The 62408-nt window shown below is 43.7% G+C and overlaps 1 protein-coding gene across 1 annotated transcript; it reads left to right on the forward strand.

Moving 5' to 3' along the window:
* Positions 1–46132: 46132 nt before the first annotated feature.
* STAC2 (SH3 and cysteine rich domain 2) lies at positions 46133–56995 on the forward strand. Its single transcript, XM_044675841.1, has 11 exons — positions 46133–46222; positions 52172–52478; positions 53054–53151; positions 53550–53634; positions 53894–54006; positions 54372–54444; positions 54530–54594; positions 55099–55196; positions 55437–55488; positions 55971–56108; positions 56891–56995. The coding sequence occupies exons 1-11, from the start codon at positions 46133–46135 to the stop codon at positions 56993–56995; spliced, it is 1224 nt and encodes a 407-aa protein (XP_044531776.1).
* Positions 56996–62408: the final 5413 nt, after the last annotated feature.

Below are 62408 nucleotides of genomic sequence, written 5' to 3' on the forward strand. Positions count from 1 at the left end.
TCTGTGTGAGACTGAGAACTGGTGAGTGCTTAGGAAAGGACAGAGCCTGGTTCTTCTGACTTCCAACTTCAAAAGAGGATGCACTGGATTCCAGGTTCTCTTCAGAGACAGGTCCCTGGAGGGAGAAAGACTCTGGGGAAGAAGCCAACATGTGAAGGAGCCAGCACCTTGATGAGTTTCTAAAGAATTTAGGAACTTTTCCTTGGGTGACATCTCTTTCTCTAATGGTCGAACTGAGGGATCTTGCTCTCCTTGAGAAAAGCTCAGTTTCTGTGTATATTGAATATTACTTCTTTGATTTCCATTTGCTGTTGGTTTCTATTAATGGGCTTATTTGTTGTTCACTATGTGTGAAGGTCTTTGTGTAGTTGGCATTTGGGTGGGAAGAGAAGCAAATGTTTGGCTACTTGGCTTAGGATAGATAGATATAGCTATATAGCTCCTTCTCTGTTGAAGGAACAATGATCAGGAGAGTGATAATCCTAAAAATGTATTCCCTTCAATGAGCAATATTTAGATGGGGGAAGCAGATAGAGAGAATTCTAATCTAGTACCCCCTGTCTGAGGAAAGCAGGGGCCAGCTTCATGGCTCCAACTTCTTGTTCCCCTCCTGGCAAAATTCAAAATCTCCCTTCGGAGAAGAGTAAGCAAAGGAGGCTAGATATATGTCTGCCTGCAAGTTGGATCGAGACAAACCTACACAAATTCACTTACCCTATGTGGACAACACACAAACACATACAGAAATACCTTACCTGCGAATGACACCTGCCTCCTAGGACAGTTATAGGGATCAAATGAGATATCTATAGGGTGCTTTGCAAATAAACCTTAAGCTATTATATAAAATGTTAGTTATAACTATCTAGAACTGAGATAAAATCTTTGAGGCAAATTCAACCTTGGTCAGGATCAGCCTTCTGTGAGATGTTCATGCAATAATAATAATAATAATAATAATAATAATAATAATAATAATAATAATAGCTAACATTTNTAATAATAATAATAATAATAATAATAATAATAATAATAATAATAATAGCTAACATTTATATAGTGCATAATGTGTACCTGGCACTGTACTAAATACTTTACAATTATTTTCTCATTTGATCTTCAAAACAACTCTGCAAGGGAGGTGCTATGATTATCATTTTACAAATAGGGAAAGTGAAGCAAGCAGAAATTAAGTGACTTGCCCAGGATCACACAGCTAGTAAGTGTCTGTGACCAGATCTGAACTCAGGTCTTCTAGACCTTAGGACCAACGAACCAACCCCCTGCCTAAACCTACAGGATAATTCCAAGTTGAAGTTCTCTTCCACCCATCCACCAAAGGGTCATCATCTCTTTAGGTAGACCTCTTCCCCTTCTTATGCATGGGGCACCTGTTCTTGCTATGCATTTAACACTAGACCAGCTCCTGTCCATCATAATTTGGACAGTAGGCCTTCCTCATCAATGGATTTTTCCTGTTTGGGTTGTTGGACTCTTTGGAGTGACTTTGTCTCTTATTTAGGGAGGTTCTGCAGTGTTCCATAGTTTGATGTCTTCTATACCTAAGCACATCTGGAAGACCCACCATCTTTATTTTCCATTCTGACTCCATTCCAGATATTCTCCATTACAATGGCAAATACCCATGGAAGCATATCCTCCTTCATCAAACATGAAGACACCATAATCTCTGATCTTAACATATGCATGGGATATGCCTGATAAGAAGAAAGCCATCACTACTGAACTAGCTAAGAGGGCTTTCAGTTTGTTTAGTAAATAAACAATAACCGCAATCCTAAATTCTTTCCAACTTTCTACCAATTATATGACTGTGAAGACATGATCTTTTATAGAGTGCTATTTTTGAATGGTTACCTATTCTGTTCTCACATTTCCATTAAGCATGGCCTCTATAGGTGTGCAAATTATTCTCATAAGGAGTTTATAAAAATGAGAATGTAGGATTAATGGTTAGTAACCACACAGGGCAGCTAGGTGGTACAGTGAATAAAGCGCCTGCCCTGGAGTCAGGAAGACCTGAGTTCAAATCCAGCCTCCAACACTTAACTAGCTGTGTGACCCAAGATAAGTCACTTTACCCATTTGTCTCAGTTTCTTCATTTATAAAATGAGCTGGAAAATGAAGGCATCAGGAAGAGTCAGACATGACTAAAATGACTAAACAAAATGCATAAAGAAAAGATACATGGCTCAACAGAAACAGTGGTGAATGTCATCTTCGGTGCTATCATCCACAGCAAGCTGAACTTGGTCCCAGGCTGTTGACTTGCCACAACCAGCTACAACTGGAAGCAGATGGGTGCCTAAGAAAACCTCTAGGACCACCTAAGCATAGTGGTTGTTAATACCTGCAGAGAGGTGAGAAACTTAGTCCCAATCCTTTGCCCCCAGTTTTACCCTAAGCTCATAATGTCTTTAATCATTACCCTACTTTAAGGAAATGAGTTTTTAAATTTTCCTTTTATTATCATGCAAAAATACTTCCATATTGGTCATTATTGTAAGAGTACACTCACATGTAACCAAAACCCCAAAATAAAACCATAAATACACTGATGTAAAAGATTGTATGCTTTGATCACATCCATCCAACAAGGAGAAGTTTTTTTGACCAACAAATATAGATTTTGCTCTGAGTGGGGAGAGGATCATAAAACAACAGAATATTAGAGCTAGAAGAAATCCCTGAAAGTGTCTATTCCAGTCTCTTTGTTGTTCAAAGAACACTGTAGCCCAGAGAAAAAAAGTGGTTTGCCTTTAGGTAGAGTTTCCCAAACTATGGGGTACAAAAACAGGGAATAAAAACCTCTCAAGAAGAATATAATGCGATAGTGTGATTATTAGCTAATTTTGTATATAACTCTAGCAGCCATATAAGAAATAATGAGCAGGATGATTACAGAAAAAACTGGAAAGATTTACATAAACCGATCCAAAGTGAAGTGAGCAGAACCAGAACCATGAACACAGTGATAGCAATATGATCAGCTATGACTGACTTGGCTATTCTCAGCAATACAATGATCCGAGACAATTCCAAAAGACTCATGATGCTATCCACTACCAGAGAAAGAACTGATGGAGTCTGAATGCAGATCGAAGCATACTATTCTTCACTTTATTTTCTTTGTAGTTTTCTTTTTTAAGAATCTTCTTCCACAATATGACTGATATAGATATGTGTTTTGTATAATTCCACACATATAAACTAGATCAAATTGCATACCCTTTCAGGGAAGAAGGAAAGGAAGGAGGGAAAAATATTGGAACTCAAAATTTTAGAAAACAATTATTTAAAAAAAGTTTACATGTATAAGAATTTAAATTTAGGTTTTATGCTAAAATGAAAGTTCTAAAGTAATATTGTGGTTGCCGATTTAAAAATATTACAGCTTAAGTCAAAATGACTTTTAGCAGCTTTATTTACAAAGAGGTGGAAAAAATGAAAGTGGAAAAATGTAGATAAAGCAACAGAAATTCCCTACAAATTCCCTAAATTTAATCCTAATGTCTCCAGATCACAAATGAGAATCTGAAAGCAAATCTCACCAGAATCCAAAGTCCTAATTAGGAAGCCAAAATCCAAAGAACCAGGAGACACTGAAGAATCTGCCAAGAATCTTCAGTGCACACGAGAATCTCACCAGAACTCATGCTGAAGGGAGTGTCCCACCAAAGCGCCAAAGAGCAAGAGAGGGTCTCTTCATCGAAGAACCAAGGAAAGAATCACTCCACTCACCAGCGCAGGATCCAAGGGAAGCGTCTCTTCAAGCACCAAGGCAGGAATGACTCCAAGCCAGAAGATCTGAAGAGAGAAGTCACGAATCTAGGAAGCCTTGGCCTTTTTCTAGTCCGTTTTCCATATCATTTCCTGTTTCTTCCCCTCTTCACAGGAATCAATCACAGCTTCCAAACTGCTTAGCCTTACCCAGGGCTGGGCAGTCCCCTTTTGGAGGTGAGAGTTTTTGACTTCTGAACTCTTCCACTTAGTGACTGGTCAAGTGTTAAGTAGGGGTGTTTTCAGTTTTTGATTGATTAAACTAAAGGTTGCTGATTGATTACATTAGAAATAACAAAGAGAGATAGATAATTCTATCTTCACACATGTAATTGGGGAAATGCTAATATTATATTTATATATTTTTAAAATATATATAAAACAACTCTAGCAGCCATACATGTATTTTTTTCCAATACAAGCAAAGTTCTAATAAAAGAAGATAAATCCAAGATTAATACGGCAAATTCATGCCAACTGTCTAATGGAGTACAGAGATTATTTAATAAAATGTACACAAATAAGGTCAAACTTGCCCAAACTTTCAACTACCAGTGTCAACAGCCGTCGGAGTAGGCTCATAAAAGATAAATTGTTTCACTGATTGCTACATTTGAATGTGGAATATATAAAATCAAAGTTAAACAATGTTTGTTCATTTAAAATACCATAATGGCTCTTATATTTATCAGTATCACTCATGAAGAAAAAACAATATAATAAAATTGTTCCTAAAAAACCTGAAAACATTTTCAAATTAAAAAAATCAATTTTGCTTACAGATAATCACTGGGAATTTCCAGTCACTGTATTTAGTATTCAATTATTTAATTGTCTTTATTTTAAGTGAAATAATATCCCTTCGTGTTGAATAAATCCATAACTGATTTGAGGAGAAAATCCATTAGAGAGCCTGAAACTAGTACATAGAAAGATAATAGAGCAGTGGAACTACAGAAATATAAAGTGGAAGGCTCAAATCCAGAAAATATAATCCATTCTCTTTATCAATGGGACTTCTAAATGCTGTTGATACAGAAGAAAGGCTACTGTGTTTGCTTCATACAAATGTTTCAGTTGCAGACAGCATGAAACCTAATAAATTAAAATGGGATCTTGAGAGTGTCTATAAAGAATTCATTGGCAAGGCAAGGGAATTTTTGTAGGGAAAATTTAGATATTTTAATAAGCAGCAACAAACCTTTCCAAAAACCATATCTGTGACATCAAAAGGATTTCTTGCATTATATAAGGTAGCTTACTGAATTGCTAAGTGTAAAAACCTTATTTGACAGGAGAAACATTGGAGCTGCCTGCAGTTGCTTTGGTCAAAAGAATGCTTGGCAAGACGTATGCGAAGGAGCTTCAAATGCTCCCACTGGCAGACAATATGATGGGAGAAGAATTGCCCACATGCCTAAATACTTTTATCATCAACTCACTGAGAAGCTAAAAGTTTCCTATTGCAAATGGCAACTGGATGAAGCAATGGAAATAATTAAAGATGCTTATGGAATTACACATGTATGAAATGTTCAAACTGGTTTTAGGGAAGATCTTACTTTGTGAATCTAATGCTGGTAATGCACCACCAAGATATATGTTCAAAATAGTTGACTTATTCTTATTCTTTTTTTGGAAACTATAGTAGATAGAGCATCTGGTCTGGCATCTGAAGATTCCTCTTCTCAAATTCAAATATGGCGTCAGACACCAGCTGTATGAGCCTGAGCAAGTCACTTGGCTCTATTTGCCTCAGTTTCCTAATCTGTAAAATGAGCCAGAAAAGGAAAACCACTCCAGTATCTTTGCTAAGAAAATCCCAAATGAGGTCAAGAAGAGTTGGACAGGACTGAAAAATGACTCAACAAAAATGTAAGGTGGCAGAATTGAATCAGCATCTGCGCAGACAGAATTTGGTTGATGTCAGGATGAAACAGATCTAAAATGCTAGTTAAAACTGTGGTCTGGGGGCAGCTGGGTAGCTCAGTGGATTGAGAGTCAGGCCTAGAGATGGGAGGTCCTAGGTTCAAATCCAGCCTCAGACACTTCCCAGCTGTGTGACCCTGGGCAAGTCGCTTGACCCCCATTGCCTACCCTTACCACTCTTCTGCCTTGGAACCAATACACAGAAGTTAAGGGTAAAAAAACCAAAAACAAACAAAAAAAAAAAACTGTGGCCTGTTGTGCAATTTGGACACATCGTATATTTCACAGACAATCACTTGTATCAGGAAATATGAGTCATTCTGTGGAACATTATTGCCTAATTGCTTTCTGGATTATCTGCTTTGAAGGGGGGGGATTGATTACGTGTTCATTGGGAGGTGTCTATTGTGTCCAAACAAAAGGCATGACTGGAAAATTCATGGGGAAAAAAATCTTTTTTTTCCTTCCTAATAGCCCTTTTCTTTTTAAAAAGATTTTTCCCCTGGATTTTTTTTTCTTTTTGGCTTTATTCCCCCAGGCTTTTACATCTCTAAATATATCAAGCATGATAATTTTATGAGCAAAGCAAGTTATACATAATACATTTTATGTTCCTAACCTAGCAAAGTCACTTTAGATCTGTAAAGGAGGCTAAAATAAATGTTTCTTATAAGATTCTGAAGCTGAAAAGAACTCATCAAAAACTATCTAGCCCACTCATATAGCTATCTATCTCTTATCTAGCTCCCATTATACAGAAGAGGAAAATGAGACCCCGGAAAGGGAAGTAACTTGTTTAGGGACAAGTAGCTAGTAAGTAATACATTTGAGACTAGAATTCAGGTGACCAGACTCCCAAGTTGTGTTTTTTTTTTTTTCTTAAAAAAAAAAATTTATTGGAGCAGTTAAGTGGCTCAGTGGATGGAGTACCAGGCCTGGAAATGGGAAGTCCTGGGTTCAAATTTGGCTTCAGGCACTTCCTAGCTGTGGGACTCTGGGCAAGTCACTTGACCCCCATGATTTTAAGGAAGACCTTACTTTGTGAATTTTATGAGGGGTTGTCTAGCCTTTACCACTCTTCTGCCTTGGAATCAATACTTAAATACATAAATAGTTAATATATAGATATATATATGTATATATATAATTAATTAAGATTTTTTAAAAATTAAAAAATTTTATTGATGATGTTTGTTTTTTATATCACATTCATTTCCAAATATATCCCTCCTCCTTTTACCCAGTGAACCTTGCCTTGTAACAATGATTTTAAAAGAAAAAAAGTTTCCTGTTTTTCTTTTGAAAATCACTTATTCATATCCTTGATATTTGTGTTAATTCCTAATATGCCTTGGATATTAAGACATGATCAGAGATATTTGATACAAAGATTTTTTTTTGCCTCAATCTATGCTTTTCCTTCTTATCCTATGTGTATTGATTTTGTTCATGCAAAAGCTTTTCAGTTAGGGGCAGCTAAGTGACTCAGTTGATTGAGAGCCAGGTCTAGACAAGAGGTCCTGAGTTCAAATCTGCCTCAAACACTTCCTAACTGTGTGACTCTGAGCAAGACATTAAATTCCCATTGTCTGGTCCTTACCACTCTTCTGTTTTGGAATCAATCTACAGTATTGATTCTAAGACAGAAAATAAGGGTTGCAAAATTTTTTAAGCCTTTCAATTTCATATATATCATATTCATTATATTATGTTATCACATCATTATAGTATATGATAATATAATCAAAGTTATGTATATTTTTCTTTTACAATTGACTATAGCCCTAATCCAGTTAAGAATTATTCCACATGGTGGCACAAAGGCCAGAAATTCCTGTTTCTTGAGAGTCTGAGGTTGGTGGATCACTTAAAAAGATCAGGTGTCTGAGCTAAGTGTCACACCATTCTGGGAACCCCCCCATAGGAGAGGAGGACCACCTGGATGCCCAAAGACCAGCTGAGGTCAGAAAAGAGAAGGAGATCAGCGCTTCAGTGCCAAACAGTACTGGGATTAGGAATATGAGTAACTGTTACATTTCCAGCCTGGATAAGATAAGAAAGAGTCTCAAAAACAAAACAAAAATTCTTCCCCTAGCCACAGTTGTGAAACATATCTCTATCTATTTCCCTCATTTTCAAAACATGATATGGGGGCAGCTAGGTGACTCAGGGGATAGAGAACCCTGCCTGGAGATGAGAGTTCAAATCTGGCCTCAGACACTTCCTTAACTATGTGACCTTGAGCAAGTCACTTAATCCCAGTTGCCTCACCCTTTCTGCTCTTCTGCCTTGGAACTGATCATATCAATTCTAAGACAGGATAGGGGCTTAAAAAAAAGTAATGTGTTCTTTGATTTTGGGGGGGTCTCTTTAAAACATATTATGGCATATGGCAAAAGATGATGGTAGAAATCTATTGATTTCCTAGCAAATCAAGTGATTTGCCCCAGGTTACAAAGCCTTGTAAAAACCCAATTGGTCCTGGGTTCCAGATGCAGATGCAGACTTTAGTTTGACACTGCTGGTATCATTTGCTGGGATGCTGATGGGACAATGGGAAATCCCAAATCTTTTGGATCCTTTGAACCTCCCAAGATCCTCCCACAACTGAAGGGTAGAGGAGAAATCACATTTAAGGCTTAGGTACTTTTCTCCCCAAGAGGAATAGTGAGGTATTTCTTCTCAACGAATTGATTAGAATGCCCTATTATATAGCTTTACTGCTTAAGAGAATTTCTCATTGTAATTAGCTCTCTGGTTTTTGACAGACCCTTGACCAATATGACAGATTTTCTACCATACCTAGGAAGATATCTAGGCATTGTTCATAACTTGTAGAATATCAAGAAGTGTTCTAATCTGATAAATGTTTCAGGAGTAAGTAGGATGGGGGTGATTTTAAACATTACACTTCATAATTCCTTATTTGTAATATATGCCTTTCCTTTAGACCTTTGGGTAATTTGTAATTTCAGTTTCTTTGGAGTCAGGATTGTTCTTCATTTTTTTAAACATTCTTTTCTTTATAAATTTTGAGTTCAAAATTCTCTTCCTCCCTCCCATGTCTTCCTGCAATATGATATCAATTATACATGTGAAATCATACAAACTATATTTCCATATTAGCTCTACTTCCCCCCCAAAGCAAGAAAAATAAATTAAAAAATATGCTTGAATTTGCTCTCCGAGCTCATCAGTTCTCTCTTTGGAGGTAGCCAACATTTTTCCATCATGATTCCTTTGGAACTATCTTGGATCATTGCATTGATCAAAGAAGCCAAGCCTCTCACAGTGGACCTTTATTACATACAATGCTGTTACTGTGCACAATGGTTCTTCTCATTTCACTATGCATCAGTTCATATAGGTTTTATCAAGTTTTTCTGAAACCATCCCCTTGTCATTTTTTGTTGTTGTTGTTGTTGTTTTAAACCCTTAACTTCTGTGTATTAGTTCCTTGATGGAAGATTGGTAAGGGTAGGCAATGGGGGTCAAGTGACTTGCCCAGGGTCACATAGCTGGGAAGTGTCTGAGGCCGGATTTGAACCTAGGACCTCCTGTCTCTAGGCCTGGCTCTCACTCCACTGAGCTACCCAGCTGCCCCCTCCCTTGTCATTTTTTATAGCACAATAGTACTCCATGCCACAATTCAGTCATTCCCTGTTGATTAGTATCCCTTTGATTTTAAATTCTTTGCCACAACAAAAAACTGCTATAAACATTATTGCACAAATAGGTCCTTTTTCTTTTTCTTTGACCTCTTTGGACTATAGACTTAGAACTGGCATTGCTGGGTCAAAGGATATACACAATTTTATAGCTCTTTGGGTATAGCTCCAAATTGTTTTCCAGAATGAAATCCACCAACAATTCATTAGCATACCTATTTTCCCTTTATTCCCTCCAAGTATTTGTCATTTATGGTAGGTATGAGATAATATCTTAGAGTTGTTTTAATTTGCATTGCATTTTATAGGACTATAGATAACTTTTGATTTCTTCTTCTGAAAACTGCCTGTTCTTTTCCTTTGACCATTTATCAGTTGGGGAATGGCTCTTATTTTTATAAATTTGACTCAGTTCTATACTCAATACATATTTGAGAAATAAAGTCTTTATAAGAGAAATTTACCCTTAAATTTTTTTGATAACTTCATTGTCTGTGGTACCTTTTAGCAAAGTGTAGTTTCCTTGATTATCATCTCTTTTAATTAGGTTCATTTTAACTTTTGCTTTATCAGGGATCATAATTGCTACCCCTGCTTCTTTTACTTCAACAGAAGTTTATTACGTTCTGTTCCAACCCTTTATTTTAACTCTTTGTGTGTCTTTCTGTTTCAGATGTATCTCCTATAAACAAAATATTGTTGGATTCTGATTTCTAGACCATTCTGCTATCTGCTTCTATTTTTATGGGTGAGCTAGCCCATCCCATTCACATTCACAGTTATGAATACTGTGTATTTTCCTCCATCCTCTTTTCTTCTGTTCTGTTCTGTTCTGTTCTGTTCTGTTCTCTTCTCTTCCTCCCCTTCCCTCCCCTCCCCTCCCTCCTCTTCTCTCTCTCTCTGTCTCTCTCTCTGTCTCTCTCTGTCTCTCTCTCTGTCTCTCTCTGTCTCTCTCTCTGTCTCTGTCTCTCTCTCTCTCTCTGTCTGTCTGTCTCTCTCTGTCTCTCTCTGTCTCTCTCTCTGTCTGTCTGTCTCTCTCTCTCTCTCTCTCTCTCTCTCTCTCTCTCTCTCTCTCTCTTTCTCCTTCCCCATCCCCTCCACTGCCATTCTTAATCTGCCCTCCTCTTTTTCACCATTCACATTTTCTTATCCTCTTAACCCTCTCTGTATTTCCCCATTAGGTAAGTTACATTTCTGTATACAACTGAGTGTGTTTATATATATTCTTCCTTCTTTGAATTAATTCCAATAAAAGTGAAGTTCAAGTATTGCCTGTGACCACTCCCTACCATTTCCCAGTCCATTATAAAAGTTATTTCATACCTCTTTTATGTGAGAAAATGTTCCCCATTCTACCTCACCGTTCCCCCTTCTCCTAGTACATTTCACTTTTTTTTTTTTTTTTTGGAGATCATTCCAACATAATTGACACGTACTCTTTGTCTATGTAAGCCATCTCGGGCAAGTGGCATCCACAAGGCAGGGACCACACCAGACTGGGAATCTGGGAACTTGGTCTCTTGGGCTCCAGTTTAATTTGTCTGGCCCAACCACATAGTTAGCTGGGCCCATGGGGAATCTAGGACCTGATGAAGCAGAAAACTCAGCTGGGGACTTTGAGTTAGACTGGAAACCTTATTTCTCTCTTTCTCTTTACTAATAAATACTTATAAATTTAGTATAAAGTCTCCAAGATTCATTTTTATTCATAACAATAGTAATGTAAACAGTTTAATTTTATTGAGTTCCTTATGATTACTCTTTTATGTTTACCTTTTTATGTTTCTCTTGAGTCTTCTTTGAATATCAAATTTTCTATTCACCTCTGGTTTTTTTAGCATGAATGCTTGAAAGTCCTAGTTATTAAATATCACTTTTTTCCTGAAGAATTACACTCAGTTTTGCTGGGTAAGTGATTCTTGGATCTAACTTCTTTGCATTTCAGAATGTATTCCAAGTCCATCATTTCTTTAACATGGAAGCTGCTAAATCTTGTGTAGCCATTCTGGAAAGGTACTTGGAATTGTGTAAATAAAGTGCCTAAAATGTCAATATATACTAATGCATTGTTACTGGAATTGTGAACTGATCCAACCATTCTGAAGGGCAATTTGGAATTATGCCCAAAAGACTATAAAAGAATGTATACTCTTCCTCAACTGTCAGAAACTCTGCAGCAAGGCTTCGCAGGGCTGACATGCACCCTATTTGCACTACACCCAGTAATATCACTATTAGGTCTGTGGCCCAGAGAAATTTTTTAAAAAGGAGACAGAACCTATTTGTGCAAAAATATTTGTAGCTGCTCTTTTTGTGGTGGCAAAGAATTGGAAATTGAGGGGAAGTCCATACTTCCCCAACAAAATGATGGTGATGGAATACTATCGAGCTGTCAGGAATGATGAACAGGATGATTTCGGAAAGAGCCAGAAAGATCTCCATGGACTGATGCAGAATGAAATAAGCAGAACCAGGAAAACATTGTACACAACAACAGCAATAGTGTGGAATGATCAAATGGGGAAGTCTTAGCTACTCTCAGTAATACAATGATCCAGGATAATTCTGAGGGACTTATGACATGGAATGCTATCCACTTCCAGAGAAAGACCAGTTGTAGTCAGAATGCAGATCAAAGCATATGATTTTTCACTTGAGTTTTTTTGGGGTTTGGTTTTATATGAGTATTCTCTTACAAAAATGAACAATATGGAAATGGGTTTTCCATGATAATCCAGATAATCCAGATCAAATTGCTTACCAGCTCTAAGAAGGGGAGGGAAAGGAAGAAGGGAGACAATTTGGATCATACAAACTCAGAAAACTTATGTGGAAAATTGTTATTACATGTAACTGGTAAAATAAAATATCTTTAGAATATTGCCAGAAAAAAAATAAAATGTCCATACCCTTTGAGCCAGACACTCCATTAATGGGCATACACTCCAAGGAAACTATCAATAAGGAAAAAAGTCCTTATATACTTCAAAATATTTATAGCAGCACTTATTTGTGACAGCTGAGAATTGGAAACAAACTAGATGCCCATCATCTGGGGAACATATTGTGGTACATGAATGTGATGGAATAATTACCATGCTATAAGAAATGATTTCAGAAAAGCATGGAAAGATCTATATGAACAGACACAGAATGAAACAGAATCAAGAAAACAACATATACATATATAAACTAAAACAATGTAAAGAGAAACAACAACTACATACCAAAAACAATTAAAAGTAAATGTAACAAGGGGCAGCTGGGTAGTTTAGTGGATAGAAAGCCAGACCTACAGAAGGGAGGTCCTGGGTTCAAATGTGACCTCAGATACTTCCTGGCTTGTGTGACCCTGGGTAAGTCACTTAACCCCAGTTGCCCAGCTCTTATTGCTCTCTGCCTTGGAACTGATACCCAGAATTGATTTTAAGGTGGAAGATAAGGGTTTAAGGTGTGGTGGGGAAGAATGATGGAAATTATTATCACAAGAATAACTTGTGAATGTTCACTTCCAGAGAATGAACTGAGAAGTGGAAACATGAAAGACCTAATCTATATATTTTGCTCAATGATGCCTTCTGTGGTGTGGGGAGGGGAGTGAGGAGCTAAGCAAATAAATAAATAAACAAATAAATAAGCAAGCAAATAAATAAAAGAATGAAGCCGTATATGTATACATACAATGCAAGTCATATACACAATATATGATAGAGTTCGATATACATATATGTGTGAATATTTATATATATGTGTGTGAAAGAAAGGAAGAAAGAAAGGAAGAAAGAAAGAAAGAAAGAAAGAAAGAAAGAAAGAAAGAAAGAAAGAAAGAAAGAAAGAAAGAAGGAAGGAAGGAAGGATGGAAGGAAGGAAGGGAGGAAGGAAGGAAGGAAGGAAGGAAGGAAGGAAAAAAATAGTAAGAGGGAGAGGCAGCTAGGTGTCTCAGTGGATAGAAATCCAGGCCTGAAAATGGGAGGTCCTGGGTTCAAATCTAGTCTCAGATACTTCCTAGCTGTGTTGACCCTGGACAAATCACTTAACCTCCATTGCCTAGCCCTTACCCTTCTTCTTCCTGGGAATCAATACACAGTACTGATTCTAAGATGGAAGGTAAGGGTTAAAAAAAATAATGGGGGGCAGGGAAAGGATAATCTATCACTCAACATTTATTAAGCCTCTATCTGCCAGGCGTTGTCCTAAGATCTGGGTATATAAAAAGAAGCAAGTCTCTCTCTTAAGGAAATAATTTATAATCTATTGGATTAGCTTACAACATGCAAGCAGTAAATATAATATATAGCATATAAATAATATATAGCATATAAGTGTACAATATATTTGTAATATATGTGATAATACTGTTAATATATTATATATAATTAGAAATCTAGGCTAAATAGGAAATCATTAACATGTGGAGGGCATTAGAATTAAGAGGGGTTGGGGAAGCTTCTAGTAAAAGATGAGATTTTAATAGAGACTTAAAACAACCCAGGGAGATCAGCAGTAACAGTGGAGGAGAGAGAGAGATAAGACAGAAACAGAGCCAGAGAGAAGGGAGAGAGAGAGAGACAGACACAGAGACAGAGACAGAGACAGAGAGGAGACACAGAGACAGAGACAGAGAGAGAGGAGAGACAGAAATAGAGAGAGAGAGATAGAGAGACAGAGACAGAGAGAGAGAGAGAGAGAGAGAGAGAGAGAGAGAGAGAGAGCGCGAGCATTCCAGGAATGAGGAACAGCCAGAGAAAATGGTTGAAGCCCAGAGTTTTATTTGTGGAACAGTGTCACCAGATCAGGGTCCATGTTGGAGAGTAAGGCATAAGAAGGTAAGAGGGGGCCAGGATATGAAAGGCTTTGAATGCCAGTCCAAGTATTTTATATTCAACCTTGGAGGCCACAGGGATCCATTAAAGTTTACTGAGTAAAGTAGTGACATGGTTGGTTGGACTTGTCCTTTCGGAAAATCAATTTGATGCCTGAATGGAGGATGGAGTGGAATGGGGAGAGACTTGAGGCTGACAGATCCACTAGCATAGAATCAACATTAGAATTCAGTACTAGAAGAATCTGAAAAAAAAGTAGAAAGAGGAAAAACTCATATAGAAGCACTTGGATAGAGATAGTTAAGGGATCGTTCAATCTTCTGGCACAATGCTCCTGCCTATTTCTCAGTTGATTAAATGGAGATGAAATTGGCCTGTTTGTCCATATTCCCAATTCTAGAAATGCTTCCAGTGCCTGAGGAGAATTTAGCATTATCTTTTTAAATGCCTTTCCCAACGTCTTGTACCAAAGAATCACAAAAAGATCCTTGTGGCAAAATTGGTGTTGTTCTCTCAAATTCCAAATTTTAAAAAATAAAATAAACAAAATTCAAGTCTTCTTTAACACAGTTGTTAGACAATCCTAAATTTCTTGGGATCTGCTTTGGTTTGCATTCTTTCATTTTTTTCAAAAAAGTCTTTTTTTTTAAACCCTTCCCTTCCCTCCTGGAATTAATACTAAGTATCAGTTCTAAGGCAGAAGAGCTATAAGGGCTAGGTAATAGGGCTTAAGTGACTTGCCCAGAGTCGCACAGCTAGGAAGTATCTAAGGTCCAATTTGAACTCAAGACCTCTTGTCTATCCACTGAGCCACCTAGCTGCCCCATATTCTTTCACTTTTTGAGGTCCCTCATGCCTCCTTTGGCTGATTATGTCTATAGACAAACATAGTCAAGTCAAATATTTATCAGAAACTCTTTTGTCAGGCATTTTGTGGAGCACGAGGATAACAAATACAAATAGAAAGACAGCCCTTACCCTCAAGGAGCTTACATTCTAATTATGACATGTCAGAGGAAGTCCAAAGAGTCAGGAATTCAACCTGAAGAAGAATGAACACATGGTTGCCCTCAGAATCCTCTTTAAATGGCACTTCTAGGAGGAACTAGCTAATTGGAGGAGGACACTACCTGGAAGGAGGGTTCTACTATTGTGAGGAGACTAGGAATAAAGTAAGTTTCCAGAGTGAAGAAGTTTCTGTGACTCGGTAGAGAAAAATCCAGAGAATTACAAGTTCAACCTGGAGATGGAAGATTGGTGGTTCCTACATTGTCATTTCCAAGAAATCATTCAAAACCAAACAAGTTCGTGCAAAATTAATGACTGTCTTAAAGCTGGAAGAAGTCTTATTTCAAGGAGGCTCCCCTCCAAGAAGAAGGTGGATGATAACTATTAGCATCACAAAGGCATCCATTCTCAGCAAAGGCTGAGCACTAGTTCTGCTTTAATTGTCCATTTCAAATGAGGAGAACGTTTCTATCACCATCCCAAAATATTCAATCCCTCTAGGATGTTGTGATGGTAAACTGAGTTCTGAAGAGACTTCCCAGTAGGACTTAGAAGAAATTTAAATACTGGAAGACCCAACAAAGATGGAGGTCCTAAAACATAGTTTACTAGAATTATCTTCAAGGAATAATCCTTTTTTTCATATTTTTAATTACACAAAAAAACCAATTCTTAACCTTCATTTTAAAGTTTGAGTCATATTCTGACCCTTCCTTCCTCGCTCCCTCTCCTCCCCATTCCCTGAGACAGCAAGCAATCTGATAATGGATTTTTACACAGGTAATAGCGTAAAATGTCTTTCTGTATTAGTCATTTTGTAAAAGAGCTCTCAGACAAACAGGAGAAAAGCAAAGAAATAAAGTGAAAGATAGTTATGTCTTGGTCTGGATTTAAACTCCATCAGTTTTTTCTCTGGGGGCAGAGATTTTGAACCAAATTGTTTCTAGGACTGGCTTTCAGTTTACTGAGCTGCCTACTCCCCCCCCCCCCCCCCAAGGTATAATTTTTAAGGAGCAGCTTGGTGACGCAGTGGACAGAGCACCGGGCTTAGAGTCAGGAAGACCTGAATTCAAATCCAGTTTCAGACATATATGTGACCCTGAGCAAGTTACTTAACTCTTTTTACCTTAGTTTCTTTTGTTTGTTTTTTAAACCCTTACCTTCTTTCTCTCTTAGAATTAATAATAAGTATGGGTTCTAAGGCAGATGAGCAGCAAGGGCTAGGCAACAGAGATTAAATGACTTGCCCAGGGTCACACAACTAGGAAGTGCCAGAGGACTAATTTGACCTGGGTCCTTCCATCTCCAGACCTGACTCTCTATCCACTGAGCCGCCGAACTGCCCTTTACCTCAGTTTCCTCATCTGTCAAAGGAGCTGGAGAATGAAAGGGCAAACCACTCCAGGATCTTTGCCCCCCCCAAAATAAAAAACCCCAAATGGAACCACGAAGAGCAGGACCCAACTGAATAACATTCATGTTGTTCTCTTCCGGTCGAATGGCCACAGGCAATTTGCTCTCTAATCTCCCCGGAGTGGCGCGTACCTCTTAATAAGGAATCACTATTTTTAGAGTCATCACCCAAAATACCAGCACGAAGGCCAATCTGAGCTCTGCCCATCCCTCACTTCAGGGAACTAATTATATTCCAATCCTACAAGACTACAACAATCGTTCTGGGCCGGGACTGATTCAAACCAGTCCCTGGTCATTTAGGTTCAATATTGGAACAAAATGAGACACTTGTAAGTCATTCATCAGTGAACAAAAAGATTGACTTAGCCACAGCAGGAGAAAGACACTCGACAAGGCCAGGCATGGAAGACTTCTTGAGATGATTCAGCCGCGTGAAGTCCCCTGGACTTCCCTCCCCTTCCTGATTCACCAGGTGTCACCGCCTCGGAGACCCCCGCCTCCCTTTCCTCCGCTGCCCTCCGCTGCCCTCCCCTGGGTTTCTGTGGCTGCTTTGTTCTCAGTCCACGAGGACATCGATAATCTGAACCTCGTCCCCCCTGAGTCAACCGGGGCTCAAGGAACTTCTCAATGACTTGTTAAGGAAAAACGAGCCCCACCTGCATCAGAGGGGAGAGATGAAAGCTTAGCTCCTACCCCAGATGGTGACTGGATTCCTTCAGGCGTCCTGCAGGGTGCATTCTGGGACAAAAGGCTTCAGCGACCAAGCCTCCACTTTAGGAGACAAAGAATTCAGAGGGAGATTGGCAGTTTTCATTGTCCCTTTAAGAACCGAGAAAAACTGAAAAGATTTAACAATCTCCTCACTTTCCTTATGCAAATACTTCTAGCAGGTGCTCTCATAGAATTGTTTCCCCCCCCCCCTTTTTTTTTTGGTAGATTCCTAATGTAGATTTATTTTCTTTTTTCCCCATTTATTTTTTGAACCCTTATTTTTCATCTTAGAATCAATATTGGGTATTGGTTCCAAGGCAGAAGAGCAGTAAGGGTTAGGCAATGAGGGGTTAAGTGACTTGCCCAGGATCACACAGCCAGAAAATATCTGAGGTCATATTTGAACCCAGGATCTCCCATCTCTAGGACTGGCTCTCTATTCACTCAGCTACCTAGATGCCCCTCTTTTTTCCTAATTTCTTTAAGTTGTTTCTGGTTCCTGGTTTGTTTTGATTTTTTTTTTTTGCACATTAAAAACATCTATACTTGATACTGTTCTAAGATATGTGCCTGCACTTTCATGCCAGAGAAGGCAAAATGGAGGATTCCAATGACTAGCTGGAAATACACAGAATTTAACCAGGGCAAAGGTTTAAATCTTTTTGAAAGCAAAAACTTCCAGGTTTCTCTCTAGCAGGAGATTCCACAAGTTGTAGGATGGAGGAGGATCTTATGGTGATGATTTTTAATTAATAACTTTTTATAAACTTTTATTAGAGATGGAGGCAGCTAGGTGGTGAAGTGGATAGAGTGCTGAGCCTGGAGTCAGGAAGACTTAGTCTTCCTGAGTTAAAATCTGACCTCAAACCTTAGCTGTGTGAGCCTGGGGAAGCCATGTGACCTAATTTGCATTAGTTTCCCCATTTGTAAAAATGAGCTATTAAAGGAAATGGAAAGTCACTCCAATGTCTTTGCCAAGAAAAGCCCACAGAGTAGAAACGCAGAAGAAAAACATATGATCCATCACATGGTTCGATGGGGATATGATTGGGGATGTTGACTTTAAATGATCACTCTATTGCAAATATTAATAATATAGGAATAGATTTTGAACAATGAACAATACATGTAAAACCCAGTGGAATCGCTCATTGGCTCTGGGGGGTGGGGGGGGGAGGGAAAAGACCATGAATCATGTAACCATGAAAAAATATTCTTAATTAATTAAATGCATTTTTTTAAAAATGCCCACAAAGAGTTGGACATGACTAAAGGACTCAGTAACAACCACAACAGAGAGATGATCTGCATGAACTGGGAATAATTTGCCCCAGGCTAAAACAAGGTCATTTATTTTTGTAAGGAGACAAGCGTGGCTGGCTTGTCTAAATGCTGGCACTTTAGGCAATATCTCCAGTCTCTGAATATGGGAGGATGGAATAGGGTCTAAGAAAAAACCACAGACAGACAGACAGATAGACAGACAGACAGACAGACAGACAGATAGACAGACAGACAGACAGACAGACAGACACACACACACACACACACACACACACACACACACACACACACACACTGGTTCATCCAGTGGGAGGAGGAAGGCAAAAGAATCTCCTTCTCTTTCCTATTGGGAAGAAGGAATGAAATCAGTGTCTGAAGGAACCTGACCCCATAGTGACACCTGCTGGTTATGGTTCCATAACTTGCAGCTAAATCACAACTATGGCGGCATATAATTATTTAAAAGATGGGTCTTTACTAAAAGAAATGATAAGCAGGATGATTTCAGAAAAAGTTGGAAAGATCTGCATGAACTGATACAGAGCGAAATAAGCAGAACCAGGAGAACAGTATACACAGTAACAGCAATATTGTGGGATGATCAACTGTGAAAGACTTTGCTACCCTCAGCAATACAGTGATCCAGGGCAATTCTGAGGGACTTATGAAGAGGAATGCTATCCACCTCCAGAGAAAGAACTGTTGGAGTTGGTTGGATGTGGATCAAAGCCTACCATCTTTCACATCAGTATTTTTATGGTTTTATTTTGGGGATTTGGTTTTGTAGGTGTGTGCTCTTACAACAATGACCAACATGGAAATGTGTTTTGCATGATAATAAAAATAAAATTTTAAGAAGAAAAAAAGATAGGTCTTAGCTTCAGAGAAAATATTGGGATATTAAAAAATTTAAGTTTCCTAAAGGCAATCCAGCATGCTTTTTTAACTCTGGTTTAATTTTTTCCCCTCCTGTTTAATTTTGAATTTAACTCAATCATTCATTTGTATCTGTCCAAGATAGGTGTTTTTGATATATATGAGCTCTACAGGCTGTCCATTGAACTACATGCCATAATCTGGACAATAGCCATTCATTATTCCTCTTTTCTTCCCTCCCTGTTGTTATTTGTCCTTTGTTTTTGAAGAGAACCAGTGACATCACAGGGTGATATCTTGACTCGTGCATGAATTGGATTTAAGAGTTGCACAAAGTCATCAGTCTCACTCTTCCAGAGTCATTGAAGTCTAGTGGCAAGACCAAAGTCAGGATGATTGATGATGACCGAGGATGCAGTGCGTGACTTTGTCATCTTTGATGTCTGACTGGGCTCTAAGCCTTCTATTATACCTGCTTCAGCTATCTCTGTGGCTATTGGAACAAATTGTTCTCATCTGCCCATTCCACTGGGGGGAAGCCTTCACATACTTGGCAGAGACACTCCCCTTAACTCACCAATGGGTTTGTGGCCCATTAGTTACCTTCAACATGATTTAGCCCAGTGATTACCAAAGTGGTGGGTGCTGCAGAGATCTAGGGGAGCGGTGATGGCCACACGTTTTTTGTATTACATCCTATTCTGAGTTCAATAAATAGTATCATAATTTCCAGGGGGCACCAAGTAATATTTTTTCTAGAAAGGGGGCGGTAGGCCAAAAAAGTTTGGGAACCACTGGTTTAGCCCATCTGCCTAGGTGGTTTGTGGCCACTGCACATGCTACAGGTTCTTGGAGCCACAGGTAAGAATCAAGTGCCAGGTGGGTACCAAAGGTGGATGAGCAGCCCTGCAAAGGGCTTGGCAAGCCCTTGCCCCAGAGGCTCTAATTCTCCTGGAATACCCATCCACCTTTCTATTGCCCCATCAGAGCCAACACTTACATAATACTTTATATTCTCTCATTTGATCCTCACCAATAGCACCATGACATAGATACTACAGGTATTATTCTTCACCATTTTGTAGATGAGAAAAATGGGGCGCAGAAAGATGAAGTCATTTCCCCACAGTCACACAAATCATTCATGTCCAGAGCTGAGATCTGGACTCAGATTTCTCCTCAATCCAGATCTAATTCTCTTTCTGCTCTACTATTCTCATGGCCCCCCCAGTAAGAACCTGAGAGTGATTCGAACCCAGGTCTCTAGACTTCATTTCCACTAATAATCTTACGATGAGTATGGAATATATCAAATAACAATACAGAGTTCCCATTCATAATGAAAATAAAAGCTCACACTTTTATGAAGTCTCTTGAACTTAGAGGGTGACATCCATCTATAGAATAAACTTAGACTAGTCCTGAACTGTAATATGCTCAAATACAAGGATATTCCCCTTCAATTCCATTTGTGCTTGGCAGACTCAGCCCACTAGGGGGAGACGGCTATTCTCAGGTTCTAGGAGTTTTGTGGGTATTTTAAAGCCTCCACTGCTGTGCCAGTAGACATGATTAACTCTTAGCAAAGGCATTTCCTAAGAGCGTAAGAAAAATAGTTATAAAGAGTCTTCGCACGTCCAAATATGGCTTTTTTGTTGTTCAATCAACCCTTTGTGACCCCATTTGGAGTTTTCTTGGCAGAGACACTGGAGTTGTTCGCCATTTCCTTCTCCAGCTCATTTTACAGATGGGGAAACTGAGGCAAAAGGGATTAAGTGACTTGCTCAGGGTCATATAGTTAGTAAGTGTCTGAGGTCAGATTTGGACCCAGGAAAAGGAGTCTTCCTGACTCCAGGCCAGGTACATGATTTTCTGTGCCACTTCGCTGTCCCATTTCCAGCTGTGGTCTCTGCTGTCCCAAAATATACAAGGCATCCATGGGACAAGTGGACTCAAACTCATCTAGGGACTCTGCGTGGACAAGACAACTCCCAGCTCAGTAACTGCAGGGCCTCGGGGTCCTCTGTCTTTTCATGGAGTCCTCGTGAAGCTCCCCCTTCCCAGCGCAGGCTCCCAGGGGGGGCTGTTCTGTTCCAGACTCTTGGATTGTCAAGGCTAGTCCTCTCTTGAGCCCATAGTTAACTCCCTTTTCTGTTGGTGAGACTCCCACTCCTTGAAGCTCCCTCTGGCCCCAAGCGACTGTCTCTGTGCATTTGTGTCTATCTGCTCTTTCCACGGAGTCTTGAACTCTCTAGCTGACTCTGCAGCCCCTGGACAGGGTCCCCTGGGTGGGTAAATCTCCTGCTAGAGAAGCCTTGACTGATGGGGAGTGAGGGAAGAAAATCTCCTTCTCCCACCCAAAAGACAGACATCTGGGCTCTGCCCTGACTGCCAAGTCCTGTTTGGGACGATGTGTTTTAAGGTTCACCGGGGAACCTGTTCAAGGGCATTTCCCCCCACTCGAATTCAGTCAGAGAGGTGTTCATACTTCAGAAAAGACAATAGGATGTTAATAAAACACTCAATTAATACATTAACATCTTATCATCTGTGATTATATATTGTCACTAATCCATTGAACTGAGATGGGGACGATATCCTCCCATTCCTTACACATAAAAAATAAGTAGCGCTCATATATTAAAATAAGAATAATAATAGCTAGGGGGCTGCTAAGTGGCTCAATGGATTGAAAACCAGATCTGGAGACAAGAGGTCCTGGGTTCAAATCTGACCTCAGACACTTTGTTAACTGTGTGACCCTGGCCAAGTCATTTAGCCCCCATTGCCTAGCCCATACTGCTCTTCTGCCTGAGAATTGTTATCAGTTCTATGACAGAAAGTAAGAGTTTGAAATAAAACAAAACAGTATTAATAGCTAGCATTTATATAGAGTGTTAAGGTTTGTGAAGCACTTTATATATGTTAACTTGTTTTACTGGCATAATGACCAGGTGAGGTAGATCCTATTATCTCCATTTTACAGATGGAGAAATCGAGGGAAAGAGAGGCTAATAAATCTATATAATCATTATTATTACCCCGAGGGCACTTTAGGGTTTTTAAAACACCTTATATACGCTATTTCACTTGATCCTCATAACAACCCTGTAAAGTAAATGCTATTAGATCTCCATTTTACTTAAGGGGAAACAAAACCAAAGAAGTTCAATTCTTGGACCAGGATCACACAGCTCAGAAAGTGTTTGAAGTGGAATTTCTACCATCCTTCTTCCATGCTTGGAAAAGACTTAGGAGGGTAAGTGTCTGAGGCAGGATTTGAACTCCTGACTTCCTGACTCCAAATCCTATCCTCTATTTGCTTTTGGTGGTGGTGGTGTGTGTATACATATAGATAGTGCACATAAGGTATATACACATGTGTGTATACAGTAGATATAAGATATTTGCACATGTGCATATAGTAGATATGATATATGCACATGTGGATATAGTATATGTAAGATAAATGCATGTATGTATATAGTATATATATGCATGCATATGTAAGATATGTGCACTTGTGTGTAAATCGTATATTTAAGATATATATTTTATATATAAGATATGCATGTGTATATGTGATATATGCACATATATATAGTAGATATGATATATGCATATATAGTATAGATAACATATGCCTGTGTGTCCATTATATATGTATATGCATACATGTGGATATGCAACACATATAACACACACGTGTGTGTATATGATATATCCATGTGTGTGCTGTATATATAAGATAAATGCCTATATGTGCAAGTATAGCATATATGTGCACATGTGTGTAACCGTATATTTAAGGCATACACACATGTTTTGTGTGTGATGTGTGCACACATGTATATCATATATAAGATGTATGCATATATGGTGTATATAATATATGCAATGTAAATATATGGTAGATAGAAGGTATATGCATATATAGTAAATATATGTGTGTCTGTATAGTAATATATAAGATATATAGCGTGTCTATTTTATATAGGCTATGTGTATATACATGGATATATTTATATATAGTATATATAAGATGTGTGCCTATCAGTGCATCTATGTGGAGATTCAGCAGCAGCCCTTTCCCACGCTTCTGCTGAACAGGAACTGTATTTATTTCTTTTCCCTTTAAGGGCAGAATCTCTGCTCTCTCCCGGTGTTGTCCTGCACTGGAAAATAAAACGTTAGCCTGGAAGGATTTTGGTGGCCAGCAATTTTTACATCATAGAAATGAATAGCAATAAAAAAAGAATTGAACAGAAATGGAACATAAGCATAGATAGTCATTTTCAGTCCTGTCCGGCTCTTTGTAACCCTGTTTGGGGTTTTCTTGGCAAAGATACTGGAGTGGTTGGCCATTTCCTTCTCCAGCTCATTTGACAGGTGAGGAAACTGAGGCAAACAGGGTTAGATGACTTACCCAGGGTCACATGTGTCCCTTACTATGTGTCTAAGGCTGGATTTGAACTCATGTTTTCCTGACTCCAGGACTTGGCATTCTATCTAACTGCTTAGCTGCCAGTAATTCTGACTAGCAGCTGAAAATCGACAATTGCTTTGTCTCTCCCCTTTTCTTCCCTCTCACCAAGCAGAAGTAAAACTGAATTTAATTATAGAACAATTAAGTGGGAGACCAGGGCTTTAGGTTAAGCTCCCATCAATGGGCAGAGAAGATTGGCAGGCAGAAGGTCTCCAGCACTCCTCCCTCTCCCCTTAGTCTGGTCTCGCTCAGCAAGCTCAATCAGCTTTCAGCAACCTCTGGGTCACCTCAGCTCCCAGTCTGCATTATTATCCACAGCAGCAAGTGCCCTTAGAGGAGCCTAGGGACCAAGTTCCCATGATCCTCCGACCTGTGGCCACTCCTCATGGCTCAGCCCAGATTGAGTCTCCCTGTATTTCTTCTCAGATCTCTCTCTAATCAACCAATGAAACAAATATTTGTTGCTGCTATGAGTCAGTCACCAGCACTAAAGGAAACAATATCGACTTGCAAGTCACTGAACCGCTGCCTGCCTCAGTTTCCTCATCTGTAAGATGCGGAGAACAATAGCACTCCCAGGTAGAATAATGTAACCCTTCAGGGTTGCTATAAAGACAAAATGAGATAAAATTCTAATAAGCTTTGAAGACTTTAAAGTTCAACGTCCAGTTACTCTATTACAAAAACAAATAATAAGGAAATAGGATTTGAGTGATAATATATGTATAACCCAGTGGAATTGCTTGTCCACTCTGGGAGTGGGAAGGGAGGAGGGGAAGGAGAGGACATGAATCATGGAACCAGGGAAAATTTTTTAAATAAAACTTAAAACTTAAAAAATAAAATAAAATAAAAACATGCATTAAAATGTCTTTTCTAGGGGAAAAAAAAAGCTCAACATCCAGGCTTGCCTCATTTTATGGTGCTTCCCAGATATGTGTTTTTCACAAATTGAAAGTTTATGGTAACCCCGTATTGAGCGTCATTTCTCCAATAGCATGTGTTTACATTGTGTCTCTGTGTCACATTTTGGTAATTTTTTGCAAAATTTCAAACTTTTTCTTGATGATTATTATATCGGTTATGAGCATCTGTGAAGAGTGATCTTCGATGTTACTCTTGTCATTGTTTTGGGGCGCCGTGAACTAGGACCATCTAAGATGGTGAACTCAATCGATAAATGTTGTGTGTGTTCAGACCACTCCACCAATCCCCCGTCCCTGGCTCGCTCCCTCTCCTCAGGCCTCCCTATTCCCTGAGACACAACAATATTGAAAATAGGTCAATTAATGACTTCTAAGTGTTCAAACAAAAGGAAGATTCAATCGAGGGGGCAAACTTCCTTGTTGTCTTATTTTTAGAAATGACCACGACCACCTCAGCTTTTGGCAACCACCAACATGGCGGCAAGACCCTCCACCACCAAAAAGATGAACACTTGCTTAAAGGGTCAGGTGGTGGTTTGCAATTTTTAGCAAGTAAGTATTTTTTCATGAAGGCATGTACATTGTTTTTTAGAAACAATACTACCACACACCTAATAGACTACAGAATAGTGTAAACATAACTGGTATATGCACGGGGAAAGCCCCAAATCCATGTGACTTGCCTTAATGTGAGCCTTGCTTTATTGTGATGAGGAACGCCTATGAATACTAACTAGCTAAGTCCTCGATTAGTGTGGATAATGAATCCTGTAAAGAAGTAACAATATCATCATTCAAATTACATATTTTCACTGGGCTGGGACCAATGACCACATTTCACAAAATTAAAACTTCAAATCGTGTGGATTTGAATACATGTGATTGCTTCCAGGGGATTCATGATTCACACTTACTGGGTCTTGGATGTGTTATTATTGTTATTATATGCTCAAAATTTTTTCCCATTGAAATTTGTTTATTCTGAACTTAAATTTTTTTTAAAAAACAAGCATTTCTATTTACACAGTATAACAGAAAAAGAGGATTGTACATTAAACCGCAGCTCTGTATTATGTACAACCTGATTTTCTTTTCTGTTTTTAAACCCTTACCTTCTGTCTTAGAACCAATGCTATTGGTATTGGTTCTAAGACAGAAGAGCAATAAGGACTAGACAATGGGGATTAAGTGACTTGCCCAGGGTCATACAGCTAGGAAGTGTCTGAAGCCAGATTTAAACCCAGGACTTCCTATCTCTGGACCTGGCTCTCAATCCCCTGAGCCACTCAGCTGCCCTCTGATTTTCTTTTAACATGTAATGAATATGGGGCAGTCAAGTGAATACTTCTTAGCTGGGTGATCCTGGGCAAGTCACTTAACCCCTATTGGCTAGTCCAGTGATTCCCAAAGTGGGCGCCACCACCCCTTGGTGGGTGCTGCAGTGATCCAGGGGGGTGGTGATGGCCACAGGTGCATTTATCTTTCCTGTTAATTGCTATTAAAATTTTTAAAAATTAATTTCCAGGGGCGCTAAGTAATATTTTTCTGGGAAGGGGGCCGTAGGCCAAAAAAGTTTGGGAACCACTAGCCCTTACTGCTCTTCTGTCTTGGAACCAATATATGGTATTGATCTTAAGACAGAAGTTAAGAGTTTAAAAAAATGTGATGAATATGTTTATTATATATCATAATATATAGTGTTCCCCAAAGTTTTAGTGTAGTTTAAAGTTATCTAAGCTTTAAAACTGGATTAACTTTTCAGACACTGATCTTTTAGCTCGGGTTCTCAAGGACTCAAGACTTTTGAATTTGGTAGCCGTTAAATTCTTGGAAAAGAATGAAGGCCAGAAATAATCACTGACAAGTAGAACAACTTTGAAAGTCACAAATTTACTATAGGAATAGTAATAATAATGCAGGGACTTGCCCAGGTTCAAGCAGCTAGGAAGCGTCCGAGGCCAAATTTGAACTCATGAGTTAGTCTTCTTGACTCCAGGCCTGGTAATCTATCCACTATGCCACCTGGCTGCCCCTCAACAATATAATATTATCTAGCATTTCTAGAGCTCTTTAATGTTTGCAAAACCCTTCACATATATTATCTCATTTGAGTCTTTAGATCAGAAGTGTCAAACATGCAGCCAGAGGGAAGCGTGCAGTTTTAACTGCTGAGTGCAACCCAAACCTGATTAAAGATTGTAATTAAATTTTTGATGTTAAATAAAAATATTTAACTTAATAAATGAATGAAATAAATTTAGTTTAATTAAAATAGTTAATTAAACTTAATTTAATTGAGTTAGATAGAAATAATTTTATTTTAGTGCTAAATTAAATATTTAACTTTAATGAATGAGTATAATAAATTACTAATTTAATTTAAAATAATTATACTTAATCGAAGTAGAAATAATTTAATTTTTTAATGTTAAATGTAAAGTTTAATAAAATAAAAATACAATAAAACTTAAATAATATTAATACATAGTTTTCTAAGTCAATATGAAGTCTGCAGGGATTCTTATATACTAGTGGATCCTGTTTCTATTTAAGTTTGACACCACTGCTCTAAACAATCCTGCGAAGTAGGTACTATTATTCTCCCCATTTTACTGATAATGAAAAGTAGTCTTAGAAAGGTTAAGTAACTTGCCAGGGGCCACAAGGCTATGTGAATGTCTGAGGCAGGATTTGGGTGTCTCCTGCTCCTTCCGTTTTCCATACTAGGAGGAGAGTAGGGAGGTCTCTGTATCAGTCACTTCTCGATTGGGTGGGCATCTGGGAAAAGCTGAGTGATTCCTGCTAGGCTATTCCCCCTGGGTCACAAGAAGAGACTTTAACACATGAACATACTTCACCATCTCTACTCATCTAAATATCAGTTTACCTATTTCCTTTTTTTTTTTTTAAGTTGTATTAGTGTTCTTTTTTTACATTATTAGCATTTCTCTAAAATCTTTTTTTTTTAATTTCTCTAAAATCTAGAAAGATCCAAAGAAGAAACCAAAGTTCATATCAAAAACATTCCATGGAAGAGAGAAAGCTAGAGAAGGTAAATTCTTCTCTCCCAGGTGGGTCATAGCTTTTTTTTTTTTTTTTAACCCTTACTTTTTGTCTTAGAATCAATATCGGTTCCAAGGCAGAAGAATGATAAGAGCTAGGCAATTGGGTTAAGTGACTTGCCCAGGGTCACACTGCTAGGAAATGCCTGAGGTCAGATTTGAACCTAGGATCTCCCATATCTAAGCCTGGCTTTCAATCTACTAAGCTACCCAGGTGCCCCTCCCCCAATAATCTTTTTCTTGCCCTGCTCCTACTTTCAACTTAAAAAAATTAAATGTTATGTCTTTAAGTGGACAAAAATATTTTCTCTACTTCCCTCTTCCTTCCAAACCATCAGAAAAGGGGGGAGGGGGAACCCTTTTAACAAATACTATATGTATAGATATTCAAAATAAATATTTCATTATGCATCCTGAATCTGTCACCTTTCTCTCAGGAGGCATGTCTCATCATCACTTCTCTGGAATTATGGTTGGTCTTTGCATCAGATCAAAGTCGCTTGTCCTTACAGCATTGTTTTTATTGTACAAATTGTTCTGATTCTGTTCACTTTATTCTGCATCAATTGATGCAAATCTTCTAGAGAATGACTGAACAGGTTGTGGTGTATGAACGTAATGGAGTACTATTGAGCTAAAAGAAACAATGAAGGGGATGATTTAGGAAAAACCTGGGAAGACTTATATAAACTGGAAAAGACTTGGGGTTTTGTGAGGATCAAACGAGATTATGGGGGTAGCTAGGTAGGACAGTGGATAGAGCACCAGGGTCAGGAAGATCTGGGTTCAAATCTGACCTCAGCTGTGTGACCCTGGGCAAGTCATTTAACCCCAATTGCCTAGCCCTTACCATTCTTCTGCCTTGGAACCGATATCTAGTATCAATTCTAAAACAGAAGGTGAAGGTTTTCATTTAAAACAAAAACCATTGTTATACTGCTCCTGGATCTGTGACACTCAGTGTGTTGGTGTCACTCCACATATATCTGAGTATGTGTCAGCCCCTTCCAGACTGAGAGTGGCCTCTCTTCTCCTGGTTGTCCTTGTTTCTTGCTCAGTCACACATCTCCCACGCCTGATGCTTGGTAAGTCCCTCAAGCAGGGCTCTGGAAGAGCTGGCAGAAGTGATTACTGAACTACTGTCAATTATCTTTGAAAGGCTGTACAGTACAAGAGAGGATGAGCCACAGGCAATTGTGGTCCTGATTTTCAAAAAAGGGAAGAGAGTGAGTTTTGCAAACTAAGTGCTAGTGACTAGCATCTTAATTCCTGCTAAAAATTCTTGAATATATTATTTATAACCCTAGTCCCTCTCAGTAGTGAACTCTCTGAAAGCAATGCTGGCGTCAAGGTATGCTTGGGTCAAACCAAAGGCACAGCAGATAGAGCACTGGATCTTGATTCAGGAAGACCTGGGTTCAATCTAATTTTAGACACTTGCTGTATGACTCTGGGAAAGACTCAACTTTTTTTCTGCCTCAATTCACTCCTCTTTAAAATAGGTTGGTAGTTGTTTTCCTTCATACTCAAAGAGGACTAAAATGACATCACAAGTGAGGCTTTTTTGTCTCCCACAAAAATTGCATTTAAGTGAGCAGTCACACAAAGTTGTTGGCCTTATTCTCTCTTCCAGAATCATCAAAGTTATGGCAGGACAAAAGTCAGGATGAGCGAGGATGGCTTGGACATCTTCAATGTCTGTCCAAACTCTAAGTGCTCCAGAGCACCCACTTTTGCCACCTTCATGGCCATTTAGAACAAATTGTCCTCATTTAACCTTCTGCCAGAGGAAAGTCTTCACATGGCTGAGGTAGACGTGCCCTAACTCAATGACCAGTTTGAAGCCTGTTGGTCATCCTCAACCTGGTTTGGTCCACTTGCCAATATAGTTTATCATTTTGCTTCTGCACATGCTACAGCTTCTTGAAGTCACAGGTGAGAACTGGATGGCAGGTAGATATCAAAGGAGGATGGGCAGCCCTGAAAAGGACTCCACAAGCTCTCACACTAGAGGTACTAGTCTTCCCTGAACATCTCATGATAATAATAGCATCTACCTCTCAAGGTCATTGTGAGGATAAAATAAGATAACATATGTAAAGTGCTTTGCCAACCTTAAAGCATCATATAAATATTGCTGTGAGCCCCCACTGATGTTTCTTTTACTAACCAAAACAGAAGACACAGTCCAAAGCAAAAGGTATTTAACTGACTAACTCAACAAGACAGAATCAGGAAAATTCTCCCCACATACAACAGAAAATACTTTTCCTACAAATTCCCACAGTAAATTACCCACCCACTTCCCTGTGGAGAGTCTAATAATCCCTGTCCTCTCTCATTGACTCATCATCTGTCACCTAGATGATTGCATCAGCCTTCTAATTGGTCTTCCTGACTCAAGTCTCTACAAACTCCCATCCATCCTACACAGTGCCTCCTAAGTAATTTTCCATAAGTGTGGACCTGACCATGACTTTCCTACTCGGTCAACTCCAGTGGCGTCCTATTGTCTCTAGAATAAAATATAATCTCTACTATACGGGTCTGGTCCCATTGTATCTTTTCAGCCTCATTGGATATGATTCCCCCTCCTTACTCTGTGATCCAGCCTAATTGGCCTTCTTTCTGTTCCTCGCCCACAGGATTCCATCTTTCATCTCCATGCCTTTGAACATACTTAGAATGGATTTTCTCCTCACCTCTGATAAATGGAGTCATCTTCCTTCAAGATGCAGCTCAGGCACCATCTTCATGAGACCTTTCTTTCAATTGCTATTGCTCTCCATCCCACACTATCTAATATTTAACTATTCTGTATATGTTTATATTTATCCACCTTATATTTATGCTGCTTATATTTATGTACATCTACATATCTATATAAATATTTAACATATATAGCCTCCCCATAGCTTAACATATTAAGCCTCCCCAATGCTTAGAAAGGGAGAATAGCTCAGTCACTCACAAGAAGCAGTAGGAAACCTTGGTTTTGCTCTTGCGGTGTGCAGGGAACCTCAGCAGTGAAGCCAGCAGTGTTTATTCTCTGGATAGGAAACACTTTTATATTCTCTTCAGCAGATGTCAATAGATGCCACTCCTTCAGTAAGGGATGGGTTTCACCAGCATTGTCTATCCTGCAGCTGAAGGGAAGGATTTTTGCAAGGGAACCCAACATCCAGGCATTGACGTTCCTTCAGCCTCCCAAAACAGTCCCAGAAGGAATTTGATGCAGTGCCCATAATCTTTCTCTTCCAACTCATTTCAGACTCTTTTAAACCCTTCCTCAAACAGAGAGATGGCCCTGTGCTAAGTGGGCCATAAATGGCCCTCTGGGACATGACCTTCATGACCCTGTCTTAAGGAATACAGTTCTCTGAACCAAAGCCTAGGGAAGGAATGTAGTATAGAGAATCTACAGCTCTCCAGACCTTAGTCCTTTAAATACTTTAAAAAAAATTAACCCTTTTCTTCTGTCTTAGTAGAAACTTTAATAAAGAATGATAAGGGCTAGGCAATGGGGGTTAAATATCTTGCCCAAGGCCACACAACTAGGAAGTGTCTTAGGTCAGATTTGAACCCAGGATCTCTTGACTCCAGCCACTGAGACACCTAACTGCCCTTAGTCCCTTACATATTAAAGAGATAGTGTGTAGAAGCAACTAGGTAGCTCAGTGGATTAAGAGCCAGACATAGAGACAGGAGGACCTAGGTTCAAATTTGGGCTCAGACACCTCCTAGCTGTATGACCCTGGACAAGTCACTTAATCCCATTGACTAGCTCTTACTGCTCTTCTGCCTTGGAATGGATACTTATTGTTGATTCTAAGATGGAAGGGATAAAAAGGGAGAATTTTTTGTTGTTTTTTTTTAAACCCTTACTTTCTCTTGGAGTCAATACTGTGTATTGGCTCCAAGACAGAAGAGTGGTAAGGGTAGGCAATGGGGGTTAAGTGACTTGCCCAGGGTCACACATCTAGAAAGTGTCTGAGACCAGATTTGAACGTAGGACCTCCCGTCTCTAGGCCTGGTTCTCAATCCACTGAACTACCCAGCTGCCCCCTAAAAAGGGAGAGTTTTGTGAGTGTAGCTCAGGATCTTTCATCTGTTCTATGAGATGACAGGGGATGAGGTTTGGGTAATAGAGGAATGTGTCAATGAATGTGAGGATGTCTTTTTCAGGTTCTGAGTGACCCATTTGTACCTTATGAGGGAGCTAGGTTTCCCAGTGATTTGCACTTAGTAATAGTAATAGGGCATTCGGTGTCACAGTAGATAGAAGGCCAGGTTTGTAGTCAAGAAGACCTGATTTTAAATTCAGCCCTAGGAACAAATTGTGGTATATGATGGTGATGGAGTACTCTTGTACTATAAGGAACGATGAATTGATGGGTTTCTTTCTATATGAACTGGAAAGGCCTCCATGAACTGATGCAGAGTGAAATGGGCAGAACCAGGAGATCGTTGTACATAGTACCTGAAACATTATGGGATGATCAAATGTAATTCACTTTGCTACTAATAGCAATGCAATAATCTAGGAGAATTCTGAGGGACTTACGAGAAAGAACACTGTCCACATCTAGCGAAAGAACCATGGGAGCAGAAATGCAGAAGAAAACATATGATTTATCACTTGGTTATATGGGGTTTGGGTTTTAAAGGATACAAAAATGAATAATATGCAAATTGGTTCAAGTGATTATATATAATATATTACAATGTATAATAATTATTACACATAATAATTATTATGTACATATTGTATATGTATATAAATATATGTTATATTAAATCTATTAAAGTATAAATATATATATGTACATTTATATGAAACCCAGTGGAATTGCTTGTCAACTCCAGGAGAGGGGAGGGATGAAGGAGGGAGAAAACATGAATTATGTAAACATGGAAAAATTTAAAAATAAAAATAAATTAAATCCAATTGTAGACACTTAACTAGCTGCATGACCTTGGGCAAGTTATTTAACCCTGTTTGCCTCAGTTTTCTCATCTGGAAAATGATCTGAGAAGAAAATGGCACAACACTCCAATATCTTTGCCAAGAAAACTCCCAATGGGGTCATAAAGAGTTGGATATGACTAAAGAGCAACAACAGGGCACTGACACTAGAAGAAGGCAATTGAACCTTGCCCCTCATGGCCTAATAATCTAGACGAGCTTGCCCACTCTGAGATAATCAAGAAGAGAATCCCCTATGGAGGATGTACTTGGTTCTTTAATAATCAGTCACCTCACCCTCTGGGAGGATGCAGTAAAGCAAAGAGAATAGATTTCCTTCTCCTTCCCCTTTCCCCTATTAACAATAGTGAAGCACAAGGCAGCACCTAGAGGGTCAGGCAGTCCAATGACTAGACCAAGTTGAAAGAGCCTGAGAAGATCGCTGGTCTCAGAACCAAGACTCCAAAGGAGAAGATCTGGGTAGGGTCCTGCTGATTCCAGGGTAAGAGCTCTGGATCTCCCCAACAAAAAGGACAGACATTCCCTTGGATCAAGACATCAATGGGGTCAGAAAATAGAGGCAGTGATGGCCCCAGGCAAGAAGTGAACCAGCACCCAAAGGAGACTAAATCATCTGGAGCAGAGGAGGATATCAGCATCCTACAACATCAGAGGCATGAGTTGCCCCTCTTTACCTTTGCCTTGGATGAGGAGTTTGGAAGGCAAGAGGGGTTGGATTTCCATACATGCATGTCCTCTAACCATTAATCATTATGTTATTGTTTTATAACCCTTGCCTTCTGTCAATATTGTATATAGGTTCCAAGGCAGAAGAGTGATAAGGGCTAGGCAATGGAGGTTAAGTGACTTGCCCAGGGTCACACAGCTGGGAAGTGTCTGAAGCCAGATTTGAACCTAGGACCTCCTGTCTCTAGGCCTGGCTCTCAGGCACCCAGTCCTTACTTCCTTCTGCCTTGGAACTAATCTACAGTATTGATTCTAAGATGGAAGGTAAGGGTTTAAAAAAAAAGGGATGAACAAATGAAGGATGATGTAATGTGTCAGTAATAGATTTCAGCAAAGCATTTGACAAAGTGCTGTCTTTGTTAACAGATATGAGCCCTGGGCTATATGCTAATAATATAGCTAAATAAGTCCAAAGCTAGCGGAAAGACTGAACCCAAAGAGTGATCATGAATGGTGTCTGTCCAGGAACATCTCCTTAATTTTGTGCCTCTTGTTCCTTTGTTGTGTGCTACTCAGCATGTTTACTAATGACTTAAATAAAAGGGCAGATGCACGCTTATCAGATTTGCAGATGCCACAGAATTAGGAGGGAAAGCTACAAGACTGGGCAACAATCCGATTCTAAAAATATGTCAGGAGGCTACAATGATGGGCTAAATCTAAGAAAATAAAATTGAACCATCGGAGCTATTTATGTGGCACTTTGAGACTTCCAAATCACTTAACCTATTTTCTCTCTTGATTCTCTGATTAATCCCTGAAATTAGGCATATTACAGGTACTATTATACCCATTTTATGGATAAGGAGCCCGAGGTTCAGAGAAGTCAAATGCCTTTGCCCAAAGTCACATATTTAGTGTCAGAGATGGAGTACTGAACTAGACTTATTTCATTATAACATGAATTATAATTATATTGTTATGTTACATTACATAACATCTTATATTTTGTTATATATCATGTCATAGCATATCACATTATATCATATTGTGTCATATATTAATTTTATTAATCTAATTAATATACGATTATATTATATAATATATTAATTACATCATCAAAACTATATTTATTCTAATACATTAATATATTTTATATAATATGAATATTAATTATATTAATCTAATTAATTAATTAGACTTCTTAGGAATAAATGTAAGGCCCTGGCGTTCAAGAAATCAACTGCACACATACAGGGTTGGGAGGCTTTAGAAAGTAGTTAATAATAATAGTAGAGCAGGTAGATGGCCCAGAGGATAGAGAACTAGACCTGGAGACGGTAGGTCTTAGGTTCAAATCTGGCCTCTGATATTTCCTAGCTGGGTGACCTTGGGCAAGTCACTTAACCCCCATTGCCTAGCCTTTACCACTCTTCTGCCTTGGAACTAATACTTAGCATTGATTCTAAGACAGATGGTAAGGGATTAAAAAAAAATAACTAGCATTTGTGTTGTGTTGTTGTCTGACTCTTCACGACCCCATATGGAGTTTTTTTTTTTACAAATTTCCTTCTCCAGCTAATTTTGCATTTGGGGAAAATGAGGCAAACAAGGTTAAATGACTTGTCCAGGGTCACAGAGATAGAATATATCTGAGGCCAGATTTAAACTCATAAAGATGAGTCTTTCAGGTCCAACACTCTATCCACTGTGGCACCCAGCTGCTATTAACATTTATATAGCACTTTAAGGTTTCTAATTATCCCTAATCTTAAAAGGGAGAAAATCGAGGTTAAATGACTTGCCCAGTCACACAGCTAGTAAGTGTCTGAGGCAGAAATTCAAACTGAAGTCTTCCTAACTCCAGACCCAGAACCCCATTGACTTAGCTACCTAGCTGCCTCTTAATATGAAAAATACCCTGAGTTTTTAGCCTATTACAAAGTCGATATGAAACAACAGTGTATTATCCCCCTGGTCAAAGGGGCAAATAAAATCTGAGGCTGCATTAAGAAGGCCACGTCCAGAAGGGAGGAAATGATGGCTCAGTATACTTCTGCTCAAATGAAGCCACCCTCATAGAAAATGGACATTGTGCTCATTTTGGCCACCACACTTTTAAAAGGACACTAACAAATTGGAACGTGCCCAGACCAAGGTGACCCGGATGGGGAAGACCTGGAGGCAGTGCCATAGAAGGAATGAGGGGAAGGTCCTGAGGTTGCTCAGCTGGGGAGAGAAGACTTGGTAGGGGCATGAGAATTACCTTTGAGTCACTAGCCCTCATGGTTATCATATACGCAGCCCCTGAAGGTTCACAAAGCACTTTACTAATATTATTCCATTTTATCCTCACAAAAACTCTTTGAGGTAGATGCTAGTGTTGTTGTTCAGACATGCCCAAATCTTCATGGCCTCATAGACTATAGCTCTCTGTGGAGTTTTCTTGGCAAAGATACTGGAGTGGTTTGCCATTCCCTTCTCCAGTGGATCCTTTTGTTAGGCAATCAGAAGTTAAGTGACTTGACAAGGGAGTGTCTGAGGCTGAATCTGAACTCAAATCTTCCTGCCTCCAGACCCAGTGGCTATCTCTAGGTGCTATTATTATCTCCATTATATGAAAAGGATCTTACATTTTACAGATGAGGAAAATGGGGCAACTAGAAAGAATAATCAACTTGTCTAAGATCTCAGAGCCAGGAAGCATAAGATTGGTTTGGAACTTAAGTCTTTCTTATTCCAGGTCCAGTGATCTGGGAAAGCTCTGAAAGGTTTCCTGGAGAGAGAAGGGAGCAGGAAGAGGGGAGAAGGGAGAAGGGAGAAGGGAGAAGGGAGAGGGGAGACCACGACAGAAGAAAAGATTGAATCCCTTCGTGGTTCTTAGTAGCTTTATTACAGCAAAAGAGAGATAGTAAAAAGAAGGAAAGGGATTCCTTCAGTGAGCAGAGCACAGAGCCAGAGACCCACACCTACCACACCTTAACCAAAGCAAAGCTCGAGCTCCCCAAAAAAGAGCCCCACGGTGTGGGTCTCAACCAAATTTATCTCCCAAGCCCCCTGTACATCAAATGAGGACGTACATAAAAGGATGCTGGGAATTTAGCTCAGGTGTGGCAATTTTCCACCTGCACAGCCCTCACCCCTTCAAGCTGCCTGTACTTAATAGGTTTTTGGTCTGGAAGAGAGATGCTTGCATGGTACTAGAAGCAACAATTGGAGGATCAGAGAGATGATTTCCAGCTGACTATTTGGGAAGAAACCTTCCTAATGGAGCTGTCCAAAAACTGAAGGAGCTGCCTCAAAGTGTCTTCAGACATAGTTTGATCAAGCACCTGTGGGGAATATTGTGTAGAGGATTCCTGGTTAAGGAAGAGTTGGACTGTGTGACCTGCCTGGGAGCTCGTATCTAATCCAGAGATTCGGTGCTTCTGCTGGGTATCTCTCCTGCTATTGCTGCCCAGAGGGAAGGGAGAGCACCATTAATAAAGGCAATGCCTCTTTCGTTCATGTTTAAAAATATTCTGCTTGGGAGCATCGAGGTGGCTCAGTGGATAGAGAGCCAAGCCTAGCAATGGAAGGTCCTGGGTTCCAATCTGGTCTTGGACATTTTTTAGCTGTGTGACCCTGGGCAAGTCACTTAACCTTCATTGTTTAGCCCTTATCACTCTTCTGTCTTGGAATTAATACTTAGTATTGATTCTAAGACAAAGGTAAGGGTTTATATATACATATATAGACATATACATACACCCTTACTTTCTGATGTGTATGCATGTACACACACATATATGTTGTGTGCCTTATGCACACACATGTATGTATGTGTGCTTGTGTGTTGTATGTTTATATACAGTGTTTTCTTTTATGTGTTTGTATATTATTTATATTTACATGCGTTTTGTGTATTCATGTGTTTATTGCCTGTTTACACAATGTGTATATGTTGTTTTGGCATATATGTATGTTGTGTGTTTTGTGTATTTTTATTTACATACATGTACATGTATACACATATATATTTGCATGTGTATATGCATGTATTCTGCTTGATCATATTCCAGAGAGAGAACAGGTCATATGCTTTATCACCCTATGGGAAACTGAGGCTCAGAAAGATATATCTTACCAAATGAGATGATATTTATAAAGCACTTAGCATACATAGTGTCTGGCACTTAGTAGGCACTATAGAAATATTTGTTCCTCTGTTGGAGTAGAAACACGGAAGAAAACACATGATTTATCACTTGTTTATATGGATATAGGATCTGGGGTTTTGGTATTAAAAGATTACTCTATTACAAAAATGAATAATATGGAAATGGATTCAAGTGATAATATATGTATATGTATAACACAGTGGAATTCCTTGCCAACTCCGGGAGGTGGGAAGGATGAGGGGAGGGAGAAAACATGAATCATGGAACTATGGAAAAGATTTTTTAAATTGAAGAAGAAATAATTAAAAAAAAATATTTGTTCCTCACCGCCCCTCTTCCCTTCCCCTATCCAAGATCATCACACTGTATGTCATTGGCTGAGCTAATGGGGACTCGGTTTTGTTCCATTCAACAAACGTTGTTGTTTAGTTATTTCAGTGTGTCCAACTCTTCGTGATCCAATTTTGGGGGTTTTTTTTCAGCAAAGATACTGGAGTGGTCAGCTGTTCCTTCTCCAGGTCATTTTACAGATGAGGAAACCGAGGCAAAGCGGGCTAAGCGACTTCCTCAGGAATGCACAGCTAGGAAGAGTATGAGCCCAGGTCAGCCTAACCCCAAGCTCAGTGCTTATCCACTGTGCTACCCAGCTGTCCCAACAAGCATTATTAAGTGTACCCCAGAACCCTGGGTTTAGAGTCTGAAAAGCCACATTCAAATCCCAGCCCTGCCACTTCTCAGTGGCATGACCTTGGACAAGTCATCCTCTAGGTCTATTATCTAAATCTAATTTATCTTATCTAATAAATCTAATTATCTAAAATAATAAAATAGTTTTTTCTTTGTTATAATGGAAGATTCTGTTGTTTTTCAGTTATGTCTGAGGTAGGTCATATCTAATTCAGAGATTCAGTGATTCTGCTAGATATCTCTCCTGCTGATGCACAAAGTAAAGGGGGAGCCCTTTGGAATCCTTTTTGGGTTTTCTTGGCAAAGATCCTGGAATGGTTTGCTATTTCCTAATATAGCTCATTTGACAGATTGAGGAAATTTTGACAGACAAGGAAACTGAGGCAAATAGGGCAGAGTGGCTTGCCCAGAGTCACCTAGCTAGGAAGCTTTTGAGGCTAAAGTTGAACCCAGATCCTCCCCACTCCAGGTCTGGCACTTTATCCACTGAGTCACTAAGCAGCCCTTAAATGAATTATTTTTTTGTACAAGACCAAAGATTTCATTTAGTTTATTTATTTATTTGTTTGTTTGTTTGTTTGTTTGTTTGTTTGTTTGTTTGCTTTTTAAGCCCTCACCTTCTGTCTTAGAACCAATACTGTGTATTGGTTCCAAGGCAGAAGAGTGGTAAAGGCTAGGCAATGGGAGTCAAGTGACTTGCCCAGGGTCACACAGCTGGGAAGTGCCCAAGGCCAGATTTGAACCCAGGACTTCCTGTCTCTAGGCCTGTCTCTCAATCTACTGAGCTACCCAGCTGCCCCACTTAGTTTACTTTTAATGTAATCAATTAGCAACCTTTAATTTAATCAAATCAAGAACTTAAAGTACCCCTACTTAGCACTTGGCTAACCATTAAGTAAGAGAGTTCACAAGTCACTTACTAGAGGAAGCTCACACCAGTAAAGGTCACTGCCCCTCCATCACTCCCTCTCCCAGTGCTAGGCAAATTGGGAAGCTGTGATTAGTTCCCGTGAAGTGGGGGAGTGACAGGAAGTGACATTGAGAAAACTGCTTAAAAAAGGCCAGTCTGAGGATTCTTTCATTCAGCACTGATGAGCCAGGCTGAAGGGAGACTCTTGGAGGCTGGAGCGTTCTGCACTGGAGAGGTTTGCTGAGTGAGTGAAGAAGCTTGTGTTGGTGGATTTCTGGCTGAAGACACCACCAGGCCTTCCACGTGGAGATTGAGATTTGAGGGAGCTCTTGCGGGGGACTGAGCCAGCCTTCACCAGATCAGCACTTGGGCCGGAGGGCCAGACAATTCTCTACCTCCTTCCTCTATTTCCCACTTTAATATCTCTACTTTGTTGTAAGTAAAAGCTGCTAATAGTTTTTCTGACTTAAGGGTTCATATTTTATAAATGGCCACCACAATAACTCTCATATTTAGGCAAACCTAATTTAAATCTTATACACTGGAATAGGAAACTCTGAATGAAAAAGCCTCTACCAATATAGATGAGCATCTCGACACTTGTTTGGCAACTTATGGTCCTAGACTGGGCTAGCACTCTGGGTAGAAAGATGAATTTGGAGTCAAAGAAGACCTGTGTTCAAATTCTGTCTTAAACACTTCCTTGCCATGTGCCCCATAGCAAATCATTTAATTTTAGCCTCAGTTTCCTTATCTGTCAAACAGAGAAAATAATAGCACATAATGCTCACGGGCTTGTTGTGAGGAACAATGGAGAAGATACATGTAAAGTGTTTTGCAAATCTCAAGGTACTAGAGAAATATTTGCTGAAACGCCAGACTTGGTGTCAGGAAGCTCTGAATTCTAATCTTGCTTCAGACACTAGTTGTGTGACCTTGGACAAGTTATTTTGCCTCTCCGTCTCTCAGTTTTTTGTATAATGAGCAAGTTGGGCTTGGCCTCTAAGATCACTTTTTAGTTTTAAATCTATGGACCTTGGGGCAGCTGGGTAACTCAGTGGACTGAGAGTCAGGCCTAGAGATGGGAGGTCGTAGGTTCAAATCCGGCCTCAGACACTTCCGAGCTGTGTGACCCTGGGCAAGTCACTTGACCCCCATTGCCCACCCTTACCACTCTTCTACCTAGGAGCCAATACACACAGAAGTTAAGGGTTTAAAAAACAAAACAAAAAACTAAATTTATGGACCTGAGGGTCACTGAGAAGTTAAAGGTCTTGCTGAGATCTTTGAATTCAGGTCTTCCAGACTCGGAGGTGGTATCTCTATCATGTTGCCTCAGACTAATAACTTTTATGATGTCTTCTAGCCTCAAATGCTACAATCTTTGCCATGGAGGGTTATTAACCTAAAAGCTGGACCAGAAGTGCATTTGGTATGAGACCAGGAGGCTCAGTTTGCCCTATATTCATTTTCCCTTTGTTCCTTTCCCCTTATTTTTTTAAACCTTTACTTGATGTACTACTAACAACTTTAAGTCAGAAAAACAAGAGCTAAAAAATGGGGTTAAGTGACTTGTCCAAGGTCACATAGCTAGGAAGAGTCTGAGGCCAGATTTGAACTAGGTTCTCCCGACTCCAGACCTGGCTCTCTATTTACTGTGCCACCTAGCCGCCCCTCTTTTTGGTTATTGTCCATTTCAGTCCAGCTCTTTGTGACTCCATTTGGAGGTTTGTTGGTTTGTTTGTTTTTTGGCAAAGATCCTAGAGTGGTTTGCCATTTCCTTCTCCAGCTTGTTTGACAGATGAGGAAACTGAGGCAAACAGAGTTAAGGGACTCATCCAGAGTCATACAGCTAGTGGGTGACTGAAGCTGGATTTGAATTCAGGTCTCTCTATCTCCAGGTCAGGCACTCTACCCACTGTGCCACCTAGCTGTCCCTATCTCCCCAAGTCTCCTCTCCCCTATTATTTCCTTAGCACAGTAATCCTCTTCACACACACACACACACACACACAGCCTATGACTACCAGGTCTGAATGGAAGCCTCAGTCTAGCCCTTACCACTCCTAAGTCTCCCTAAGTGCTCTTCTCAGGGCACCATGTAAGCTTGAATCGCTTGAATAATGAATTAAGACCATTTTCCCTCCAAGCAGGATAGGGAGGGTCAATACTCAGGAGAAAGCAACCCTCCTGATCTAGCTTTAGCCCCCTCCGTTCACAGCATCTCCTCCTATTCTCTGTCCAGCCTCCAGAGCCCCCGCTTTCCAAAAAACAAACCCCCCAAAACAGGAGACAGACTGTCATCCTGACATTCTCGCCTCTCTACTCACTACAACCCTAGATCCAATGGATTTTTTTCTTCCCCACCCCCCAAAAAAAGAATCCCAAGGCTGTTACCACGGCAGCAGGTGCCTGGTGGGTGGGTTGAGGAAAGGGTGGGGGGATGAAAGGATACAGAAGACTTTAGGGACAGATCAGGGCCAGGTGGGGGTAGTTAGCTGCCACTCTCACAGGACCTTTCCATCTCCCTTATACCTCAAGTCTCTTATCCAAATTTCTGTTTTCTCAGCATCCACAGTCTTTAGGCCTGTGTCTGGTCTGCCTGCAATGGAGAAAGGGATCGAGGGTATTTTCCTGGACAACTGAATTTTTTTTGAAACTGGGAAACATGAGGGTATCCCCCATTCCTTTCCTATGTACCCTTCTTTGCCTTGAGGGGCTAAAAGTCCTAGACGAGGGGCAAGGGAGCCAGGAAGCATCCTTCCTCTTGCAGGGTGCCAAAGAAAAAGAGAATAGTTCACCTGAAGGCAAACACAGACACATGTGGAGGCAGGCAGCCTTAGGAAACAGAGCCCAGTATCCATCTCTGTGCCAGTTACTTCAGGCTCTAGGAAGCTGGTGGTGAGGCGGGGGCCCATGGCTTGGCTCCTTGTCCCTTCTACCAGCCCCTGGGGACTTGGCTGCCCCAGATGCCGGGAGCTGGGAAGTGTGTCAGAGACTTGCGTAAGCTCCCTTCATATTTCCATAAAGTCATAATTACCGATGGCTGCTATGGCAGATAGCTCATTAGACTGGTGTCTGCCTCCAGGGGCCCAGGGGCACAAGTCCTGCCCTTGTTGGAGGAGAAGCTGAGCCATGGTCTGGTTTCTTGGCCAACCCCACTGTCTTCCACCCATAGGCACTGCCCCCACTTTGTGACCCCATTTGGGTAGAATTGCTGACTACCACTGCCCTCCTTCCCAGCACAGAGACCAAGAAAATTAGGAAAAATGAACTACTCAACCCCCCTCCCACAGGATCTCCAAATTTCATGGCTGGGGACACCGAAGTAGAAGTGAGTCAGTTATTCCAGTCTAGGAATTTTAAGCCTGTTCAGAAGGGGTCAGAGACACTAGGGAGAAGGTAAAGGGACTCAAAGTCTTCTCAGTTGAACCTACAATACATTAGGTTTTGCTAAGGGATGAAGAGATCCAGATTGAAGGTTATTTCATCCATCCCCCTACCACATCCAAATCAACCTGTTTCTTCTCCCTTAGTTCTCTCCCAAAAGGAAACATCTGATATAATTCGGGCTTGTTCCTAGACCCCTCAGTGGTGGTCAAGGGAGCAATCCATCTTGCAGTTTAACTGTTATCCATCTTATTGCTGTGCTATCTCTCACCCTTCCCCTCTTTTCCTCCCTAAATGAACTCTCTCTCTCTCCTCCTACAAATCATTTCAGTTCTCAGTAGGAGTGGATGGTCCAACCTTATCTGAATCTGGGCTCTGATTTTCCAGTAGTGCCTCCCTCAGCCTTCTCTAGGAGTAGACACCCCAAATCCACTCCCTTTCTTGTCTGGGGTCTGGAAGCATTCAAAAGCCAAATGACATGAAAGCAAGAGGCCCGAGTTCATAGCCTGGTCCCAATACTTGTTAGATTTGAGACCTGGTAATCCCTTTTTTGGCTGGTTTCTCGTCTACAAAACGGAGGTATTTCATGCCCCTACCTGATAGGGGTGTTGTGGGGAAAGCCCCCTGTTGACCTGAAAGCACTCCTTGGAAAATGTGAGCTGTTATCTTTATTAACAGGGTCAGACACAAGATTGGGGAGTGGCCTGTCATTAGGCAGTAGCAGCACGGGCCATGACTCAGACACTATTAAAGAAAGACTATTCTGGTCAGGAGCAGGGATGCTTCAGGAAGTCATCCAATTCCCAAAGGACCTCCAGAGGTCATATCCTCCAACCCCCTACCTCAGCTAAAAAGGATACCTGGGGTCCAAGTGGGACTTGTTTTTAGAAGTCTCCAGAGCTAGAAATTTCCCAGCTTCCCCCTTGACCATCTGCCCTACCATTTATTTCATTCTGAGTTCAGCACAAAAAATTTTTTAAGTTCAGCATAAAATCTAACTAGAATCTCTGGGTGCCTGAGAACCCCAATTTCTCCTTTCTTAGCCACCATTCCCACTGATAGTCTAAGAGAATGTGGGATCCTTATCCCCACCCCAAAGAAATAGGAGGGAGAAGTAAGCAATTTTTTAGAAGGAAAAAAATGATTTAATAGAGCAATTGGGTAGTCCCTAACAAGAATGCTATAATACCTTCCCAGCTGAACACCAAACCCAGGACCACAACCTCCCCCCCCCCCATTTCCCCTGTGTCTCGATCAGGGTCTTGCCCCAAGCAGGAAGAGAACACAAACAACCCTTCCTAGGAGTGCTCAAGTATCTGTAATTCTGGGACTGCAGAGGGGAAGACTGATCTGGACAGGACAAAACAATCTGGAGATGTGGGGAGATGGATTGATTTTTGAGGATAACTGGCTTGAGGGCTGGGCTCAGGATAGGTTCTGTTACCCACTCTGCCGAAAATCTCTCCGAGGACCAGAGGAGGAGGATAGAGGCTTCTGGATGAGGGGAGGGGGTGGTCCAGAGCCAAAAATCTTGTTTGCCCTTGTTCTACTTCCACAGCTTGCAAATAAATCTCCTGCCCTGGGACTTGATAACCTGAGTGGGCTGGTAGGGGAAGCAATGAGATCATCATGGGTTGGACAGTAGAGGTAGGGGGATGGCGAAGAAAGGCTGATAGTGGGAGGGGAAATTGAGCCTCCAGTAATCTCATTACTGCATTCTCCCCAGATGCCATGTGAGGATAAATAAAGCCCCCCTTCTCCCCCCACCTAATCCGGTGCATCACATCAGACAACAGGGGAGCCATGGTGAGAGCAATGAAATACATCCTGCCTAGGGTCCTCTGTTCACCCAAAGGAGGGAGGAGATCCTCCTTACACCCCACCCAGAGAAACACCTGAATGAGGAACAAAGCAATAGAGAGAGGTGCCCCCTCAAGATTCCCCCTTCTCAAGATAACAGTGGAAGGGGAAACTGTGAGGGGAGGATTTGAGGAAACCGGCCTCTAGACTAATGACGGTCACAGGGAATGTGGAGAGAGACGTCAGGAGACTCCATAAGAGGGATGCCAGGAGAGTGAAATGTTTTCATTGCTGCCCAGCTTCCTCCTCCCAGCCTAGCCTTCCCCTGTCCTTAATTAAGACAACTCCAAGAAGGTCTTTGGTTGGGTGAGGTTTTTCAGATGGGTTTGGGGACCCTGAGAACAGAGGGAATGTCTCATTCGACTGCTGAGGCCCAAGGGGGCATCGTGAGTCTCAATATCACGAAATGACAATCTGGACAGAAACCCAGATTCACCAGACGTTAGACTGGCATGGCTTCTTGCTGGCCAAGTCTGCTTGTCTCTGGCCTTTTCTCAGGGAAAGCTTTGACTGAACTTCTTGTCTAATCCAGGAGTAGGTAAGGGTGAGGTGGGGTCTCTCTTGATTTTGAGATGAGACAGCCTCATCCTTAGGCACTATTCCCTACCTTCAAACAACTCCTTCCCCTCACTATAGGGAAGTCCTTCCTTCAGTCTAACCCTCATCTCTCCTGCTGCTTATCCAACTCGTTTTTACCTCCTATCTATCCTCAGTCTCTCAGATCCATGCAGAGTAGCTTGGAAGCCCCTACTCTCTCCCCAACCCTTCCCTTTTTTTCCTTGAGGGTCCCTCCAAATCCCCTCCCACCTTTTCTGATCCTTTCTGGCCCCACCTACCCTAGTTCCCCCCCCCCACCCCCGTCAGAACGGCAGCCAATGGCTATTTACCTGATTTGCATAGCGGAGCGGGGGAGCAGGGAAAAGAAGGGGGTGGGGCCAAGCGACCTCTTAAATCAAAGTTGGGAGGCGAGGACTGGGCAGAGGGGATGCCAAGTGCCCAGGCAGGGGCTGGGGGAGGGGGGTGGGGGGCGGGCTCAGAGGACTGTGGGGCCCGACTGGACACAGCCCTGAGCTCTCTCCCTCCATCCCTCCATCCCTGCATTCCTCCTTCCCTCTCTCTTCTGCACAACATCCTCTGCAAACCCTCAGTGCCTGGGGGGTCCTCTCTCCCCAATCTGCCTTTAATTACTCATTCATTTAATTGTCTTCCTCCTAGCGGGGCAGCCCCAGAACTTTCTCTTCCTGCGGAGCAAATTCGGGTATTTGCTCGGCATTTTTAAGGGGGAAGGGGAAGGAGGGTTCCTCTTGGTTTGCTTTTTGGGGGGGATCAGGTTCGAGAGCTTGGGAGGAAGGGAGTAGAGGACCCCAGTAAGAATCTCTCCTCCTGGCCTCGCTCGCAACTAAGCCGGCCCTCCTGCCCAGCCTTTGCCCCCCACCTCCGATATCCCCTTCACGCAGCGCCCAAGCTGCGGGACCACGACCATGACCGAAATGAGCGAGAAGGAGAACGAACCCGAGGACGCTGCCACTCTCCCCTCCCCTGGGACTGTTTCCACCCTCCAGGAAACCAAGGTAATTTGGGGAGGGGTCGCGATTTCCTCCCTTCTCTTCCCGTTCCTTCTTTCCCGCCCTGCAGCTTTCCCCTCCTCGGCCCGCGGCTGCCGCTTCTGTCCTACCCTCTCCTTGACCCGGGCTTGTTTTGTCCCCGCACTGTCGCGACATAGCAGATACACCGCGGCCAGGGTCAAGATGGGGTAGTGATAACTCGCCCCCTCTCCCACCACCACCAGCCCCAGCACCACAGGGCGGGCGCTGTCCAGCATTATCTGAGAACCTCTCAGCCTCTAGAGAAGACCAGGCTAGGAGAGGAGGGAGTAACTGACCACACGCTCACGCGCACGCACACACACACACACACACACACTCACACCACACCACACCACATACCACATGTGCGCACACTATGCACAAACATACATAGAGACTGAGACCCTGGCGGCGGGTCAGCTCTATCCCGTCTCTCCCGGGGGAAGGTAGTAACTCCCCTTTGTTGGAGGGAATCAATGCGGAGCCCGAGGAGGAGCTGTGAGATGAGTGTGAGTGTGTGTGTGTGTGTGTGTGTGTGTGTGTGTGTGTGTGTGTGTCGCGCGCGCGCGCGCCTGTATCTGTGTGTGTTTTACGCAGGTGTGTGTTTCCTAGGGATATGAGTCTCGGTGTGTAGCGCTGGCTCGTTTTGAGTGTGTGGGGGCCCTGGGGTCGCTGACTCGTCTATGCCTTTCCTCTCTGCGTCTCTCTTGGTGTCTCTCGATCTCTCCGTCTCTGTCCAGCTGCAGTCTCGGGGGAGCCGCGCGCCCAGGAGAGGAGGGCTGCAGAGGGGTGGGGTGGGGGAGGAGGTCCTAGGGTCGGGTCCTCCTGGCTGAAGGTTTCTCTCCTCTTGGGGGGGTGGGAAGAGGAGCAGGAAGAAAGAAGTAGAGTAGTTCCACTAGCTGTCACTCCCTCCTATCTCCCCTTTCCCACCAAGTATGGGGGAAGGGGGAAGGAAAGGATTGAGACAGAAAAGCCATCGTAATTAATGTCATAATTAACCCTAATTATTCATGATTATTACTCACGGGAATAACAAGTCAATTGAACAATGAATGAGTTATCCCCCAGTGAAGGAGGGCGGGGTCCTCGGAAGCATTAGACCTGGGTAGGGAGGGAGCTTCACGTAGAAGAGCTCCGGCCCAGATCGCGCGAAAATTTAGCCGCAGGAATTCCCTGCTAGCATTTGGATAGAAACCCCTGACTGGGTAAGCGAAATGGGTACGCACGGGTTAAGAGACCACTCCCCTCGGGCCAATAAGCCTCCATTCTCTTAAACCTGGTGGAAAAGCCTGACCTCCCATCTTTGGGTCCTCCAGCTTCTCTATTCGTGTCTATTGGGAATATTTATTGGGGGGGGGGGCAGAGGAAGTATTGGAAAGGGCCAGCGTTGGGGGGGAGTGTGCCTCATATTTCTGGTCTCCTCTCTGGTTCTGAAGTTCACCTCGAGGATCTGGTGGCCTAAATCCTTCCCTGGACATCTTATCTCCCATCCTCACCCCCATATATACACCTTTCCTTAGGCACAAGAGGTTAATTCAAGGTCAAAGTCAACCAGTGCTAAGTGCATTCAAGGAAGGCAGGCAATGTCAGTTGTCTGAGAATAAAGATCATGCATGCCCCGGGGGACCAGGGCCATCCTAGAAGATGGAGTTTGTGGGACCCAAATGTCCAGACCTCCTGGCTCTTAGGGCCCTCGATTCCCTTTGACCTGCTTACCCACCTCCATGGGAGGGGATTGGTAACTCCCACCAAGGGTTAACTCAGCCTAGGAAGAGATAAGTGTCTCATAGTTAAGGAATGCTGGGGAGGGGTCCAATTGTGCCATTGGAATCTATTCGAGAGCCTCTTAGAGCTAGAGGGAATAAAACTGGGGAGGAGATGGGGGCCATAACTCCAATCGGAGATAGCAAACCAAGGTACCAACCCCCTCCCTATCTCTCTTACCCTCCTCCCTTATCATCTGGGAAGACACCTCTCTTCACAGGTCTTTGGTCTCCCCAGACCTCAAAGTACTTAACAGTGGAACTCATCCAGTCCCAGCCATCTTCCTCCCTCTAGAACCTGTCTCTCCACTTTCTCCTTTCTCTCAGCAGTTCTGGGGCTGGGGTGGGCAGGGTTGCTCCTGCGGTATCAATGCCATCTCAGCAAGTTGGCCATCCTGCAAGCTCAGCTTAGGGGGAGGGGAGGGAGAGCAGTCAGCCGATTCAGGCTGCTGTCTTTCCCTCCTTCCCCCCATTCTGAGGACCCCTTCTGAAAAATCTAGCTCAGAGACAGGGAGAAGAAGGGATGGAGGTCTGGTCTGAGCATCGTCCCCTTCCCCAATCCTGCCTGGGAGGCTACCTGATCCACTAGACCCTTGTATAAGATCCTAAAAACAAGGCAACCATGCAATAGCAAACAGCCATGGGGAGATCATGGAGGAGCATCACCACTCCTCCCCTCTCTGTGACTGCCCAAGATAAATGCCCCTTCCCCTTTAGTGGAAGTGGGCAATGAGGATGGAGAAAATGTAGTGTATATGCCCTGACCTAGTATCGGGAGAGTGGGAGATTCCTTGAGATATAGCCACAGAAAGTTCCTTCATCCCCCTAGGAAGAGAGGGTCTGGTTGCTGCCCACAACACTCTTCCTTCGTGTCTGCTACTTGGAGCTGGGCAGGTACAACAGAGGGGGCTGAGCAACTGGCAGACACTGATGCCAGGATTTCAGATCCTATTTTTCATCAGTTCATGGCCCACATAGGTAGAAAGTACCAACTGTGGCATCTTCTCCCTGCCCTTCTACCCCGTATACCCACTGGATCGACCTAACCCAGGATGACTTCCCTCCCACTCCATCTGCACTGCTGACCTGTCCACTCGGCCCTGGGTGGTGAGTTTCAGCTATGATTCCTCTTCTTGTCCTCACTCCCAGACCCAAGCAGCTGAAAAAGGAACTTGCTTCCAACATGGGACATCCCCACCCCCTCAGCCCACCAGCCTTCGACTCCATCCTCCCCAGGGAAAGGGGACCCTTCTATGCCAGCACCACCATCTGAGTCAGCTGGCACCGGTGCCCACTGCCGCCTACCCAGCAGCTGCTGCATGCCCTTTCAGGAACTGGGGGAAAGGGAGGAGCGACTCAGATGGGGAAAGGAAGAGATGGACAGGGAGATATGATAAGGGAGAGAGGTGGAAAAAACCCTGTACTGAGAGTCAGCAAGCCTAGGTTTTAAGAGGAGCCCTGCCACTAACTAGCTGGGTGATTTGGGGTAATAATAAAAACAACAACAATAATAAATGTAGCACTCAAAGGTTTGTTATTATATTGATTATGTCATTGATCCACTTTTCCATAATGGGCTTCAGTTTCCTCCTCTGGAAAACAAGAGGGTTAGCCTAGATGATCTCTATTGTTCCTAGAAGGAAGCCTAGGGGCAGCTAGGTGGCTCTTGGATAAAGAGCCAGGCCTGGAGACTGAAGGTCCTGGATTCAAATCTAGCCTCAGACATTTCCTACCTATCTGACCCTGGGCAAGTCACTTAATATCAATTGCCTGGCCCTTACCTCTCTTCTGCATTAGAATGGACGCTTAGTATTGATTCTAGAATGAAAGGTAAGGGTTTAAAAAAAAAGCAGTGTAGGATAGTAGGAAGAGCTTCTGGCATTGAAGTTGAGTGCCTAATTCAAACTCTCCCTTTAACTACCTTGTAAGACCTTGCCCAATTCAATTAATCCCTCTGGACCTCAGATATCTGTAAAAAGGAATTGGACTACATGGCATCCATGGTTCCATCAGTCTGAAGGCTTTTACTCCTGCCAAGTCTTACATTTTAGGCTAAGCCCTCACCATTTATGTCCTAAGGTCAGTTCCAGCCCTGACAATTTATACTGTTCATGACCTGGAAGGGTGATGTGGGTGGGCAGAAGAAGGAAGCCAACTATTTTCAGTCCTCTGGTCACTTGGCTAGAAGGAGCCAGAGAAATACCTAAAAGGTTCCAAGATACCCAATAGTCTGCCAGCTACTTCAAAGTGGCATCTCCCCCATGCCAGGGAGCAGTTCCAAGAGGCATAGGGGGACAGAAGAGAGCTTTGACCTTCCTTTTGCCTTTTGGCTACCCACTACTCAAACCTTCTGATCTTCCTCCACGTTGAAAGGAAAAAAGAGGAGAAAAGTACTTCTATGGCAATAGGGATGTGGTGAGTCACATCTAGGCATGTTGTTCCCATCCAAGCTGGACTGAGAAGACAGGTCTTAGTTTGGAACCCAGAAAAGTGCCTGCTGTGGGCAGTGGGACCAGCCATTTCTGGAGCAATCAGGCACTACTCCAGCTGGCAGAGAAGCTGCTGCCTGCCCTCTAGCACCTCCATTCTGCATTGGATTGCCACTAGCTCCTCTCCTGAGGGCACAAGTTGTCTCCCCATCTCAATGGTTCCCCTTCCTGCCCTCCTGGGAGTGAATGCCAGAGATCCAGAATTGGGACAGCCCCTTCACACAAGCTCTGGGGGGACATTTTGTTCAGAAAACTTCCCTCCAGGGACCAGGAGGAAACAATTTCTGGCAGGGTTGTTCCAGGGGCACCAGTGATTTGGCATTGGCCATGCCAGGGTGAGGAGTGACAAGTCACTCTCTTCCTCTTTGCCCCCAGGGCTTGGTCTGACAGGCAGGATATATGGCACAGCTCCAGGATAGGTCAGAACAATTCTGGTCACAGAGATGGGATACCTCACTCCCTCCAAAAAATTCCAGGGCATGAGGAAGAGGGACTCTTTAAACATCCCTGGGTGTCCCATCAGAGATGGTCCTAGGGCTTAAGAAATAATTATTCTGCTCATCCCCAAATGACATTGTTCACATTCTCTGGAGATGACTCTACATACTGTCACTACCCTATCCCATCTCCCCCAGGGACCTCGGGGCACCAGACTTTATTATCTGCCCTATCTGGAACCTGCAAAGGCAGAGACCAACAATGCTATCCAGGAAGCCATGGTTTGGAAAATGGTTCAGTGATGCCAACTTCTGGGAAAGCCAGACATCCTGTAAAGCTCAGACTTCATGGTTGGCAGACCTGATGCTGTTGTGTACATCCCCCCAGGCTCCCACCTTGTCCTCCCAGAGGATAGGGTGGCAGAAGTTGTGTCTGTGTTCTCTGAACCAGCAGCTGCATCCACTCCTCCCCTGGCAAGGCTAGGAGGTTGGCAGCTGTGGCGCCTTATGCTGTCCAGCTCATCATCTAGGAGCTTTGGTCAACAGTGACACAGACTTTGTACCCATATCTTCAGTCTTCTGCCTCCCTCCCCATGGTCTATCTGGGCAGGTTGAACCAGGCAGAACATTGCCAAGAATGGGACCATGAGATGGATATAAGGCAGTGAGGGGTCCTGGGTTTGACTCAGTGAGTGGAAAGGAAAGTACAAGACAAGTTTCTGGGATTGATGCTGGTAGTGAGGAGCGTTCGGATTTGTGAACATAGAAAATCAACTGAATTTAGAATATCAGGACCTGATCTAGAAACTGCCTGCTTCCTCTCCCTTATAACTTCATCAGCTCTAGAATTCCAAGTCCAATTCTGAGCCCCAACACTGATTTGTTCAGTCATTTCAATTGCATTCAACGCTTTATGACCCCATTTGGGGTCTTTTTAGCCAAGATCCTGGAGTGGTTTGCCATTTCTTTCTCCAGGTCATTTTAGAGATGAGGAAACTGAAACAAACAAGGTTAAATGATGTGCCCAGGATCACACAGCTAGTAAATCTCTGAGACAAGTTTTAAACTCAGGTCTTCCTGACACCAGGCCAGGCACTCTACCCATGGCACCACTTAGCCTTCCTCTGACATTGATTGGGATTACCAATTTGGGCTTCTGTTTGTGGGGGTGCTGCTAGACATAATCAGAGCCTCCCCTCCTATGGACTCTGGTCCTCTCTATGAACATGACCTCCTCTCTTTCAGCTTCAACGTTTCAAGCGTTCCCTATCCCTCAAGACCATCCTTCGAAGCAAGAGTGTGGAAAATTTTTTTCTTCGCTCAGGCACTGAGCTCAAGTGCCCAACGGAAGTGCTGCTGACCCCCCCAACCCCATTGCCACCTCCCTCACCCCCACCTGTATCCACTGATCCAGGCCTTCCCAACTCTGCCCGATCCCCTTGTCCAGTCCAGCGTCCTTTGGCACCTCTCAAGCCCCTGAGGACCCACAGCTTCCAAGAGCATGTCTTCAAACGTGCCAGCCCCTGTGAACTCTGCCACCAGGTTATTGTGGGTAGGTGCCTAGCCATTGAGATGGGAATAGGTGGGAGTGCCAAGGTGGCATGGGGGGAAGATACACAGCGTGGATCTGCCTGTTTCCCCTTCCTCCCTGGCCCTCCAATGCTGACATGGCTTTTATGGGACATCAGGTGGGGAGTTCTTTTCCTATCTCACACAGCTATCTTCTATAACGTCAACATACCCTAAGTATATTTTGATTTGTCCTGTCCCTCTGGGAAGACAGACATGAACAGAAACTGCCTTGTGCCTATGATCCTCCAACAATTTTGTGTGTGTGTGTGTGTGTGTGTGTGTGTGTGTGTGTGTGTGTGCGAGAGAGAGAGAGAGAGAGAGAGACAGAGAGACAGAGACAGAGACAGAGACAGAGAGAGAGAGACAGAGACAGAGACAGAGACAGAGACAGAGACACAGAGACAGAGACAGAGAGACAGAGAGACAGAGACAGAGACAGAGACAGAGAGACAGAGAGACAGAAAAGAGGGGTGATGGGAGAGGGGAGAGGGAAGAGGGGGAAAAGTAGAGAAGAGACCTCTCTCCTTGTCCTTTAAACTCCAAACTACTCTCCAGGCAACTCCAAGCAGGGCTTACGATGTAAGACGTGCAAAGCCAGCGTCCACCTCTGGTGCTCTGAGGAAATCTCCCACCAGCAGTGCCCAGGGAAAACGGTGAGGAAGGGTCTATCTAGACACTTTCTTGTTGACTACTCTGTGCTCATTGGTGCCTTGGAGGGTACTTCATCTTCCTTCCTCATTACAAAGAACTCGTTCTGGGGCATCCAGGTGGCTTAGTAGACTGAGAGCCAGGCCTACAGACAGGAGGTCCTGGGTCCCAGTCTGGCCTCAGACACTTCCTAGCTGTTTGACTTTGGGCAAGTCACTTAACCCCAAATTGCCTGACCACTCTTCTTCTGCCTTGGAACCCATACTTAACATTGATTCTAAGATGGAAGGTCAGGGTTAAAAAAAAACAACTGCTCATTTCATGCAGTGGGAAATAGCAAGGAAGATCAAGCCCTCTGCCCCTTTTGTTGGCACTGATATCTCTCTATTCTTTCTTCCCCTAGTCCACCTCTTTCCGTAGGAACTTCAGCTCCCCTCTCCTGGTGCATGAGCCACCCCCAGCCTGTACTCGAGAGTCTCCCCCAGCTGGTAAGGACACATTTAATTCCCATTCCTCCTAGACTATAGTGAGAAAAGGTGCCTTGATCTCTTGGACTGGGGAGTCAAGTTTTCTTGTGATAGGCATTACTTTTGCAGGAAGAGTGGACACTGGCACTACCCACCCAGGGCATTGTACCAGCTTTTAAGGTGTCCAGATGCAATGCCCAGGGGTCAAGAATTTAGGGGGTTTAAGAAGATTCCTAGGAAGAGGTAAGCTGCCAGGTTCCTGAAGGTACAACTTTCTTAGGTGCCAGTGGGAAAGTGGATCCTATTTATGAGACCCTCCGCTATGGTACCTCCTTGGCATTAATGAACCGCTCGAGTTTCAGCAGCACTTCAGAGTCTCCCACCCGAAGCCTGGTACAGACTTTGGCCCAAGCATGGGGGAAAGGCATGAGGGGGAGGAGGGACCAGGGTTGAGATCCAGAGTGGGGAAAGGCTTTGGGGATGGGATATACTAGGATAGAGAGATGGGGCTCTGAAGTCCCTGAGGGAAGATGTATGGGGGCTGGAGGATATAAGGAAAAGAGAAGTGGAGCTGGTGGACTCTGAATGGGAGACATTGGGGAAGGGATTGGGGCTGGGAGACTCTAAGGAAAGGGGGATGAGGGCTGGAGGATCCTGAGGGAGAGGGCTAGGTCAGGGCACATTAGGGAAGATGGTTGAGGGTTGAGGATTCTACCTCAGTCTTCCTTCCTTCCTTTTCCTTTTCTTGTCTTTCCCAGAGTGAGCGGGATGAATTGGCAGAGGATGGGGAGGGTAGCATCCGTAGCTCAGAGGAGGGTGCCAGTGATAGTGGTAAGTATGAGGAAGGCACTCTAGTGCTAGGGGATGGGGGCCCCCTCAACTCCTAAATCTTTACACCCCCATCCCACTCTTATAGTCTTTACATCACCAACTGAGAATGAAGTGACAGGACCTGAGGAGAAAAGTCCTGGACAGCAGCAGGTAAGGCCCTGTGCCGTTTGGGTATAGATGGAGACTGAGGGATGGGATGGGGAGAGCAGTACCAGGTTAAGCTCATCTGAATGAGGTACTAGATGGCATCTAATTTTCCTTTTTTAGCCAAGTAGCTAGGTGGCACAGTGGATAAAGTTCCAGACCTGGAGTAGAAAGGATCTGGGTTCAAATCTGGCCTCAGACATTTCATAGCCGTGTGACCCTGTGCAAGTCACTTAACCCTACAGCCCTTGTCTTTCTTCGTTAAAGATGTTACTAAGACAGAAAGTATTTAAAAAAAAAAAAAAAGCTCTAAAATTTTAGACTTCTCATCACCAATTCACTGTACAATTTTAAGCAAGCATTTTCCCTTCTTAGGAAAAGGTCAGGGTTAGATTAGGGTCCAGGGTCCCTTCTAGCTCTGACATTGTTCTAAAGTTCTAATTGGGTGAGTACTTACAGTAGGATGCCAGATTTTATGTCAGTGTTCATCTCTCCACCATGACACCCCAGGCTTCCAAGGGCACCATTCGGAAGGACGTGGGCCCCATGTATTCCTATGTCGCCCTCTACAAGTTTTTGCCCCAAGAACATAATGACCTGGCTCTGCAGTAAGTGTCTTCCCAGAGCTCCAAACCCTTGCTCCTTCCCTTTCCCCCTAGGGTGTCACTTTCCCTGATTGGACATGGGCTTGCAGCTGTTGGAACTGCCAGGACACCCAACATCCCCACAAGGATCCCAGTTGTTCCCAGTTGGGAAAGGCAGTTGACTACCACAGCTTGGGTCAGGGTGGGGATGGGTGGGAGTCCTCCTCATCTCCAGAGACTGCCCTCAGTCTGCTCTTTCCCTAGGCCCGGAGATCGGATCATGCTTGTGGATGATTCTAACGAGGACTGGTGGAAGGTGATTAGGCTGGTTGGCAGCATGAAGGGAAAAATTTGGGGGGGGGGGAAATGATTGTGCCCCTCTCCAAGCATAGCCTGAGGGAGTCAGGGTAGAAATGGAGAAAGCCAGAACCATAAGCAAAACCTGCTGTAACAGATTCTGCTGCCTACTAAATCACCCTTTGGGCACTGCCCCCATGGGAGCCATGGCCAACTAGGTTCAAAACCCCAGCCCACCACCACCTCCACCATCCCAAGTACCCAAGCTGCCACTTTTCCCTTCTTAGAGGCTCTTCCTGCCCACTCCTATCCCCAACCACCCAGGCAGAGTGGGTTATTTCTTTGTTTTAGAAAAGATTAGACTCAACTGGACTGGTGACATGGCACCTTGGGGCTTGAGGTCCGGGAAACCAAATGAGAATTGGAAGTGAGCTCATTGGGTTGAGGCTGAGGTCAGGGTGAAGGCTTGCCCCTACCAACCTCACTGAATTTGTCAAAAAGGGCAAGATCGGCGACCGAGTCGGCTTCTTCCCAGCCAATTTTGTGCAGCGGGTGAGGCCAGGAGAGAGTGTATGGCGGTGCTGCCAGCCATTTTCTGGGAATAAGGAACAGGGCTACATGAGCCTCAAGGAGAGCCAGGTGAGTGATCTAGGGGTACTCTGCCATCCAAAGGGTGAACGAGGTTGGGAGAAAGCAGACAGAGTCAGAGATGGAAGGCAGGAGAAAGCTCTCAGATGGTGCCTGGAAGAGAATTCCATCAGCCTTGTAGTGGGAAGAAAGGCAGATAGCTAGAAGAAAGACTATCCTATCTGTCAAGCACAGGTTTTCAGAATGGGTGCTCTTCCTCCTACTTATCCCTCTCATCTCATGCCTAGGACAGAATTCTTTTTTTTTTTTTTTAAACCTTTGTACTTCAGTGTATTGTCTCATAGGTGGAAGATTGGTAAGGGTGGGCAATGGGGGTCAAGTGACTTGCCCAGGGTCACACAGCTGGGAAGTGGCTGAGGCCGGGTTTGAACCTAGGACCTCCTGTCTCTAGGCCTGACTCTCACTCCACTGAGCTACCCAGCTGCCCCCTAGGACAGAATTCTTGATTCAATGGCTGGGCAAGAAGGGACAGTGAGGTAGCACACTGGATAGAGTGCCAGGTTTGGAAATGGGAGGTCCCAGGTTCAAATCTGACTTCAGATACTTTTTAGCTGTGTGACTTTGGGTGAGTCACTTTACCCCATTTCCCTAGCCCTTGTCCTTCTGTCTTAGAGTTGTTACTAATACAGAAAGTAAAGATTTTTTTCTTTAAAGAGGAAAATGGTGGGGTCTATAATTATTTGGATTCTGGTCCCACCAGGATCTTGCTAACACAGTGGGCAGCACCTGCCTGGCTGGTGCTGAGCACTCAGCCCTACATCTTTCCTGTTCAGATCTGTGTAGGTGTGGGCAGAAGCAAGGATGCTGATGGCTTCATCCGAGTTAGTAGTGGCAAGAAGAGAGGCCTGGTACCTGCCGATGCTCTGACTGAGATCTGAAATCCAGGCATGGCAGGCACAGAAGAAGATAGTGCCCCACCCCTAGGAGATGACCCAGACATCAACTCTGCACCCTTGTTCCCTGCTTCTGGTTCCAGGGAATGGAGCAGGGTCTCCTTACCCACTTCCCTGCTCACCTGCTGCCACGCTGCTGGGCACCACTCTAAATAGACACAGGAGCTCCACTATAACAAAGGTTTTGTTTTTCCTCCGGGGGCCCTCTGGAGGGCAGGTTGGAGAGGAAGTTAAGAGCAGGGATCAGCTACCATAAGCAGGTTTGCCCTCATGCCAAGGTGCCAATTCCCGTGCCCACCAGTGCCCTGCTGCCACAATGAGTCAAGCCCTGGGGAGAGCTGTCCTTCAGGGCTCTCTGTGGCTCTCCCCAGAATTCTACCCCTCTGGTCATTGCATGCCTTGTGCCACCTTCCCCCTCAGTCCAGCCTGTGTGTATGTCTGTGTGTGTCTCTCTGTCTCTGTCCATTTGGGCACAGGGGAGGGAATATGTTCCTTTCTCCTGGGCCCTTCTCAATGCCTGCTCCCCTCCTCAGGGTTTGAAGGGGGTGGGAGATATGGGAAGGCCTTCTCTGCTTCTGTGTTCCTGACTGCTGCCTCCCCAATATCACCATCTCTCACTCACTCAATTCTCAGGAAAGTTTCACTGGTCTCTCCCATAACTTGAAACCTGGCCTGGCAGAGGAGGGGAGGGATCAAGGAGAAAGAACAGGGCATGTTCTCTTGTTTGAGGGGAAGAGGGAGCCCTAAGCTGGAACAACCATGATGGGGCCTTTCCCAATTCCACCCCTACTGACCGCTAGCCCAACTGTGGTCTGAATTCCGCCCAAGGCCAGAGCATCCCCAAACTGTCCCACCCTACAACCATAGCCACGCCAATGAAAGGCGATCCAAGAGTAAGCCACAGCACGCCATTTTGTTATTGGGAAGAGCTCTGGTGTGTCCAGAATAGCTACAGAATGCTAAAAAAAAAAACAAAAAAAAACACCACCAACCTGTTGTCCTACGCCTGACAAGCTAATGACAAACTTCAAGGATTGAGAGTCAAACCCATTACCCAGATCAGAAAACTGATGACGGGCAGTTTTACTTTCCTGCTTCCCCTTTCTTCTCTGGCCTCCTCTCTCTTCTCTGATCAAGACAACCCTCTAAGAGCTGGAAAATCCTCTTAGATTTGGGAATCTTGGATTTGGAAAGACGGGAAAGTCCTCTCAACAGGGTGAGCCCAAGTCAAAGCAGGGCTGGGCATGAGGAACAAGTCAGCACTTTAAAAAGAGTCTTGTCCAAGAGCTGAATGTTTCAGGTGGTTCCATCCCCTGCTAAGATAAGGGGCTGTATTTCTGATGCACCCCCAGTGCCCTTCACAGACCCCTGGGGTAGGAATGTTGAGGTGGGGGACAGGCGCTGGGAGGAAGCTGAGACTCATCTTACTCCCAAGGAAGGGAGGAAGTGTGGGTATCCCAGACAGGAGGAGATAGCATGTGGGGTCTCACCTGGAAAGTCTGCTCTTCTTCAGCCCCAACTCCCAGGCCCCAAGCTCAGAACCTCCTTCACCATGCCAGCCAATGCCTCCCCTCCTCTGGGCACAGATACTTACCCTGAGATCCTCGCCTCCCCTCCCTTCTGCTGTTCCCAGATTTGGGGTGGGGAGAGGCTGACACCACACTGCCCTGTTTGCTGCCATGAAGCTGCCCCAGCAATACCCCCACCCCGGGGCAGGCACGATGCCCACTGTACATAGAGGCTGCATGACGGGTCTGACTCGGGCACTGCTGGGCCCCCAGACCCACTTGATTAAATGTACCTGTGACCCAGATGTGCCTTCTCTGAGTTTCACTGACTGGCTTAGGAATGGGGGTGGCAGTAGGAGGAAGGCAGCAAGGGCTAGAAAGACCTGGAAAAGGGGAAAGGGTGGGGGCAGATATTGGGGGAGAGGGGCAGGGACTGATGAAACCCTGGAGAAAGTGGAGGGGAACCCAGACTAAATGGTGAGGCATGGTGCCCACCATCTCTCGACTAGGGGACACTGGCTAGTGACCCTCCCTTCGCTGCTTCCCTAGGTAGTCTCTGGAGGGACCCCAACCTCAAAGAGTTGATTTCTCCTGGAAAATGAAGGGAATAATGGAGGGTGAGCGTCAGGGGGGTGGCATCTGGACCTCAGGGTCTTCAGACTCGGAGTGGCTGGGCAGTAGGGCTGGAGGACCAGGAGGTAGGGAGCCGGGTGGGGGGATATGGGTAAATGTGAATCCTCTGGCCTGTTGGCTTGTCTGGATGCTTCAGTATGATTTAAACCCAATTATCATGGGCACCCGTGAGCTCATCAGACAGGGTAAAGTACGATGCCCAGAGCCCACTTGGGCCACCCAAGTCCAACTAGTCTAAAGAAACTCAGAGTCTGGCTCCTTGAGAAGTCAAGACAAACGTCTCCTAATGCCCAGCTCAGAGCTGGTTCTTTTTTTATTTTTATTTTTATTTTTTTTAAACCCTTTAGGTTCTGTTTTGGAACCAATATTGGTTCTAAGGCAGACAAGCAGTAAGGACTAGGCAATGGGGGTTGTGACTCCTGCAGGGTCACCCAGCTAGGAAGGCCCTGAGGCCAGATTTGAAGCCAGGACCTCCCATCTCCAGACCCGGCTCTCTATCCTCTGAGCCCCCCAGAACTGATGCTTGCTCTCTGGGTCTCTATCATTCCCTCCCTCACCTCCTTTTGCTCTTCTCCCCACCCTGGCTCTGGGCCAATCCTGCCACTCAAACGCTAGCCCATGAATCGTGAGGAAGAAGAGTGCCTGGAGGAGCTGGCGGTGACGTGGGGCAGCTGGGCCCCGAGAGATGACTCAATCGTGCCTGTCACTCAGCCCGTGGCACAGCGCAGGGAAGGGGCGCTCCCCTCCCCCACCCCTCCCGCCCACTGGCGCTGCAAAGTTGACTCCCCTCCGCCTTCCCTGGCCGCGTCATCACTTAGGCGAGTGCAGAGAGCTATTTATAGGCTGGATTGTGAGGAGGGGGAAGGGCAAGCCGCCTGGGTTGGGGTGCCAATGCCCGAGCTGCCAGGGTTAGAGTTGGCGAGGGTCCTGGCAGAACTCTTCCTCCTCCCCCTCCCCATCCCTGCCCCTCCCACAGACATAGCCCGTTGCCCCCGATGCCAGGCTGACCCTGGGTTCTGGAGACCAGGCAGGGCTCCCAGGATGGGGCTGGGGACGGACAGGAAGGTTTGCTCCAACCTGCATGCTGGGGTCCCTGAAGGGCTTCTCCTTCCTGCCTGGAGTGCTCCTGCCCCCAGGGAGGCCCCCTGCTTGGCCCGGCACCAGGGCCCCTCGGGACCCCTTCTCCCACCCGCTCCTCCTTCCCTCCTCCTGCCATCACTACAGGAGGGTTTCCTCGTGGGGGTCGGGGCTGAGGGGAAGGTCTTGCCCCGTCATAACTAGAGAAGGAGGTTGCCCTCTGCGGCCCCGGGCTCGCTTCTCCCTAGGGCTCTGCCTGGAGAAAGGACTTTACCAGAGAGGAAAGGACTTTAAACGCAGAAGAGGCAAAAACAGACATACACGCCAAAAGGGACAGATCAACATGGGTGCACACAGACAAAAGAGAGACACACAGACAGGCAGACTGACAGGTCCACAGAGACAGAGACAGACAGACACAGGCACAGACACACAGACCCAGAGATAGATCCGGTCAGAAAGATGGATTCAGAGACTGATTGGCACAGACATACACAGAGACAGGCCTGAACAGACAGACAGATCACAACAGACACAGAGATACAGAGATAGGCCTGGAAAGACTCAGAGATCAGCACAGACACAGAGACACTCCTGGAGAGAGAGACAGATGGACACAGACAGACAAACAGACACAGAGATAAACCTGGACAGGCAGACAGACAGACCAGCACCAACAGACACACAGAGATAGGCCTGGAAAGAATCAGAGATCAGCACAGACACAGACTCACTCCTGGAGAGAGAGACAGATGGACACAGACAGACACATAGAGTTAGGCCTGGACAGACAGGCACACAGAGATAGAATCAGGGTTCAGCACACAGAGATAGACCCAAATGGACAGACAGATTGGCACACACAGACACACCAATTCAGAGATAGACTTTGGACAGAATCTCAGAGATCAGCACAGACTCAAAGACACACCTGGAGAGAGACAGATGGGCACAGAGACAAATCAACACAGAGATAGAACTAGATGGACAGACAGACCAGCACAGACAGACACACAGAGATAGGCCTGGGCAGACACAGTCAGAGATCAGCACAGACTTGAAGATTGACCAGGGCAGACAGAGGCAGGCCTGGATAGACAGACAGCCATCAGAGCAGTTTGGGGGCCTCCTGGGACTCCAGTTTCTCCCTCCATGCCTTCCACCATATGGCCTTGCTCCAGCTTAGCTTAGGTCCCCCCCCCAAGGCAGGGAAGGGAAGGGCCAGCTGGACGAGGCGCCTCTCCCTCGGGCCCTTCCCCCTCTTCCCCCCAGCATCCACCCCACCAAACACAGCAGTTTTTCCAAGAGGCTGAGCCCGCTGACTTTGCTTTCGCAGCTGGTGGGAAGTGGGGAGGTGAGGATGCCAAGGAGGGGAAGACGACTGCCGGCCCTATGTCAGCTCATCCGCCCTGCCCTTCCCCCCGCTGCCCGCTCTTGCTCGGGCCACACGGGCACGTCCGGTGGCGTGGCTCCCTCAGCTGCTTCTGGCTCCCCGTGCCCCGCTTCTCCCAGCAGGGAGAGGGCCCCCAACCACAGGGAGCTCACAGCGAGCCGACTGAAAGATACACAAAGGAAACCAGACGGACCCACAGACACGGGCGAGAGATGAGGAGGAGGAGGAGGGAGGACCTCCCCCTCGGTGCCTCCTCCATCCCTCCCCAGGAAAGGCCCCGGAGAGGCTCCCCATAAAACCTGCAGCTGGACAGAGGGCAGAGATTGGGGAAGAGGGAGGAAGAGGGCGAGATCCCAGAAAGAAGAGAAAGGGGAAGGAGGGAGAGAAAGGAGACCCCAGGGCCCCAAGAGGCAGAGACCACGACTCGGGGCAGGGGAGGGAGAAAGAATAGGGCCCAGAGGGGAGAGACGAAGAAGGAAGGGAGGCGAATCCACATGGAAGGCTGGAAGGAGAGGCAGAGACCTGGAGGGTACAAAGGGAGAGCAGGGAAAAGAGAGAGACAGAGGCAGAGACATTTCTGAGAGGCCAGAAGGGAAGAGATAGAGAAGTAGGAAGGGGGAGACGGTCAGAGTTGAAGAAGAGAGACAGAATCAGAGACAGAAAGATAGAGAGAGATGCAGGTATAGAAAAGGAGAGAAAGATCTGAAACAGAGATCAGAGAGGGAATTAAGATGAGGACAGCTGGGGGCAGCTGGGTAGCTCAGTGGATTGAGAGCCAGGCCTAGAG

The sequence above is a fragment of the Gracilinanus agilis genome, chromosome 4 (genome assembly GCF_016433145.1).
Source record: "Gracilinanus agilis isolate LMUSP501 chromosome 4, AgileGrace, whole genome shotgun sequence".
Lineage (NCBI taxonomy): Eukaryota > Metazoa > Chordata > Mammalia > Didelphimorphia > Didelphidae > Gracilinanus > Gracilinanus agilis.

Excerpts from the sequence above, each read along its gene's own strand:
- STAC2 (XM_044675841.1), top strand. The coding sequence starts at position 46,133 with ATGACCGAAATGAGCGAGAAGGAGAACGAACCCGAGGACGCTGCCACT. Across the intron at positions 53,152-53,549 it reads AGCAGTGCCCAGGGAAAACG|TCCACCTCTTTCCGTAGGAA; the intron begins GTGAGGAAGGGT and ends TTCTTCCCCTAG. Across the intron at positions 55,489-55,970 it reads CTAACGAGGACTGGTGGAAG|GGCAAGATCGGCGACCGAGT; the intron begins GTGATTAGGCTG and ends TTTGTCAAAAAG.